This window comes from Aethalodelphis obliquidens, unplaced genomic scaffold (assembly GCF_003676395.1).
Source record: "Aethalodelphis obliquidens isolate GAN/ISIS:26980383/991018 unplaced genomic scaffold, ASM367639v1 scaffold4, whole genome shotgun sequence".
NCBI classification, from domain to species: domain Eukaryota; kingdom Metazoa; phylum Chordata; class Mammalia; order Artiodactyla; family Delphinidae; genus Aethalodelphis; species Aethalodelphis obliquidens.
In genome coordinates this window covers 81,823,777-81,895,865 of record NW_020837948.1, presented here as the reverse complement: position 1 = coordinate 81,895,865, position 72,089 = coordinate 81,823,777, and the positions used below count along the sequence as shown (strand labels likewise).

Here is a 72,089-nt window from a genome sequence, read left to right as displayed (position 1 = left end):
AGAAGAAGAAGAGAAAAAGAAAGGGACTGAGAAAATATTTGAAGAGATTATAGTTGAAAACTTCCCAAATATGGGAAAGGAAATAGTTAATCAAGTCCAGGAAGCACAGAGAGACCCAGGCATGATAAATCAAGGAGAAATACGCCAAGACACATATTAATCAAACTGTCAAAAATTAAATACAAAGAAAGCATATTAAAATCAGCAAGGGAAAAACAACAAATAACACACAAGGGAATCTCCATAATGTTAACAGCTGATCTTTCAGCAGAAACTCTGCAAGCCAGAAGGGAGTGGCAGGACATATTTAAAGTGATGAAGGAGAAAATCCTGCAAACAAGATTAATCTACTCAACAAGGATCTCATTCAGATTTGATGGAGAAATTAAAATCTTTACAGACAAGCAAAAGTTGAGAGAGTTCAGCACCACCAAACCAGCTTTACAACAAATGCTAAAGGAACTTCTCTAGGCAAGAAACACAAGAGAAAGAAAAGACCTACAAAAACAGACACAAAACAATTAAGAAAATGGGAATAGGAACATACATATCGATAATTACCTTAAATGTAAATGGACTAAACGCTCCCACCAAAAGACACAGATTGGCTGAATGGATACAAAAACAAGACCTATATATATGCTGTCTACAAGAGACCCACGTCAGACCTAGAGACACATACAGACTGAAAGTAAGGGGATGGAAGAAGATATTCCATGCAAATGGAAACCAAAAGAAAGCTGGAGTAGCAATTCCCATATCAGACAAAATAGACTTTAAAATAAAGACTATTACAAGAGACAAAGAAGGACACTACATAACGATCAAGGAATCGATCCAAGAAGAAGATATAACAATTGTAAATATTTATGCACCCAACATAGGAGCACCTCAATACAGAAGGCAAATACTAACAGCCATAAAAGGGGAAATCGACAGTAACACATTCATAGTAGGGGACTTTACCACCCCACTTTCACCAATGGACAGATCATCCAAAATGAAAATAAATAAGGAAACACAAGCTTTAAATGATATATTGAACAAGATGGACTTAATTGATATTTATAGGACACTCCATCCAAAAACAACAGAATACACATTTTCCTCAAGTGCTCATGGAACATTCTCCGGGATAGATCATATCTTGGGTCACAAATCAAGTGTTGGTAAATTTAAGAAAACTAAAATTGTATCAAGTATCTTTTCCAACCACAACGCTATGAGACTAGGTATCAATTACAGGAAAAGATCTGTAAAAAATACAAACTCATGGAGGCTAAACAATAAACTACTTAATAACGAAGTGATCACTGAACAAATCAAAGAGGAAATAAAAAAATACCTAGAAACAAATGACAGTGGAGACACGATAACCCAAAACCTATGGGATGCAGCAAAAGCAGTTCTAAGAGGGAAGTTTATAGCAATACAAGCCCACCTTAAGAAACAGGAAACATCTCAAATAAACAACCTAACTTTGCACCTAAAGCAATTACAGAAAGAAGTACAAAAAAGTTAGCAGAAGGAAAGAAATCAGATAGAAATAAATGAAAAAGAAATGAAGGAAACGATAGCAAAGATCAATAAAACTAAAAGCTGATTTTTTGAGAAGATAAAACAGATAAACCATTAGCCAGACTCATCAAAAAAATAAAGGGAGAAGACTCAAATCAATAGAATTAGAAATGAAAAAGGAGAAGTAACAACTGACACTACAGAAATACAAAGGATCATGAGAGATTACTACAAGCAACTCTATGCCAATAAAATGGACAACCTGGAAGAAATGGACAAATTCTTGGAAATGCACAACCTGCCGAGACTGAATCAGGAAGAAATAGAAAATATGAAGACCAATCACAAGTACTGACATTAAAACTGTGATTAAAAATCTTCCAACAAATAAACGCCCAGGACCAGATGGCTACATGGGCAAATTCTATCAAACATTTAGACAAGAGCAAACAGCTATCCTTCTCAAACTCTTCCAATATATAGCAGAGGGAGGAACACTCCCAAATTCATTCTACGAGGCCACCATCACCTTGATACCAAAACCAGACAAAGATGTCACAAAGAAAGAAAACTACAGGCCAATATCACTGATGAACATAGATGCAAAAATCCTCAACAAAATACTAGCAAACAGAATCCAACAGCACATTAAAAGGATCGTACACCATGATCAAGTGAGGTTTATTCCCGGAATGCAAGCATTCAATATACGCAAATCAATCAACATGATAAACCAGATTAACAAATTGAAGGAGAAAAACCATATGATCATCTCAATAGATGCAGAGAAAGCTTCTGACAAAATTCAACACGCATTTATGATAAAAACCCTGCAGAAAGTAGGCATAGAGGGAACTTTCCTCAACATAATAAAGGCCATATATGACAAACCCACAGCCAACATCATCCTCAATGGTGAAAAACTGAAAGCATTTCCACTAAGACCAGGAACAAGACAAGGTTGCCCACTCTCACCACTCTTATTCAGCATAGTTTTGGAAGTTTTAGCCACAGCAATCAGAGAAGAAAAGGAAATAAAAGGAATCCAAATCGGAAAAGAAGAAGTAAAGCTGTCACTGTTTGTAGATGACATGATACTATACATAGAGAATCCTAAAGATGCTACCAGAAAACTACTAGAGCTAGTCAATGAATTTGGTAAAGTAACAGGATACAAAATTAATGCACAGAAATCTCTGGCATTCCTATACACTAATGATGAAAAATCTGGAAGTGAAATCAAGAACACACTCCCATTTACCACTGCAACAAAAAGAATAAAATATCTAGAAATAAACCTACCTAAGGAGACAAAAGACCTGTATGCAGAAAATAGTAAGACACTGATGAAAGAAATTAAAGATGATACAAATAGATGAAGAGATATACCATGTTCTTGGATTGGAAGAATCAATATTGTGAAAATGACTCTACTACCCAAAGCAATCTACAGATTCAATGCAATCCCTATCAAACTACCACTGGCATTTTTCACAGAACCAGAACAAAAAAATTCACAATTTGTATGGAAACACAAAAGACCCCGAATAGCCAAAGCAGTCTTGAGAATGAAAAACGCAGCTGGAGGAATCAGGCTCCCTGACTTCAGACTATACTACAAGGCTACAGTAATCAAGACAGTATGGTACTGGCACAAAAAAAGAAAGATTAATCAATGGAACAGGATAGAAAGCCCAGATATAAACCCACACACATATCGTCACCTTATCTTTGATAAAGGAGGCAGGAATGTACAGTGGAGAAAGGACAGCCTCTTCAATAAGTGGTGCTGGGAAAACTGGACAAGTACATGTAAAAGTATGAGATTAGATCACTCCCTAACACCATACACAAAAATAAGCTCAAAATGGATTAAAGACCTAAATGTAAGGCCAGACACTATCAAACTTTTAGAGAAAAACATAGGCAGAACACTCTAGGACATAAATCACAGCAAGATCCTTTTTGACCCACCTCCTAGAGAAATGGAAATAAAAACAAAAATAAACAGATGGGACCTAATGAAACTTAAAAGCTTTTGCACAGCAAAGGAAACCATAAACAAGACCAAAAGACAACCCTCAGAATGGGAGAAAATATTTGCAAATGAAGCAACTGACAAAGGATTGATCTCCAAAATATACAAGCAGCTCATGAGGCTCAGTATCAAAAAAACAAACAACCGAATCCAAAAATGGGCAGAAGACCTAAATAGACATTTCTCCAAAGAAGATATACAGACTGCCAACAAACACATGAAAGAATGCTCAACATCATTAATCATTAGAGAAATGCAAATCAAAACTACAATGAGATATCATCTCACACCAGTCAGAATGGCCATCATCAAAAAATCTAGAAACAATAAATGCTGGAGAGGGTGTGGAGAAAAGGGAACACTCTTGCACTGCTGGTGGGAATGTGAATTGGTACAGCCACTATGGAGAACAGTATGGAGGTTCCTTAAAAAACTACAAATAGAACTACCATATGACCCAGCAATCCCATTACTGGGTTATACCCTGAGAAAACCATAATTCAAAAAGAGTCATGTACCAAAATGTTCATTGCAGCTCTATTTACAATAGCCTGGAGATGGAAACAACCTAAGTGCCCATCTTCAGATGAATGGATAAAGACGATGTGGCACATATATACAATGGAATATTACTCAGCCATAAAAAGAAACGAAATTGAGCTATTTGTAATGAGGTGGATAGACCTAGAGTCTGTCATACAGAGTGAAGTAAGTCAGAAAGAGAAAGACAAATACCGTATGCTAACACATATATATGGAATTTAAGATAAAAAATGTCATGAAGAACCTAGGGGTAAGACAGGAATAAAGACACAGACCTACTAGAGAATGGACTTGAGGATATGGGGAGGGGGAAGGGTGAGCTCTGACAAGCGAGAGAGAGACATGGACATATATACACTACCAAACGTAAGGTAGATAGCTAGTGGGAAGCAGCCGCATAGCACAGGGAGATCAGCTCTGTGCTTTGTGACCGCCTGGAGGAGTGGGATAGGGAGGATGTGAGGGAGAGAGACGCAAGAGGGAAGAGATATGGGAACATATGTATATGTATAACTGATTTACTTTGTTATAAAGCAGAAACTAACACACCATTGTAAAGCAATTATACCCCAATAAAGATGTTAAAAAAATAAAATAAATAAATAAAAATAAAAATCACCCAGACGGAACTTCAAGCATAATAGATTTTTCACATTAAGAGATGTTACCTGCATTTTCTGTAAGGATGAAATACTTTGTCAGGAAATTGTAATGCACTTTGGCTTTCCCAACAGATTTTGCAGAATTTCAAAGTAGAAAGATTTTTATTATTAGCTTTCCTTTAGATGATACAATATGATAAAAATAATTTGCATAGTGTTTTAATTTTATGAAGTACTTTCATATGTATTATTTCATTTAAACATAAATCTGTAAGCAACTCAGACATTATTTTTAACATTTTACAGGCAAGAAAACCACGGCTCAGAAAATCTAAGAGTTTTTCCCAAAGTTAATTAATAAGTGTTGGAGCCAGGACAAAAGCATAGACCTTCTGACTAGTCCAGTATTCTAAAAACAGTGTAGGATGTAACATTCCTTGATAGGGCAAAAGCTTCTGATCTTATTCAGTGTGAAGAAATGGAAAAGTATTTTATAGTGTCCAACAATCCAAAGAATCACCTGCTAGAGATAAAAGTTTCTTTTTCTGATAAACATTTACTAGTACACCACCGCTTAACAACCAGTTCAGGGAGATGGGGGGCGGGGGGAGGAGCGAGTCCAGATTTGTAGTATTTGCAAATTTCTGTGGTGTAAATATTCCCAATGTAACTGATTTTAAGCCATCAGTGCTTCATCACTGAACACAGTCAGAAATATTGCACAATCAACTCTCATGAGATAGTTGAAACCAGCTCCAGCACACCACTGACTCTACATAACCTGATAATTCCATCTAATGGACATTTTTCATAAAGAATAGAATTTCTAGAATTTATTAAGCAGTTATATGCCTGACACTTTTCTAAACACTTTACATACATGAACTTATTTTATCCTCACAACAATCCAATGATGTAAATTCTATTATTCCCAGCTTAGTGATGTGGAAACTGAGGAATATAGTTTATTAACCATGACAAAAGTCACAAAATTAATATTAGAGTCAGGATGCAAACACAAGAACTCCAACTCCAGAAAGGATCTAGAAAAATTAATAGAACTGCCATGGATCCAGTAGTGCCACTTCTGGAATTAAAAACAGGATCACAAAGAGATATGTGCACTCTCGTGTTCACTGCAACAGTATTCACTATAACCAAGATATGAAAACAACCCAAGTGCCCATTGATGGATGAATGGATAAAGAAAATGTGGGATAAAGAAACTGAGATACACCACAGGCTTGCACTAGATCTAGGACGAACACAACAGAGAAAGGGATACCACCTTGGGCTGTTGCTGAGCAGAACCATGGATGCCTACATAGGCAGTGCCTAGGTCCTCTGTGAACACATAGTCCACATTTCCTTCAGCAACCACCTCTACTGGGGCTGGGCATGCACTCAATGGTAATGGAGCCTGATCAAACCTGACCCTCAAGTTTTCTACTCCAACATCTGGAGAGCAGACCCCATCCCTGACAGGGCAGGGACAGACACAATGCAAAGAGAAAACCTTGCCTCACATCCTGCACAGGCTTTAAATCCACCAACACCAGTCAAAGGGATAACGGCCAGCACACTCTGAGGAACGATGTTGCTGGCATCCATACCAAAACCAGCCCTCACACCAAAAACATTGAATGCATGCAATCTACATAGGGATGGTACCACATAAAAACACCCCTTTAAGGCCACAGGAGGTAACTGCTTCTCCTAAATCCATAGAATCAGAGAAAGTTAAGTAACCTGAAAAGGCAGAGGAACTACTCCCAATTAAAAGGATAAGAGAAATCATCTGAAAGAATGAAACACACCTCACCACCCTACTACATCCTCAGTTCAAAAAAGGAGGTAATAGAAATGCTAAAGGAATTAAGAAAGATTATCAACAGAAATGCAGATTACTGTATCAAGGAACTAGAAAATATAAAGGTGAACCAATCAAATATAGATAATTCAACTGCCAAAATAAAAATCAATCTAGAAACAATGAATAGCAGAGTAAATGACACAGAAGAATAAACAAGTGATCTGGAAGACAGAATAATGGAAATCACATAAATAGAACAGCAGACAGAAATACAAATGAAAAAACAAAATGAAAGCAACATATGAGATACATGGGGTAACATAAAGCATGCCAACCTATGCATGATAGGGGTTCCCAAAGGAGAGAAGAGAGAGAAGGGAATCTAAAATGTATTCGAAGAAGTTATGGATGAAAACTTCCCAAACCTAAACAAAGAAACAGATATCCAGGTACCTGAAGCACAGAGGGTCCCAAACAAGATGAACCCAAACAGACCAACATCAAGACATATAGTTAAAATGGCAAAAGTTAAAGAGGATTCTAAAGGCAGCAAGAGAAAAACAGAGAGTCAGTTACAAGAGGACTACCATAAGGGTATCAGCTGATTTCTCTGCAGAACCTTTAGAGGCGAGAAGGGAGTGACATGATATATTCAAAGTCCTGAAAGGGAAAAATCTGTAGCCTAGGAGAGTCTACCCAGCAAGATTATCATTTAGAATAGAAGGAGAGATAAAGAATTTCTCAGACAAGCAAAAACCAAAAGAATTCAGCAAAATTAAAGCTACCCTAAAAGAAATATTGAAGGATCTTCTCTAAATAAAAAAAGAAGAATCTATAGGAAAAGGAAAATCACAATAGGAAAGGTGAATATAAAAAAGGATTGAAAATCACTTAAATAAACCAGTATATAGCAATAGAATAAAAAAACAAAAACATTTTATAAAAATGATGACTACAATTAACAGTAAAATGATAAGCATGAAGATGTAAAATAGGACATCAAAATCACGAGATGTGGGAGAGAGAAGTATAAAAATGTAGATCTTTTAGACTGTATTTGAACTTGTATGACTATCAGTTTAAAGCAAGTAGACATAGTTATGGGCCAACACACTTGAACTCTGTGGTACCCACAAATCAAAAACATACAATAGATTCAGAAAAGCCAAAAAGAAAGGAACTCAAGCATACTACAAAAGAAAATCAAACTATAAAAGAAAATTTTCAAACCATAAAGGGAAAAACAAAGAAGATATGAACAAAGAACTACAAAAACGACTGGAAAACAAAGTTTAAAATGGCAATAACCACATACCTATCAACAATTATTTTAAATGTCAATGGACTAAATGCTCCAATCAAAAGACATAGGGTGGCAGATTGGATAAAAAAAACAAGGACCTACAATATGCTGCCTAGAAGAGACTCAACTTCAGGGTGAAAGACACACAGAAAGTGAGGAGATGGGAAAATATTTCATGAAAATGGAAACAACAAGAAAGTGGGGGTAGCAATACTCATATCAGACAAAAAGACTTTAAAACAAACACTGTAAAGAAGGACAGGGGCTTCCCTGGTGGCACAGTGGTTGAGAGTCTGCCTGCCGATGCAGGGGACACAGGTTTGCGCCCCGGTCCGGGAAGATCCCACATGCCACACAGTGGCTAGGCCCATGAGCCATGGCCACTGAGTCTGTGCGTCTGGAGTCTGTGCTCCACAAAGGGAGAGCCACACAGTGAGAGGCCCATGTACCGCAAAAAAAAAAAAAAAAAAGGACAAATAAGTGCATTATATAATAAAGGGATCAATACAAGAAGAAGATATTACACTCGCTAACATATATGCACCCAATACAGGAGCACCTAAATACATAAAACAAATGCTAACAGACATAAAGGGAGAAATGGACAATAATATAATAATAGTAGGAAACTTTAACACCCCACTGATATCAATGGACAGATCATCCAGAAAAATCAATAAAGCAACAGAGATCCTAAATGACACAACAGACAATTTAGACTTGATGTCTACACTACAGTACAACCAAAACAACAGAATACACATTCTTATCAAGTATTCATGGAACTTTCTCAAGAAGAGGCCACATACCAGGTCACAAAACAAACCACAACAAATTTAAGACAGAAATTATTTAAAGCAACTTTTCTCACCACAACAGTGTGAAATTAGAAATCAATCACAGAAAGGAAAATGGGAAAATAATGAACACATGGAGATGAAACAACATGCTACTAAAAACCCAATGGGTCGGGCTTCCCTGGTGGCACAGTGGTTGAGAGTCCACCTACCGATGCAGGGGACATGGGTTCGTGCCCTGGTCCGGGAGGATCCCACATGCCACAGAGCGGCTAAGCCCGTGAGCCATGGCCACTGAGCCTGTGCGTCTGGAGCCTGTGCTCCACAACGGAAGAGGCCACAACAGTGAGAGGCCCGCATACCACAGAAGAAAAAAAAAACCCAATGGGTCAATGAAGAAACAAAAGAAGGATTCAGAAAAAATCAAGGCAAACAAAAATGAAATCACAGCCTACCAAATCTATGGGAGACAGCAAAAGCAGTTGTTAAGAGGGAAGTTCACAATGATATGGGCCTTCCTCAAGAAAGAAGAAAGATCTCAAACAACCTAATCTACCACCAAAAAGAATTTGAAAAAAAAAAAAAAAAAAAAAACCAAAGTCAGCAGAAGAAAGGAAATAAAGATCAGAGAGGAGATAGAGATGAAAAACAATAATAGAAGAGATCAATAAAACTAAGAGCTGGTTTTTGAAAAAGAAACAAAAATTAACAAACCTCTAGCCAGGCTCACCAAGAAGAAAAGCGAGAGGACGCAAACAAACAAAATAAGAAATGAAAGAGGAGAAACAATAACTGACTCTACATAAATACAAAAATATCATAAGAGAATACTATGAAGTTATGTTCCAACAAGTTGGACAACTTAGAAGAAATTGACAAGTTTCTAGAAACAGATCCTGCCAAAACAGAGTCAAGAAGAAACAGATAATTTGAACAGACTGATTACTAGAAGTGAAACAGAACCTGTAATTTTAAAAAACTTCCTCAAAACAAAAGTCCAGGACCAGACAGCTTCACTGCTGAACTCTACCAAACATGTAAAGAACTTATAGGTAATCCTGCTCAAACTGTTCCAAAAAATTGAAGAGGTGGGGACACTCCCAAAGGCATTCTATGAAGCCACCATCACACTTATACAGAAACCAGACAAGACACTACAATAAAAGAAAATTACAGGCCACTATCTTTGATGAACATAGAAGAAAAAACCTTAACAAAATTTAGCAAATCAAATCTGACAATACATAAAAAATAGCATACACCACGATCAAGCTGGATTGATTACAGGGTTGCAAGGAAGATTCAATATATGCAAATCAATATGATGCACATTAACAAATAGTAAAGCCACATGATCATTTCAATAGACATAGAAAAGGCATTTGATAAAATTCAACATTCATTCATGATAAAAATGCTCACAAAAGTGGGCATAGAGGGAACATATCTCAACATAACAAAATCCATCTATAACAAACCCACTGCCAACATAATACTCAGTGATGAAAAGTTGAAAGCCTCCCTGATAAATTCAGGAATGAGACAAGGATACTCACTCTCACCACTTCTATTCAACATAGTATTGGAATTCCTAGCCACAGCAGTCAGACAAGAAAAAAAAAGGTATACAAATTGGAAGAGGTTAAACTGTCACTATTTGCAGATAATATGATACCTGATATAGAGAACTGTAAAGTCTGCACACAAAAACTGTTAGAATAAATGAATTCAGCAAGATAGGAGGATACAAGATTAATACAGAAATCTGTTGCACTTCTTGTTTTTGTTTCGTTTTGTTTTGCGGTATGCGGGCCTCTCACTGTTGTGGCCTCTCCCACTGCGGAGCACAGGCTCCGGACTTGCAGGCTCAATGGCCATGGCTCACAGGCCTAGCCACTCCACGGCATGTGGGATCTTCCCGGACTGGGACACGAACCCATGTCCCCTGCATCGGCAGGCGGACTCTCAACCACTGCACCACCAGGGAAGCCCCTGTTGCACTTCTTTACACCAACAAAATATAAGTTAAAAAAAATCCCAAAGTTGCATCAAAAAAAAAAAACTAGTAATAAACTTAACCAAGGAGGTGAAAAATCTATACACTGAAAACTATAAAACATTGATAAAGGAAATTGAAGAAGATTCAAAGAAATGAAAGATATCCCATGCTCTTGGATTGGAAGAATATTGTTAAAATGGCCATACTACTCAAAGCAATCTACAGACTTGATAACCCTATCAAAATACCCATGACATTTTCCAAAAAAATTAGAACAAACAATCCTAAAATTTATATGGAACCACAAAAGACTCAGGATTGCCAAAGCAATCCTGAGGATAAAGAACAAAGTTGGCGGGCTTACCTGGTGGCACAGTGGTTGAGAGTCTGCCTGCCGATGCAGGGGACACGGGTTCGTGCCCCGGTCCGGGAAGATCCCACATGTCGCGGAGCCGCTGGGCCCGTGAGCCATGGCTGCTGAGCCTGTGCATCCGGAGCCTGTGTTCCACAACAGGAGAGGCCACAACAGTGAAAGGCCCGCATACCACAAAAAAAAAAAAAAAAAAGAACAAAGTTGGAGGCATAACCCTTCCAGACTTCAGACTATACTACAAAGTGACAGTAATCAAAACAGCATGGTACTGACACAAAAACAGACATATAGATCAATGATACAGAATAGAGAGCCCAGAAATAAACTCATGCACCTACAGTCAATTAATCTATGACAAAGGAGACAAAAACATACAAGGGAAAAAAGACAGTCTCTTCAACAAGTGGTGCTGGGAAAGCTGAACAGTTACATGTAAATCAACAAAATCTGAACATTCCCTCACACCATATACAAAAATAAACTAAAAATGGTTTGAAGTCCTAAATATAAGACATAACACTGTAAAACTGCTAGAAGAGAACACAGGTAAAACATTCCTGGACATAAATGTAGCAAAAGAAAAGAAAAAATAAGCAAATGGGAACTAATCAAACTTAAAAGCATTTGCACAGGGGGCTTCCCTGGTGGCGCAGTGGTTGAGAGTCTGCCTGCCAGTGCAGGGGACATGGGTTCGTGCCCCGGTCCGGGAGGATCCCACGTGCCACGGAGCGGCTGGCCCTGTGGGCCATGGCCGCGGAGCCTGCACATCAGGAGCCTGTGCTCCACAATGGGAGAGGCCGCAGCAGTGGGAGCCCACGTACCACAAAAAAAAAAAAAAAAAAAAAAAAAAAGAGCATTTGCACAGCAAAGGAAACAAACAACAAAATGAAAAGACAACCTACAGAATGGTAGAAAATATTTGCAAATGATGCAACTAACAAGGGTTAATGTCCAAACTATACAAACAGCTCATACAACTAAACATCAAAAAAAAAAAAAGTCAAAAAATGGTAAGAACTGGGTTGGACCTACCTGATGATCTGGAGAGTCTGCAGGAGAAGCAGGAGGCAACTGCAGCTCAACCTCAGAACATAGACGCTGTAGGCAGCAGTTGTTGGGAGCTCCTTCTACCACATGGACAATGATACTAGCAAGCACCATTGTGGAATCCTCCTCTAGCTCATTAGCACAAAGACACGGTCCCACCCAACAGCCTGTAGGTGTTCAGTGCTGGGATGTCTGAGGCCAAGCAACTAATGAGTGGGTTCACAGCCCCACTCATCAGGGACTGGCTGCCTTAAGATCCCCTGAGCCCGCAACCACCTCTAGATATGACCCTGCCACCTCTAGACATGACCCTGCCACCTCCCAGAGGGCCCAGGATACAGCTCCACCCACCAGTGAGCAGGCACCAGTCCAAGAATACCCTGGGCCCAAGCCCTGCCCTTAAGGGAGCCTGTTCTAGCCTCTGGACCAACCTCACCCACCAGGGGGCAGACACCAGACTCAAGAAACCCAGAATCCTACAGCCTGTGGACCCAGCCTGCCCATCAGCAGGCCAGATTCTGTCCTGAGACTAGCTGGGCCCTGGCCCTGCCCACTAGCAGGCCAACAAGCTTTAGGAAACCCTGAACCCCAGACCCAACTGTATCAGAAACTACCCTGCCCCACTAGCAATCCAACACCAACTCTGGGGTCCCTGGGTTTTGCAACCAGACTCCAGGACCTGGCTCTAACCCCAGAACTTGGCTTCACCCACCAGTGGGTAGGCAACACCCTGAGTCTTCCAGACTCTGACTCAGCCCAGCAGTGAGCCGGCATAAGACCTGGAGCCCCCTGGGGTTCCATAGTCAGCTTCTTCATGTCCTGGTCCCACCAACCAGTGGCTGGCAGCCTCTGGACAAGGTAAGGCCTGGCAATCAACCTGACCAGGGGCCAACCAACCCTACCAGAATCCCATATAGTCAGCCCACCACAACAGAAAGACCCCTGAAGCCCTCATAGATGAAGCCTCTAGAGCCTATAGTTTGGGTTATGAGCAGGTAATATGCTACCTGGAGGCATAGTATGTCTCCTACAAAAGACCACTTCTCCAAGGTAGGGAAATATAACCAACCTACCAGATATATAAAAATAAAAACAGCAACTTAGGCAAAATGAGGGGACAGAGAAACAGGTTCCAAACAAAGAAACATGGTCCAAACAAAGGAACATGTTCCAAACAAAGGAACAAGATAAAACCCCAGAAGAACTAAGTGAAGTGGAGATAGGCAATCCACCCTAGGAGGAGTTCAGGACAGTGATCGTAAAGATGATCAAAGGACTCAGAGAAGAATGGATACACAGAGTGAGAAGTTAGTTTTTAACAAAGAGTTACAAAATATAAAGAACAACCAAATGAAGAATACAATAATTGAAATAAAAATACACTAGAAGAAATGAACAGTAAACTAAATGATACAAAGGAGTGGATCAGCTGGAGAACAGTAATGGAAATCACTAATGCTGAACAGAAAAAAGAATGAAAAGAAATGAGGACAGTTTAACAGACCTCTGGGACAACAGCCAGTACACTAATATTCACATTTATAGGGGTCCCAGAAGGAGAAGAGAAAAAGGTGCTGATAACTTATTTGAAGACATAATAGCTGAAAACTTCCCTAACCTGGGAAAGGAAACAGTCACCCAAGTCCAGGAAGTGCAGAGAGCCCCATGCAGGATTAACCCAGAGAGAAACAGACCAAGACAAATTAATTTTGTCATTTTAATTACACACAGAGAATATTAAAAGCAGCAAAGGAAAAGCAACAAACAACATACAAGGGAACTCCCAAAAGGCTATCAGCTTACTTTTCAACAGAAACACTGCAGACAGAAGGGAGGGGCACAATATACTTAAAGTGATGAAAGGGAACAACATACTACCAAGAATATTCTACCCAGCAAGGCTCTCCAGATTTGATGATGAGATCAAAAGTTTTACAAACAAGCAAAAGCTAAGAGTTCCGCACCACCAAACCAGCTTTACAACAAATGTTAAAGGAACTTCTCTAGGCAAAAAAGAAAAGGACACAACTAAAAACAAGAAAATTACAAAATGAAAAAGCTCACTGGTAAAGGTAAACATACAGTAACATGTAGGAAATTATCCATGCACAAAACTAGTGGAAGGTTAAAAGACAAAAGTAGTAAAATCATCTATATCCACAATAAGAAGTTAAAGGATACACAAAATAATTAGATGTAAAATGTGATATCAAAAACAGTAATCATGAGGGGAGGACAATACAAATGCAGGGTTTTTAAAATGCATTGGAAATTAAGAGATCAGCAACTTTAAAAAATCACGTATATACATTGCTATATAAAAACCCCATGGTAACCACAAACCAAAAATCTGTAATATATATAGACACAAAAAGAAAAAGGGATCTAAACATAACACTAAAGATAGTCAACAAAATCACAAGAGAACAAAAGAAGAAAGGGGAAAAAGACCTATAAAAACAATCCCTTAATAAACTGGCAATAAAAACATACATACAATAAATACCTTCAATATAAATGGAGTTAATGCTCCAATCAAAAGGCACAGAGTGGCTGAATGGTTACAAAAACAAGACCCATATATATGCTGCCTACAAGAGACTTACTTCAGATCTAAAGATAAACACAGACTGAAAGCAACAGGATGGGGAAAAGTATTCCACGCAAATGGAAATCAAAAGAAAGCTGGGGTAGCAATATGTATATCAGACAAAATAGACTTTAAAGTAAAGACTGTTACAAGAGACAAAGGAGGATATTATATAATGATGAAGGGATCAACCCAAAAGAAGATATAATAATTGTAAATATATATGCACCCAACATAGGAGCACCTAAAAACATAAAGCAAATATTAACAGATATAAAGGGGAGATATACAATAACACAATAGTGGGGGACTTTAACACCCCACTTACGTCAATAGATAAATCATTCAGACAAAAAAATCAATAAAGAAACACTGGCTTTAAATGACACCTTAGACCAAATGGACTTAACTGACATATATAGAGAATTTCATCTGAAAGCAGCAGAATACACATTTCTTTTCAAGTGTACCTGGAACATTCTCCAGAACAGATCACATGTTAGGCCACAAAAGAAGCACTGGTAAATTTACGAAAATTGAAATCTTATCAAGCATCTTTTCTGACCATAACTCTGTGAGATTATAAATCAACTACAAGAAAAAAACTGCAAAAAGCACAAATACATGGAGGCTAACCAATATGCTACTAAATAACCAATGGCTCACAGAAGAAATCAAAGAAGAAATCAAAAAATACCTGGAGATAAAAGAAAATGAAAACTCAATCCAAAACCTATGAGATGCAGCAAAAGCGGTTCTAAGTGGAAAGATTATAAGTGATACAAGCTTACTTCAGGAAACAAGAAAAATCTCAAATAAACAATCTAACCTTACTCCTAAAGGAACTAAAGAAAGAAGAACAAACAAAACCCAAAGTTAGCAGAAGGAAAGAAATCATAAAGCTCAGAGCAGAAGTTAATGAAATAGAGACTAAAAAAACAACTGAAAAGGTCAATGAAACTAAAAGCTGGTTCTTTGAAAAGATAAACAAAGTTGACAAACTTTAGCCAGACTCATCAAGAAAAAAAGAGAGGGGCCAAATCAAAATCAAGAATGAAAAAGGAGAAGTTACAATGGACACCACAGAAATACAAAGGATCATAAGAGACTACTAAGAACAACAATACACCAATAAAATGGACAACCTAGAAGAAATGGACAAATTTTTAGAAATGGATAATCTCTCAAGACTGAACCAGGAAGAAATAAAAAATATGAACAGACCAATTACCAGCCCTGAAATTGAATCAGTAATTTAAAAACTCCCAACAAACGAAAGTCCAGGACTAGATGTCTTCAGAGTTGAATTCTACCAAACATTTAGAGAAGAGTTAACACCTATCCTTCTGAAAATCTTCCCAAAAAAATGCAGAAGGAACAATTCTGAACTCATTCTATGAGGCCACAATCACCCTGATAACAAAACCAGACAAAGATATCACAAAATAAAGAACATTACAGGCCAATATCACTGATGAACGTAGATGCAAAAACCCTCAACAAAATACTAGCAAACTAAATCCAACAATACATTACAAGGATCATATACCATGAATAAGCAGGATTCATCCAAAGGAAGCAAGGATTTTTCAATATCTGCAAACCAATATGATATACCACATCAACAAATTGAAGAATAAAACCCATAAATCATCTCAATAGATGCAGAAAAGCTCTTGACAAAATTCAACATCCATTTAAGATAAAACTCTCCAGAAAATGGGCACAGAGGGAGCATACCTCAACATAATAATGACCACATATGACAAACACACAGCTAACATCATACTCAGTGATGAAAAGCTGAAAGCATTCCCTCTAAGATCAGGAACAAGACAAAGATGCCCACTCTCACCACTTTTATTCAACATAGTATTTGAAGTCCTACCCACAGCAATCAGACAAGAAAAAAATAAAACTAATTCAAACTGGAAAGAAAGAAGTAACTGTCACTGTTTGCAGATGACATGAAACTATACATAGAAAACCCTGAAGGTGCCACCAGAAAACTACTAGAGCTCATCAGTGAATTCAGTAATGTTGCAGGATACAAAATTGATACACAGAAATCCATTCCATTTCTACACAATAGCAACAAAGTATCAGAAAAAGAAATTAAGGAAATAATCCCATTTACCATTGCATCAAAAAGCATAAAATACCTAGGAATAAACGTACCTAAGGAGGTAAAAGACCTGTACTCAAACTATAAGACACTGATGAAAGAAACTGAAAATGACACAGATAGAAAGATATACCATGTTCAGGGATTGGAAGAATTAATATTCTTAAAATGACCATACTACCCAAGGCAATCTACAGATTTAATGCAATCTCTATCAAAATACCAATGACATTTTCTACAGAACTAGAACAAACAATTTTAAAATTTGCATGGAACACAAAAGACCCTGAATTGCCAAACCAATCTTGAGAAAGAAGGACAGAGCTGGAGGAATCATGCTCCCTGACCTCAGACTATACTACAAAGCTATAGTAATCAAAACAGTATGGGGCTTCCCTGATGGCGCAGTGGTTGAGAGTCCGCCTGCCGATGCAGGGGACACGGGTTCGTGCCCCAGTCTGGGAGCATCCCACATGCCGCAGAGCAGCTGGGCCTGTGAGCCATGGCCACTGAGCCTGCGCGTCTAGAGCCTGTGCTCCGCAACAGGAGAGGCCACAGCCGTGAGAGGCCCGCGTACCGCAAAAAAAAAAAAAAAAACCAGTATGATACTGGCAAAAAAACAGACATGTAGATCAATGGAACACAACACAGAGCCCAGAAATAAACCCACACACTTATGGTCAATCTATGATAAATGAGGGAAGAATATACAATGGAGAAAAAACATTCTCTTCAACAAGTGGTGCTGGGAAAACTGACCAGCTGTATGTAAAAGAATTAAATTAAAACATTCTTTAACACCATATACAAAAATGAACTCAACATGGATTAAACACATAAATGTTAAGACTGTAAACCATAAAAATCCTAGAAGAAACCATAGGCAGAATACTCTGACCTAAATCTTAGCAATATTTTTTTGGATCTGTCTCCTAAAGCAAAGGAAATAAAAGCAAAATTTTAAAATGTTACCTAATTAGACTTAAAAGCTTTTGCACAGTAAAGGAAACCATTGACAAAACAAAAAGGTAACCTACTTAATGGGAGAAAATATTTGCTAATGAAATGAGTGATAAGGGCTTTATACCCAAAATATATAAACAGCTCATACAGCTCAACATCAAAAAAAAACAACCCAATTAAAAAATGGGCAGAAGACATGAATAGACATTTTTCCAAATGAAAATGAAAAGATGCTCAACATCATTACAAGAAATGCAAGTCAAAACCACAATAAGATATCACCTCACACCTGGTAGAATGGCTATCATCAAAAAGAACACAAATAACAAATGTTGGTGAGAAGGTAGAGAAAAGGGAACCCTTGTACACTGTTGGTTGGTCCAGCCACTGTGGAAAACAGTATGACAGTTTCTCAAAAAACTAAAAATAGAACTACCATAGGACCCAATAATTCCACTCCTGGGTATATATCCAAAATATATATATATATATATATATAAAACACTAATTCAAAAAGATACATGCACCCCAATGTTCACAGCAGCATTATTTACAATTGCCAGATACGGAAGCAAGCTATGTGTCCATCAACTGATAAATGGATAAGAAAAATGTCTGTATATATATATATATATATATATATATACACACACACACACACAATGGAATACTATTCAGCCATAAAAACAAGGCTGGAGAGGATGTGGAGAAATGGGAACCCTGGTACACTGTTGGTGGGAGTGTAAATTAGTGTGACCACTGTGGAAAACACTATGGAGTTTCCTTAAAAAACTAAAAATAGAGCTACCATATCATCCAGCAATCCCACTCCTGGGTATATGTCTGGAAAAAATGAAAACTCTAATTTGAAAAGATACATGTTCTCCAATGTTCACAGAAGCACTATTTATAATAGCCAAGACATGGAAACAACCCAACTGCCCATTAACTGACAACTGACTTCAGATGTGACACACGCACACACACACACACACCCACAGTGGCATATTACTCAGCCATAAAAAAAAGAAATACTGCCATTTGCAGCAACATGGATGGACCTAGAGAATATAATACTTAGTGAAGTTAAACAGAAGAAGACAAATATTACATGATATCACTTATACATGGAATCTAAATAATACAGATGAATCTATATACAAAACAGAAACGTAGAGGACAAACGAACAAACTTATGGTTACCAAAGTAAGGGAAGGGTCATATTAGGAGTGTGGGATAAACAGATGCAAACTACTGTACACAAAATAGATAATCAACAAGGGTTTAATGTATAACACAGGGAACTATATTCAATATCTTGCAATAACCTGTGATAGAAAATAGTCTGAAAATACATATAATATACACATTATACTCACTTTGCTGTACATCTGAAACACAATATTGAAAATCAGCTAAACTCCAATTAAAAGAAAAAAAACTATGAGGTAGATAGATACATGATAAATATTGATATATAACACATTGGAATACAGCCTCAGTAAAAAAAATACTGCCAACATGAATGGAGGTGGAAGACATTACACTAAGCAAAGAAAGGCAGACACATAAAGAGAAGTACTGCATGAACTCACTTACATGTAAAATCTAAAATAGTCAAACTCACAGAAGCAGAGAGTCCAGTGGTAGTTTTCCAGGGGCTGGGGGTGGAGAAATATGATTATGTTGGTGAAAGGGTACAAAGTTCCAGTTATGCAAGATGAATAATTTCTGGAGATCTGATGTACAGCATAGTGACAATAGTTAATACTATATTGTATACTTGTAATTTATTGAGGATTAAATCCCCTTCCCACCACCACACACAAAATGGTAACTATGTAGACACACACAAAATGGTAACTATGTAGAAGTAATATATATGTAATATATATGTATATGAAATATATATGTATCGACTGAAGAAAATGCACTACCTAAAAGTTGTGAGTTATGTTTTATGCTGGGACCTTACTGAGGACTATAGCTCGGGAGGCAGACCCTCAGATGGCTCTAAGGAACTGTTCTGGAGAGGTAAGGGAGGAGCCAGGATATATAGGAGTTTTTATTGGGGAAAAAAAACAAAAACAAAAAAACATGTAGTCCAACATCAAGAGATTACTACTAATTACAAAAAAAAAACCCCAGATATCTTAAGTTAAGGATTTTAGTACTCTTTTAGGTATGGAAAGATGCAAGATTCTGGGCTCTTGGAAATTATACCTTAGATATGAATCTTATCTGAGACCAGTATCCTATTTTTCTCCATTGTGAATTCCACTCAGGGTGCACTGTCAGAGGCAGCTGCAGTGGCTGAAGGCAGGCAACATTTGTTGTTTACTGAAATGAGAGGCAACATTTTTTTGTCCATAATTAGCCTGATTGTGGTGATCATTTCATAATGTATGTGTATATCAAGACATCAAGCTGTATATCTTAAATATATACAATTTTATATGTCAATGATATCTCAACAAAGTTGTTAAAAAAAATTAAAGGAAATTATTTCAAGGAATCCTGGTCAGACATGTGTTCCCCAGGAATACAAATATCAGCTATTTCTTGAGAAAAGACAGAAGAACTTGTGACAAGAACTGAAGGTTTTGAAAATGTGATTTTTACTTCAAAATTACAAATAATTCCTATCCCTTTATTCAATCCAAAGTTGCATCCAGGGCCTTTTTGACCCAAATTCCCACCACTTTTCTCTTTCTCCATAAAGAACAAGCCTATTTAATGTTCTCTCTCTTCCCTCCTTCTCTCCATCAGTGGCTGCTTGCTGCCACTGTTACTGTGACATTTGTATTGCTACTTCTTTACTCCACTATATCCCTGAACCACCATCATCTATGGAGTCTTCCACTTTTCTTCCCTCTATTTTCACATTTATTCCTGAATTTTTTTTTCCTTATACATCTTGTTGATTCTACAGCAGACTTGGATCTCATGCAGAAAATCTGGACTTTAGAGACAGAGCCAGACCACTAGAGTTCCTTCTGCCAGGAAATAATTGTTCAGAATGTAGGGGATGTGATTATCAAGAGAGAGAACTCTGGCTCTTCTTGGCTGTCTCCATGACTGTTCACTGCTCTAAGTTTCTTCTTCACCGTCAGATATTTTGTTTTACTTGTTTTTTCTGTCTATATTTAGAGTGACTGAAAATTCTTGTAGTAACTGGAACACTAGTTTCTATATAATTTCAGTTTTACTGTAAAAGAAGTAACAGAGGGTAAACCCTTGATTAACTAGAATGCCCAAGGAATGGAATGCTTGATTATACTTTTTGTTGAACATTACTAAATATCTTAGTCCACTTCTCTGAAGTCTCATAAAGCATCAAGGTCATTACTCTGGCTTTCAACTTAAATTGTGCTGACTCTATGCTCATAGATGCAAGTGGTCTACTTATCATATGTATCCTGGAAGTCTTGTAAATTATTGTCATTTATGACAATACCTAGTGACTAAAAGTGCAAGTTCAAAATTGGCACTTTTTTTTTTTTTGCTGTACATGGGCCTCTCACTGTTGTGGCCTCTCCCATTGCAGAGCACAGGCTCTGGACACGCAGGCTCAGCGGCCATGGCTCACGGGCCCAGCCGCTTCACGGCATGTGGAATCCTCCCAGACTGGAGCACGAACCCACGTCCCCTGCCTCGCAGGTGGACTCTCAACCACTGCGCCACTAGGGAAGCCCAAAAACTGGCACTTTTTAAAAGAATATTTGGCAATATGTGTCTCGAGCCTTGACAACATTCATAAACTGTACCTAGTAATCACACATCTAGGAATTTAATTATAGGACTAATTAGAGATATATCCAAAAATTATGTGCCTAAATGTCACATATTTTGGAAAATTAGAACATTATCCTCCAACATTAGATATATTTTAATATACCCATAAAATAGAATGCCATGCAAATATTAAAATTCATATTTTTAAGGGATAGGAAATGCTCATAATAAGAGAAAAGGGGAACATATAAAGCAATATAATCATTATGATCTAAATTGGGTAAAATACACATATATGTACATATGTAATTTTGTGTAGGTATGTGTGTGATACAGAAGATTTATGGTATATACATCAAAATGTTAATAATGGTTATCTCTGGAAGGTAGGAATATGGGTGTTTAAATTCCCTAATTTTTACTTTGATGTAATTTCCTACATTGTCTATAATCAAATTTTATTATTTTAGGATCATAAAATAATACATAACATTTTTAATTTTCTATTGAAATTTAGTCCTATCACATAACTTTCTCTGAAAGGCAAAATGCAGGGAAATGAACTTGAGTTCTAGCCTGTGGTCTTTTTCTCGATCAACAGTTTCATATTTTGTTGTTCCCATTCTTTTAACTTTCTTTGAATTATTATTTGAATTAATGTCTTCACTTATATGACCAGTGCTTTGAAGGGTAAAATCCAAGTTATTGCACAATTTGGGATTTTTTCAGCAGCTTCAGTTATTGGGATTCTCAGGACAATCATTGGCACACAAATCTTTAATTATTCACAATACAGGAAATGTTTGTAAAATGAAAATGTCATCAATAGCCTGGCTCAGGAATCAAACCTAGAAGTCTGAAATACCCATTAACCTATTCTTTTATTAGCATACTCACTTCCACTACCTTAGTTCAGGCTCTGGTTATCTCAGTACTTCACTCTCCTAAACTGTCCCACTGTTTACATCCAATTAGGAAAGCTACATTTTACCTAATTTGAAAGAGGATCATTTCTGAAAAAATGGCAATAAATGGAAAGAAAGTCAAACTTCTTTCCATGGCAAATATTTTATGCTCTTTCATGTTTCAAATAATAGCAATATACTCAGCCTTTGCTGCATAAAATATCCCTCCAAAACTTAATGGCTTAAAATAATAATCATTTATTAGTTCACAAATCAGCAGGTTGGGCTTTTTAGCTGGGCCTAGCTGGGCAGTTTTTCTGCCTGTCTCAGCTAGGCTTACTCATCAACTGTCAGCTGATGGGTTGGCTAGGGCTGGATGGTCTAAATGGACACATTTACCTGTTGGGCAATTGGTAGGCTGTTGGCTGGAGAGCCTCAGTCTCTTCCACATGACCTCTGTAGCAGGGTAGCTGAGGCTTGTTCACATGGTGGAAGTAGAAAAAGATGAGTGAAAGGTGCAAAACTTCTTAAGGTCTGGAAAACCTCACATTCCTTCTTCCGCAGTATATGAAGGCCAATCTAAATGAAAAGGATGGGGAAACAGACCTACCTCTTAAAGGCAGGAGCTCCAGTGGATTTTTGGCCACTTTTTATCTACTACACTATGTGATGGATCTTAGTACATGCATTAAAAAGTAAGGAAGCAAGAAGCAAAAGAAGTCACATTCTTGGCTACCAAGCCAGGCTCCAACAATGACCCAATAATTTTTATTAATTCTTCTTTTTCCTCAGAGGCATTCATCTAGTGATCCCTCCCCTCTAATCCCATCCTATTCCTGGAGCTCTGGCTCTCTTATCTATATTCCCCCTTTTACTTCCTGGCACAGCCCAAGAGAGAAGTTCTGATTAGGTTGGGTAGTCTCAATCCATGTAGATCATCCCTATCTGGCAGCATTCTCACGCTAGATCACCTCCAGAAGGTGCTGGCCTGTTTAAAATTTTCTGATTCTTAAGGAGAAGAGGAGGAGAGAATCAGCAAGAACTCCCTGCAAAAAGGGCAAGCCAGAATCACCTGTTGACATCATTTTTTAATTATGCAGTGTGAAAAACTCTTACCATCCTTCTACAATAGGCTCAAACCTATAAGAATTACCTCCACTGTAAAATCTTCCCCAGCATCCACAGGCAGAATCGGTGGCTCCCACCTCTGTGGTCTTACGTTATCTCAATTTTTGGACTAGTTACATTTTATAGTAATAGTGGACAGAGCTCTGGGGAGTATAGACACAGTTATAGGAACATTTCCAGTAGGCAAAATGGGCTCAGACTGAAGTTTCCTGGAAGGTTGCCTCATGCAGTGTTTACCTCTATTTAAAAAAAAAAAATTCGGGGATTTCCCTGGCAGTCCAGGGGTTAGAACTCCTCACTTCCACTGCAGGTGGTGCGGGTTCAATCGCTGGTCAGGGAACTAAGATCCCACATGGCATATGGTGTTGTCAAAAAAAAACAAAATTCAACTGAGTAAATTTTAAAGAGCTTATTGGCTTTATTCAATGATTCATGAAATAGGCAGTATCCAATCTAGTATAGAGAAAGGAGCACTGAGGACCTGTACAAAATGACAGACTTTTAGAGGCAGAAAGCAGCAGGAACAAGGAAGTTATACTAGACATAAAAGAGGGTGGGTTATCACAAGGTTTCTTTCCTTTAGGGGATGACAGGAGTCTTATCAGGCAGATTACCTAACTAGTGCTCATCAGGCAATTCCTGATTGGTTTAAGATTCGATTTCTGGAGAGCCAAAACTGTAATTAAGTCTGAGTTTGGTAACATGGAGCTTAGCATAAGTGACTATTTTGGATCTGTGGTTTTTAACACCTCTGAAGGCCTTAAACTATAATTATTGACTAAGCCTCATAGTTCTGATAATGCTGGCAAGAGACAAGTCCTATTACACAGTTAAATTAAACAAGGAGGCCTTTAGTGGAGCTTCAAGATGGCAGAAGAGTAAGACGTGAAGATCACCCTCCTCCCCACAAATTCATCAGAAATACATCTACATGGGAAACAGCTCCTACAGAGCACCTTCTGAACACTGGCAGAAGACCTCAGACCTCCCAAAAGGCAAGAAACTCCCCCACGTACCTGGGTAGGGCAAAAGAAAAAAGAATAAACAGAGACAAAAGAATAGGGATGGGCAATGCACCAGTGGGAGGAAGCTGTGAAGGAGGAAAGGTTTCCACACTACGAAGCCCCTTCGCGGGCAGAGACTGTGGGTGGTGGAGGGGGGAAGCTTTGGAGCCTCGGAGGAGAGCGCAGCCACAGGGGTGCAGAGGGCAAAGCGGAGAGATTCCCACACAGAGGATCGGTGCCGACCAGCACTCACCAGACCGAGAGGCTTGTCTGCTCCCCCGCCGGGGTGGGTGGGGTCTGGGAGCTGAAGCTTGGGCTTCGGTCTGATCGCAGGGAGACGACTGGCGGCGTGAACACAGCCTGAAGGGGGCTCTTGTGGCACGGCTAGCCGGGAGGGAGTACGGGGAAAAGTCTGGAGCTGCCGAAGAGGCAAGAGACTTTTTCTTCCCTCTCTGTTTTCTGGTGCGCAAAGAGAGGGGATTAAGAGTGCTGCTTAAACGAGCTCCAGAGATGGGCGCGAGCTGCAGCTATCAGCGCAGACCCCAGAGATGGGCATGAGACACTAACGCTGCTGCTGCCGCCACCAAAAAGCCTGTGTGCAAGCACAGGTCACTATCCACACCTTCCCTCCCGGGAGCCTGTGCAGCGCGCCACTGCAAGGGTCCAGTGATCCAGGGACAACTTCCCCGGGAGAACGCACTGTGCGCCTCAGGCTGGTGCAACATCATGCCGGCCTCTGCCCCCGCAGGCTTGCCCCACATCTGTACCCCTCCCTCTCCCCCGGCCTGAGTGAGCCAGAGCCCCCGAATCAGCTGCTCCTTTACCCCGTCCTGTCTGAGCGAAGAACAGACGTCCTCAGGCAACCTACACACAGAGGCGGGTCCAAATCCAAAGCTGAACCCCGGGACCTGTGTGAACAAAGAGAAAGGGAAATCTCTCCCAGCAGCCTCAGGAGCAGTGGATTAAATCTCCACAATCAACTTGATGAACCCTGCATCTGTGGAATACCTGAATAGACAACGAACCATCTCAAATTGAGGAGGTGGACTTGGGGAGCAACGATATATTTTTTTTTCCCTTTTTCTCTTTTTGTAAGTGTGTATGTGTATCGTTCTCTGTGTGATTTTGTCTGTATAGCTTAGCTTTTACCATTTGTCCTAGGGTTCCGTCTGTCCGGTTTTTTGTTTCTTTGTTTGTTTTAGTACAGTTTTTAGCACTTGTTATCATTGGCGGATGTGTTCTTTGGTTTGTTTCCTTCCTTCTTTCCTTTTTTTATTACTTTATAAATTTTTTAATAATTATTATTTTTTAATAACTTTATTTTATTTTATCTTCTTCCTTTCTTTCTTTCTTTCATTTTCTCCCTTTTATTCTGAGCCGTGTGGATCACAGGCTCTTGGTGCTCCAGCCAGGTGTCAGGGCTGTGCCTCAGAGGTGGGAGAACCAACTTCAGGACATCGGTCCACAACAGACCTCCCAGCTCCACATAATATCAAATGGCGAAAATCTCCCAGAGATCTCCATCTCAACACCAAGACCCAGCTCCACTCAATGACCAGCAAGCTACAGTGCTGGAAACCCTATGTCAAACAACTAGCAAGACAGGAACACAACACCATCCATTAGCAGAGAGGCTGCCTAAAATCATAATAAGACCGCAAACACCCCAAAACACACCACCAGATTGGGACCAGCCCAACAAAAAGACAAGATCCAGCCTCATCCAGCAGAACACAGGCACTAGCCCCCTCCACCAGGAAGCCTACACAACCCACTGAACCAACCTTAGCCACTGGGGACAGACACCAAAAACAACGGGAACTACGAACCTGCAGACTGCAAAAAGGAGACCCCAAACACAGTACGTTAAGCAAAATGAGGAGACAGAGAAACACACAGCAGATGAAGGAGCAAGGTAAAAACCCACCACACCTAACAAATGAAGAAGAAATAGGCAGTGTACCTGAAAAAGAATTCAGAATGATAGTAAAGATGATCCAAAATCTTGGAAAAAGAATGGAGAAAATACAAGAAACATTTGAAGAACTAAAGAGAAAACAAACAGTGATGAACAACACATTAAATGAAATTAAAAATTCTCTAGAAGGAATCAATAGCAAGATAACTGAGGCAGAAGAACATATAAGTGACCTGGAAGATAAAATAGTGGAAAAAACAACTGCACAGCAGAATAAAGAAAAAAGAATGAAAAGAATTGAGGACAGTCTCAGAGACATCTGGGACAACATTAAACACACCAACATTCAAATAATAGGGGTCCCACAAGAAGAAGACAAAAAGAAAGGGACTGAGAAAATATTGGGAGAGATTATAGTTGAAACCTTCCCTAATATGGGAAAGGAAATAGTTAATCAAGCCCAGGAAGCACAGAGAGTCCCATACAGGATAAATCCAAGGAGAAACATGCCAAGACACATATTAATCAAACTATCAAAAATTAAACACAAAGAATAAATATTAAAAGCAACAAGGGAAAAACAACAAATAACACACAAGGGAATCTCCATAATGTTAACAGCTGATCTTTCAGCAGAAACTCTGCAAGCCAGAAGGGACAGACAGGACATATTTAAAGTGATGAAGGGAAAAAAGTACAACCAAGATTATTCTATCCAGCAAGGATCTCATTCAGGTTTAATGGAGAAATTAAAATCTTTACAGACAAGCAAAAGCTAAGAGAATTCAGCACCACCAAACCACCTTTGCAACAAACGCTAAAGGAACTTCTCTTGGTAGGAAACACAAGAGAAAGAAAAGACCTACAATAACAAACCCAAAACAATTAAGAAAATGGTAATATGAACATACATATCGATAATTACCTTAAATGTAAATGGACTAAATGCTCCAACGAAAAGACATAGACTGGCTGAATGGATACAAAAAAAAAAAAAAAACAAACCATATATGCTGTCTACAAGAGACCCACTTCAGACCTAGGGACACATACAGACTGAAAGTGAGGGAATGGAAAAAGATATTCCATGAAAATGGAAATCAAAAGAAAGCTGGAGTAGCAATTCTCATATCAGACAAAATACACTTTAAAACAAAGACTCTTACAAGAGATAAAGAAGGACACTATATAATGATCAAGGGATCAATCCAAGAAGAAGATATAACAATTGTAAATATTTGTGTACCCAACATAGGAGCACCTCAGAACATTAGGAAAATACTAACAGCCATAAAAGGGGGAACTGACAGAAACACAATCAGAGTAGGGGACTTTAACACCCCACTTTCACCAATGGACAGATCATCCAAAATGAAAATAAATAAGGAAACACAAGCTTTAAACGATACATTAAACAAGATAGACTTAATTGATATTTATAGGACATTCCATCCAAAAACAACAGAATACACTTTCTTCTCAAGTGCTCATGGAACATTCTCTAGGATAGATCATATCTTGGGTCACAAATCAAGTCTTGGTAAATTTAAGAAAATTGAAATTGTATCAAGTATCTTTTCCAACCACGACACTATGAGACTAGATATCAAATACATGAAAAAATCTGTAAAAAATACAAACACATGGAGGCTAAATAATACACTATTTAATAACCAAGAGATCTCTGAAGGAATCAAAGAGGAAACCAAAAAATACCTAGAAACAAATGACAGTGGAGACACGATGACCCAAAACCTATGGGATGCAGCAAAAGCAGTTCTAACAGGGAAGTTTATAGCAATACAATCCTACCTTAAGAAACAGGAAACATCTCAAATAAACAACCTAACCTTACACCTAAAGCAATTAGAGAAAGAAGAACAAAAAAACACCCCAAAGTTAGCAGAAGGAAAGAAACCATAAAGATTAGATCAGAAATAAATGAAAAAGAAATGAAGGAAACAATAGCAAAGATCAATAAAACTAAAAGCTGGTTCTCTGAGAATATAAACAAAATTGATAACCATTAGCCAGACTCATCAACAAAAAAAGGGAGAAGACTCAAATCAAGAGAATTAGAAATGAAAAAGAAGAAGTAACAACTGACACTGCAGAAATACAAAAGATCATGAGAGATTACAAGCAACCCTATGCCAATAAAATGGACAACCTGGAAGAAATGGTGAAATTCTTAGAAATGCACAACCTGCTGAGACTGAACCAGAAAGAAATAGAAAATATGAAGACCAATCACAAGCACTGAAATTGAAACTGATAAAAATCTTCCAACAAACAAAAGCCAGGACCAGATGGCTTCACAGGCGAATTCTATCAAACATTTAGAGAAGAGATAACACCCATACTTCTCAAACTATTCCAGAATATAGCAGAGAGAGGAATACTCCCAAACTCATTCTATGAGGCCACCATCACCCTGATACCAAAACCAGACAAAAATGTCAGAAAGAAAGAAAACTACAGGCCAGTATCACTGATGAACATAGATGCAAAAATCCTCAACAAAATACTAGCAAACAGAATCCAACAGCACATTAAAAGGATCATACACCATGATCAAGTGGGGTTTATTCCAGGAATGCAAGGATTCTTCAATATATGCAAATCAATCAACGTGATACACCATATTAACAAATTGAAGGAGAAAAACCATATGATCATCTCAAGAGATGCAGAGAAAGCTTTCAACAAAATTCAACACCCATTTATGATAAAGACTCTCCAGAAAGTAGGCACAGAGGGAACTTTCCTCAAGATAATAAAGGCCATATATGACAAACTCACAGCCAACATCATCCTCAATGGTGAAAAACTGAAAGCATTTCCACTAAGATCAGGAACAAGACAAGGTTGCCCACTCTCACCACTATTATTCAACATAGTTTTGGAAGTTTTAGCCACAGCAGTCAGAGAAGAAAAAGAAATAAAAGGAATCCAAATCAGAAAAGAAGAAGTAAAGCTGTCACTGTTTGCAAATGACATGATACTTTACACAGAGAATACTAAAGATGCTACCAAAAAACTACTAGAGCTAATTAATCAATTTGGTAAAGTAGCAGGATACAAAATTAATGCACAGAAATCTCTAGCATTCCTATACACTAATGATAAAAAACGTGAAAGTGAAATCAAGAATACACTACCATTTACCACTGCAACAAAAACAATAAAATATCTAGGAATAAACCTACCTAAGGAGACAAAAGACCTGTATGCAGAAAATTATAAGATACTGATGAAAGAAATTAAGGATGAAACAAATAGATGGAGAGAGATACCATGTTCCTGGATTGGAAGAATCAACACTGTGAAAATGACTCTACCACCCAAAACAATCTACGGATTCAATGCAATCCCTATCAAACTACCACTGACATATTTCACAGAACTAGAACAAAATATTTCACAATTTGTATTGCAACACAAAAGACCCCGAATAGCCAAAGCAATCTTGAGAAGAAAAGCGGAGGTGGAGGTATCAGGCTCCCTGACTTCAGACTATACTACAAAGCTACAGTAATCAAGACAGTATGGTACTAGCACAAAAACAGAAATATAGATCAATGGAACAGGATAGAAAGCCCAGAGGTAAACCAACACACATATGGTCACCTTATCCTTGATAAAGGAGGCAACAATATACAGTGGAGAAAAGACAGCCTCTTCAGTAAGTGGTGCTGAGAAAACTGGACAGCTACATGTAAAAGTATGAAATTAGAACACTCCCTATCACCATACACAAAAACAAACTCAAAATGGATTAAAGACCTAAATGTAAGGCCAGACACTATCAAACTCTTAGAGGAAAACATAGGCGGACACTCTATGACATAAATCACAGCAAAATCCTTTTTGACCCACATCCTAGAGAAATGGAAATAAAAACAAAAATTAAAAAATGGGACCTAATGAAACTTCAAAGCTTTTGCACAACAAAGGAAACCATAAACAAGACAGCCCTCAGAATGGGAGAAAATACTTGCAAATGAAGCAACTGACAAAGGATTAATCTCCAAAATTTACAAGCAGCTCATGCAGCTCAATATCAAAAAAACAAACAACCCAATCCAAAAATGGGCAGAAGATCTAAATAGACATTTCTCCAAAGAAGATATACAGATTGCCAACAAACACATGAAAGAATGCTCAACATCATTAATCATTAGAGAAATGCAAATCAAAACTACAATGAGATATCATCTCACACCAGTCAGAACGGCCATCATCAAAAACTCTAGAAACAATAAATGCTGGAGAGGGTGTGGAGAAAAGGGAACACTCTTGCACTGTTGGTGGGAATGTAAATTGATACAGCCACTACAGAGAACAGTATGGAGGTTCCTTAAAAAATTAAAATTAGAACTACCATACGACCCAGCAATCCCACTACTGGGCATATACCCTGAGAAAACCATAATTCAAAAAGAGTCATGTACCACAATGTTCATTGCAGCTTTATTTACAATAGGCAGGACATGGAAGCAATCTAAGTGCCCATCATCCGATGAACGGATAAAGAATATGTGGCACATATATATACAATTGAATATTACTCAGCCATAAAAAGAAATGAAATTGAGCTCTTTGTAATGAGGTAGATGGACCTAGAGTCTGTCATACAGAGTGAAGTAAGTCAGAAAGAGAAAAACAAATACCATATGCTAACACATATATAGGGAATCTAAGGGGTAAAAAAACGTCATGAAGAACCTAGGGGTAAGACGGGAATAAGACACAGACCTACTAGAGAATGGACTTGAGGATATGGGGAGGGGGAAGGGTAAGCTGTGACAATGTGAGAGAGTGGCATGGACATATATACACTACCAAACGTAAAATAGATAGCTAGTGGGAAGCAGCCACATAGCACAGGGAGATCAGCTCTGTGGTTTGTGACCACCTAGAGCGGTGGGATAGGGAGAGTGGGAGGGAGGGAGAAGAAAGAGGGAACAGATATGGGTACGTATGTATATGTGTAACTGATCCACTTTGTTATAAAGCAGAAACTAACACACAATTATAAAGCAACTATACTCCAATAAAGATGTTAAAAAATATAATAAAATTAATTTTAAAAATCTCAAATAAACAGCTTAACCTTACACCTAATGCAATTAGAAAAGAACAAAAAAAAAAAAAAACCCTCAAAGATAGCAGAAGGAAAGAAATCATAAAGATAAGATCAGAAATAAATGAAAAAGAAATGAAGGAAAAAATAGCAAAGATCAATAAAACTAAAAGCTGGTTCTTTGAGAAGATAAAATTGATAAACCATTAGCCAGACTCATCAACATAAAAAGGGAGAAAACTCAAATCAATAGAATTAGAAATGAAAAAGAAGAAGTAACAACTGACAATACAGAAATACAAAGGATCACGAGAGATTACTACAAGCAACTCTATGCCAATAAAATGGACAACCTGGAAGAAATGGACAAATTCTTAGAAATGCACAACCTTCCAAGACTGAACCAGCAAGAAATAGAAAATATGAACAGAGCAATCACAAACACTGAAATTGAAACTGTGACTAAAAATCTTCCAACAAACAAAAGCCCAGGACCAGATGGCTTCACAGGCAAATTCTGTCAAACAATTACAGAAGAGCTAACACCTATCCTTCTCAAACTCTTCCAAATTATAGCAAAGGGAGGAACACTCCCAAACTCATTCTATGAGGCCACCATCACCCTGATACCAAAACCAGACAAAGATGTCACAAAGAAAGAAAACTACAGGTCAATATCACTGATGACCATAGATGCAAAAATCCTCAACAAAATACTAGTAAACAGAATCCAACAGCACATTAAAAGGATCATACACCATGATCAAGAGGGGTTTATCGACGGAATGAAAGGATTCTTCAATATACGCAAATCAACATGATACACTATATTAACTAATTGAAGGAGAAAAATCATACGATCATCTCAATAGAGGCAGAGAAAGCTTTCAAAAAAATTCAACACCAATTTATGATAAAGACCCTCCAGAAAGTAGGCATAGAGGGAACTTTCCTCAACATAATAAAGGCCATATTTGATAAACCCACAGCCAACATCATTCTCAATGGTGAAAAACTGAAAGCATTTCCACTAAGATCAGGAACAAGACAAGGTTGCCCACTCTCACCACTATTATTCATCATAGTTTTGGAAGGTTTAGCCACAGCAATCAGAGAAGAAAAAGAAATAAAAGGAATCCAAATCGGAAAAGAAGTAAAGCTGTCACTGTTTGTAGATGACATGATACTATACATAGAGAATCCTAAAGATGCTACCAGAAAGCTACTAGAACTAATCAATGAATTTGTTAAAGTAGCAGGATACAAAATTAATGCACAGAAATCTCTTACATACCTATAAACTAATGATGAAAAATGTGAAGGTGAAATTAAGAAAACACTCCTATTTACCACTGCAACAAAAACAATAAAATATCTAGGAATAAACCTACCTAAGGAGACAAAAGAACTGTATGCAGAAAATTATAAGACACTGATGAAAGAAATTAAAGATGATACAAACAGATAGAGAGATATACCATGTTCTTAGATTGAAAGAATCAGCATTGTGAAAATGACTCTACTACCCAAAGCATCTACAGATTCAGTGCAATCCCTATCAAACTACCACTGGCATTTTTCACAGAACTAGAACAAAAAATTTCACAATTTGTATTGCAACACAAAAGACCCCGAATAGCCAAAGCAATCTTGAGAAGAAAAGCGGAGGTGGAGGTATCAGGCTCCCTGACTTCAGACTATACTACAAAGCTACAGTAATCAAGACAGTATGGTACTGGCACAAAAACAGAAATATAGATCAATGGAACAGGATAGAAAGCCCAGAGATAAACCCACACACATATGGTCACCTTATCTTTGATAAAGGAGGCAAGAATATACAATGGAGAAAAGAGAGCGTCTTCAGTAAGTGGTGCTGGGAAAACTGGACAGCTACATGTAAAAGTATGAAATTAGAACACTCCCTAACACCATACAAAAAAATAAACTCAAAATGGATTAAAGACCTAAATGTAAGGCCAGACACTATCAAACTCTTAGAGGAAAACATAGGCAGAACACTCTATGACATAAATCACAGCAAGATCCTTTTTGACCCACCTCCTAGAGAAATGGAAATAAAGCCAAAAATAAACAAATGGGACCTAATGAAACTTCAAAGCTTTTGCACAGCAAAGGAAACCATAAACAAGACCAAAAGACAACCCTCAAAATGGGAGAAAAATTTGCAAATGAAGCAACTGACAAAGGATTAATATCCAAAACTTACAAGCAGCTCATGCAGCTCAATATCAAAAAAACAAACAACCCAATCCAAAAATAGGCAGAAGATCTAAATAGACATTTCTCCAAAGAAGATATACAGATTGCCAATAAACACATGAAACAATGCTCAACATCATTAATCATTAGAGAAATGCAAGTCAAAACTATAACGAGGTGTCATCTCACACTGGTCAGAATGGCCATCGTAAAAACATCTATAAACAATAAATGCTGGAGAGGGTGTGGAGAAAAGGGAACACTCTTGCACTGTTGGTGGGAATGTAAATTGATACAGCCACTATAGAGAACATATGGAGTTTCCTTAAAAAACTAAAAACAGAACTACCATACGACCCAGCAATCCCACTACTGGGCATATACCCTGAGAAAACCATAATTCAAAAAGAGTCATGTACCAAAATGTTCATTGCAGCTCTATTTACAATAGCCAGGACATGGAAGCAACCTAAGTGTCCATCATCAGATGAATGGATAAAGAAGATGTGGCACATATATACAATGGAATATTACTCAGCCATAAAAAGAAACGAAATTGAGTCATTTGTAGTCAATTTAGGTGGATGGACCTAGAGTCTGTCATACAGAGTGAAGTAAGTCACAAAGTGAAAAACTAATACAGTATGCTAACACATGTATATGGAACCTAAAAAACAACAAAAAATGGTCATGAAGAACCTAGGGGCAAGAGGGGAATAAAGACGTAGACCTACTAGAGAATGGACTGGAGGCTACGGGGAGGGGGAAGGGTAACCTGGGACAAAGTGAGAGAGTGGCATGGACATATATACACTACCAAACGTAAAATAGATGGCTAGTGGGAAGCAGCCGCATAACACAGGGAGATCAGCTCTGTGCTCTGTGACCACCTAGAGGGGTGGGATAGGGAGGGTGGGAGGGAGGGAGACGCAAGAGGGAAGGATATGGGGATATATGTATAACTTTGTTATAAAGCAGAAACTAACACACCATTGTAAACAATTATCCTCCAATAAAGATGTTAAAAAAAATCATGGCATGCAAGAGAAATAAACACTGTAATAAAAATGAAAAAAAGGAGGTCTTTATATGAGGTGGCTCTAATGCCACAGCAGCCTCTGTAAGCAGTTCAAAATCTAAGCCTGTAAATGTGTCAGGGTTATAAAATTGTAACCTACGGACAACCAATCACAAGTAGCCAAGTAGGCTTTAAGCTTTAGTCAATTTCCTCGCTTTGCTTCTGCCTTTTCTCTGTAAAAGTGTCTCCCCAGCTCTTGTTGATGGAGAACTCCTAACCACCTACCATTTGGAGCTGCCCAATTTGAACTGATTTTTGCTCACAAACTCTTAAAATTTTTAATATGCCTCAGTTTGTCTTTTTAACAACACCAAAGCAACCTCATAAGTTAATGATTGCCTAAGGTCACATATAAGGGCAAAGGCTTACATCCCAATAAGATATTTCTGAGTGATTCTCAGATGGGCTCAACTGAAAAATGACTTACTAGTCTTTAGTTTCATTATGCTACTATTCTGACTAGCATTCCTACTGAGTCTAAAATAATGGACTACAGACAGCCCCCAACTCAGGATGGTTCAACTTAAGATTTTTGGATTTTATGATGGTGTAAAACTGATACATATTCAGTAAAAACCATTTTGATCTTTTCCCTGGCTAGTGATATGTGGTATGATACCCTCTTATGATGCTGGGCAGAAGAAGGGAGCCACAGCTCCCTGTCACACATGCAATCACAAGAACCAACGACCAATACTCTTCCAACCACTCCAGACATACAACATTTTAGTTTTTCACTTTCAATACAGTGCTCAGTAAATTACACAAGATAGTCAACATATTATAAAATAGGTTTTGTCTTAGATGATTTTGCCCAACTTTAGGCTAATATAAGTGTCTGAGTGCTGTCAACTGAAAAAAAATGCACAGCATGAGGGTCGTGAGTTAAGTTTTATATGGGACAAAATGAGGACTATAGCCTGGGAGATAGCCTCTCAGATAGCTCTGACAGACTGCTCAGAAGAGGTAGCGGGGGAGGTCAGCATACATGTGATTTTAGTGAAGAGAGACACGTTCAATCTAGCACACGTTTTGGCAGAATCTTGCTGCTAGTCACAAGAAGCTTGCTGCTAGTCATGAGGAACAGATGTCTGTTAACGATGTGTTTTTCTAGATATGAGAAGATGCAAGAACTTGGGCTCATAAAATCTTCTCCTGAAGATATCTAACTATCTGAGGGCCTGTTCTGCCAGTTTTTCCCAGAGCAGAGTGCCTCATTCCTGATCTCCACCCTGAACTCCTTTCAGGGTGTGCCGAAGGTCAGCAACTGCAGTGTCTAGTGACTTCATTCTTATAGAACCAGATAGCGAGGGACAATTTTCAGTTGGCAGTGCCCCTCATGGTCATACATTTGACGATGGCTTGGGAGGCATTTCATGACCATTTTGTCCCACAGTGCATGGAATGTTCATTCCTAGGCAAGGATTTCATTGATACCACTCAATGTGCTATTACTGGACTAGGCCCTATTAACTGTAGCCAAAAGCCCCTGGACCACCTGTCTTACTAGTCCCTTATGGTCCTAGAAATGATTCCCTCTTGGTGCTTCTTCCCATATTGAGAGTTACTATTACAATCATTGATCTTATACAGAACTATATGTCTGGTCAACTTCAAGTCACTTAGTCATCATTTTATCAGAGGTTCATTCACACATTTGGTAATGTAAGAAACAACAATCTTGTAAAATAAGCAATACAAATAATCTAGCTAGTAGTATTAGTAAGGTCATAAGTAAGAATTTAAGCCAAGAACTTCCATTAGGTGCGACCCAGTAATATTCTCAGGTCATTTGACTTAGTCTGTTCTGTACCAGTTCGTATCTTTAAGGGAAGTGATACATAGGCTTATTCATAAGGCACCCAGCCCAATTTCCTAGCGTTATTAAGCTGGAAATCCTTAGTATGGTTTAATTGTTCCCAACATAAGGCGGGGGGGGAGGAGGTGGTCTTTAAAATCATAGCCTGATGTTAGCCATATAAATCCAGCGCACAACTGAGGGAAGTTACATTCTTTAGCTGAAAATTTGCTCGTTGCTCTGATTGAATTTGAGTACCTTTAAAAGAAAATTTATATTTTTGGTGATAGTTAGAGCAAGTCTGATTGATTGGCCAAGTGAGGGAGTCCCAGGAAAGAAATACATTTGGTTTGTAAGCAAAAGTGTGAGCAATTATCAAAGTAATTGGTATACAGGCCTGATCCATCATCTTAGGTAAGCTGTCTACTTCAGATATAGTCTTCTTCTCATCCTGGTCTTGTAGTTTCTCCCCTGTTTAAGCATCACTTTTAAGATGATTTTGAGGTCAGCAGTCCTCTCCATAGGCCAGTCCAATGCAAGGGGTCAACTTCCTTAGTTGTACTGTGCATGAGCTGGTTAAAAGTACCTGGTAAGGGTCCTTCCATTTAGGTTGGAGATAGTCCTTTAAATGATGTCTTTTCCAGTATGCATAATCTCCTGGTTGCAGTCATGAGGGCATCTTTTTTTTTTTCCCTTGGGAAGTCAGGATTTATTAAAAGCATCAAGCTCCAGGGTATTTTTTTTTTTATCAAATACCTTTAAAAATGTTTTTTTATCTCCACAAAAATCCTTATCATTTAAAACCAGATATTCAAATTACATGGCTAACATTTTTAGCTAATCAATTCTTCAGTACTGATCCTAGAAAACAGCCTTCAGTGGATCTTTGAATAATGGAGATTCAGCCACTGATACGAGTGGTGTAGGTGGTCACACCTTTAACGTTCAAGCCACAAGCTGTGACGTTTGGAAGGGGTGAGGTCTACTGTCCTGCATTATCAGACTTTGTCATATTTTCAGTGCTACTGGGTTGCACGTTATCTGCGAGGTTTTGTGCATGCTCAAGAAATAAATCTTTCAGTACACTTAATTCCTTAGCAATTTACTTTTTGCTTCCAACCGTTCATTCTCTTCCTTGAGCTGATTCACTCTCTGCAGCGTATCCTGCGCTTTCAGCTGGCTTTTCAACAGGCTCTTTTTCACCGCCATGCTGTTCCTCTCTCTGCGCTGACGTCACGGTTGCGATCCACGGGCAAACTCTTTTTGCTCTGCTTGCTTGGAGGCACAGCTCTGCCTCCGCCCCCAGGGCCAGCGGGCCCCAGCTGAGGAACCTGCTGTAAACCGCTGGCATGAGCCTGAGTATGAATGACACTTATTCCATTCACGCCCGGGGTACTGTTCTGCTGCGATACCTTGCTCATTTGGGCACGCTCCCTCGACAACACAGAACTAGTAGAAATGAGGACAAGGTGATCAATGGTTTCCACACTAAACTGCCAAAAAATCAGCACATGTACCTGAACCCCTGAGGGTACTGCCCATCTGCGTTGGAAGAACAGATTCTCCTTCCCCTCAAACATGCATTTCCATCCTCTCCATCTAGACACCTCTGCTGACAATTTTCCTTACTGTGTTCCCTCCAAGCATGCTAACGAAGCACTTTATTTTTTGCCCTCCTCTGTTCTGTTCAACTCATGGTTGCTGCACGTTCCTCCAACCCGTGTTCAACAGTCCTCCAGCCCGCCAGCCCCCAAGCGGCCTCCACTCCAAGCGGCCCCCGCGGCGCAGCCCGACCCAACCCTGGCCTCGCAGCCCGACCTGACCCTGGCCTCGCAGCCCGACCCAACCCAGGCCTCGCAGCCCGCGAGTCAGCAAGGAGTGATGGTTATGAAACAGGCAGCCTTTGCCGGTTCCGCAGCCGCCACCCGCTTCGCCTCCCCGCCGGGGCCGTGTGCGCGCCAGGGGCATCTTATCTTCATCCAAAGATAGATTACTGAGGTAAACTTCAGAAGCAAACTTAGAGTGTCCTCAAAATAATTCAATTAAACTTTACAATAATGTAACAGCAAGGAGCTACAGGGAAGTGAGTCTTAGTAAATACAGACCTCAACTAACAAAACTATAATTTAATGTCCACTGAAACGATCTTTTTCTAAAATTACCCTCATTTCTACCAAATATAGCCAAAATAAGACTAATTTGTTTGCAAAATAAGTCTGGTTTCAATAAACTTGGCCTGATGATCTATACAAGTGTAATTGATCATATAGGTTCTTTTAAAGTTGGCTTTGCTGGAACTTTTTAAGCAATCTCAAATTTTTAAAAGGCCTTTCAAGGGTAGGAAAGCTATGCCAAGGGCTTGTCACTGATTTTGCCTTGGAAATTTTTGAGTGAATTTCTCCCTTTTCAAGGTCCTCAAAATATCTTGAGATTCCTGCACCTGTTAGGAGGTGGCCTTCCTAATTTACCTGATAAACGTGCTGGTAATCCACGAGTTTCCAATCTCTGGAGGGATCAGGTAGAGAGAAAGGATATATGTTTCAATTCTGCTTACAAAGGCATAATTTACTAAATTGATGTAAGTCATAATTAGCTTAAGGGGAAGGGTTCCTTATAGCTGGAAAAATAAAGATTAAAAGCCAATAATATTTCAGACAGAAGCCATAAAAAATTATAACCATATTCACCAGTTCACTGTCTCATGTAACTAATCATTGTTAAGTTTATGAAGCCAAGAGATTTTCCATTAGAATTCTTTAATTTCTTACCCATCAGCAGTATAATCTGAAAGTTATCAGAAGCCTGCACTTGTCAAAAAGTGCATATTCTTGCTATGAATATTCTTGAAGAGGAAGCATTTTTGCAAGGGCATCAGAGTAAAACAATAACTGTCTATGAATGACAAGACTTAAGGCACGGTTAAAGACCTAATTACCATGCAGTTGACAAAGAAACTTGGTTACTGCTATGACATAAAACATTTTAAGATAACTAGAATTATGACTGATAATACTTTACCAAGGCCTACTGATTTTTAGGAATTCCATATAATTTCTAGAATATCTATATTAATAACATTTACCCATACAATATAACCTAAGAAGATTTATTACTCATTTGACAATGCTTCTCATGTAATTAATGTACCAAATGAACCTAATTAGTTTAATATCTGTCTTTGGGAGGTTTCAGGGACCCTTTTGGAATATCCCAAAAGTTAGTTAGAGGTCAAAGGAACTTCACTGGAATTTGATTTGGGAAGTTTGTCAAAAAATGTCAGAAAGGTTTTAAAACATTTGGTCAAATAGGACCATAGATCACTGTGAAACAATACATATTCACTTAAGCAATGTGACAAAAGATTTCAAAGGAAAATACAGAACAGATCACTTAAAAGATAAACTCTAAAAGGTAAAGAAACTTAAGTTCTGTTATAAAAGCAGCTCAATGGTCAAAACACAACTTTGTTTTCTTAACAGAAAGAAAACTGAACTCTAGTCTTGCATCAGCCTACTTTTAATAACAATTCATTTACTTAATTAAATTTATTCTAAACTTAGCCAATCCCGACGTTGCACAAAACTCTTTTCTCGGGGTCCCTTTCCACGAACTTTCCATAACTTTCTGTATCAGTATTAGTTTGTCTCTTATTTGTTCCCATGCAGAAACAACCATCTCTAGGACAAAATTACTTTCTTTTCCCTTAACAAAATGCAATTCTATTCTTCATACCTTCTTTTACTGAAAACCCACATCCTACTTTGCTACTGTATACTGAAATATTTCTCTAATTATTTCTGGTAGCTTTAATTACATATTTAAACTAGAATACTCAACTCTTCAAAACCTTAATTTCTAGTGAAAACTAAGGATCAAGCAAATATGAACTGTCTTTTATGTTAGTATTCTATAGATTGGCAAACATAAATACCAATTATAATTTCTAAAAATATGTGCTTTCTTATAGAAAATCTCATGTGGTACCAAACATATTTATCAATAGTCTTAAATATCTTTAGTTTCCCTGTAAATACAAGCCAATGTTTAGTAATTAGTGTTTCAGTACCTCATTTTATTTGGGAATGACCTAGCTATTCAATAAACTTTCCTCATTTAAATTAGCACAACTCTAAAATTTCAAGTTACCAAATATCTGGAGAGATTATTTTTAAGTAGACATTCCTAAAACATAATTACTCCTAAGACATTTACCCAAAAGCTCTTACTTCATTTACATTTTTTTAATAAAAATCATACCAAGTTTTTTCTTGCTGACAAATCTGCAACACACATAAGATCTTATTTGACTTCTATTAAACCTAGATACAGTAAAAGTATTATACTTAATATTGATGATTCTAAAGACATGTCTATACTAATTAAATTGACAAACTTTAATACCAGGTATTAACAATGAATATTTCCCAGTTCGTGTGAACCTGAAATTCATTCTGGCAGTTTCCTTTTATATTTCTGAGAATTCATATAAGCACTTAATTTCCTTTAAGCCAATTAAGTAGAGCTCATTTCCAAATTAATTTTGATAATACCATCCAAAGGTAAAGACATATTTATAATGCACACAGACATATGGAAAGACACAAGCAGAGGTCTCAACTTCACTTTAAAATTTAGTCATGAATTAGGCATTACAATATAAAACTCATTCGTTTATAAATAACATTTGGAATAAGTTAAATTTGAAAAGGCCTCATCTCCCCCACCCCGTTGTTTCCCTCAGTCTCAGGAATTACAGTAGTCTAGGTAAGTATTCCTGAGAACCCTGGTAGAACATTTACATCTCAAGGCACTGGGAGAGAAAAGCAAGTTTTCCTAGAAAGACTTGTTCCCTCAGGGTCAGAATTCTGGAAAGGTGTCTTATCATGCCAGCTTTCTCTAACAACTGTGTCTGCTATAGAGTCCACTTTGGCCATTTTCTGGGCAAGATTCTCCTTTAATGCCCAATTAGGTAAGTGCTTGTAAGAGTAAGTTTTGTTTATAAACTTGGCTGGGGCGTTGGTCAGAGGTTGGCTTTCTGACACCCCTTGTTTCTGTTTGAGAGCTCTATTTCCCATCTTAAAGTTGAATTTGTTGGGGATAAAATCTACTAATGAGATTGTATGTGGGCCAGTGTGCTGCTTGTGAGCTTAACTCCTCTAGACGCCGCTCTAGAGTCATCGCAGCCCTCTTACGTGTCTCAGTTTCTCCCTTTGGTCGTCTAAGACCACCGTTGGTACTCAGATCATTGAATGGCCAATTCTTATACATGATCCCTGGATGAGCACGTCTTTTAATTAATAGACAGGTTGCCCTGTGGGACCACTGCACAGTGTGAGGATTCTGCCTCCACCACTCCCATAAATTTCTCAGTTTCCTGAGAAAGTCGTAACCAACCAGAAGCAGTCTTATCCTCCTTCTTCAGAGCAAAGCTCTCGTGTAATATCTTCACTTTTATCCCAACAAACTCAGTAAGGCAGCCAAATTCAGGAGAGGTGTCAGATCAGCCTTCTACCTAACCACTCAGCCCAGACAGCTCAGTGTCTTTCAACGGGGTGGGCGCCTTCCCTAGTATCTTTCAGCTGGGTGGGCATACCCCTCAACAGTGTCTTTCACCTGAGGGGCCAAGGACTGTTACATACTGCCAGATAAAACTCAGGATATCAACCAATATGGGAGAGCCGAGAGCCAGGGAAGAGAGACTCACCCAAATTCGTCTAGACTCTCTGAGGGAGGTGAATGGGCACAAGAGGCCTCTGCTGGTACCAGACTCTGGTTCCTCATAGAGTTCAGGCAAAGGAGAGAAGACTGCTCTGGGTCCCTTCATAAGTTGCCAAACTGTTGACTGAAAAAAAAAAAAAGAAAGCACAACATGAGTTTAAGTTTTATTTGGACAAAATGAGGACTAAAGCCCAGGAGACAGCCCCTCAGATAGTTCTGAGGAACTGCTCAGAAGAGGTGGGAGCATGGTCAGTATATAATTTTAGTGAAGGGGGATACGTGCGATCAAGCACACATTTTGGTAGAATGTTGCTAGTCACAAGAAGCTTGCTGCTAGTCACAAGGGGCAGATGTCTGTTAATGATTCTAGCGTTCTTCTAGATATGAGAAGATGCAAGAATTTGGGCTCATAAAATCTCCTGCTGAAAGTATTTAACTGTCAAAAGCCCTGTTCTGCCAGTTTTTCTCAGAGCACAGAGTACCTCATTCCTCCTCTCCCTGAACTCCTTTCAGGGTGTGCCGAAAGTCAGCAACTGCAGTGGCTAGTGACTTGATTCTTATAGAACCAGAGCGCAGGTGAAAATTTTTAGCTGTCAGCATCTTTAAGGTAGACTAGGCAAAGCTATGATGTTTAGTAGGTGTGTGAAATGCATTTTCAACTCGGGAAATTTTTGATTTACAATGAGTTCATTGGGATATAACCCCACCGTAAGTCAAGGAAGATCTATATTTTCTTTTAGATCAGTATCAGAAATATAACTCACTGACTTGTAGATAACTCCTTACAAACAAGGAATTTCAGTTTTGATAAACATAGTACCCTTGCTAGAGTCAGAAAATCCATTTTTAGCCTGTTAATATTGTTGGGAAGGAAAACTTTTCCATTCTACCCTTCTAGGTTCTGTGTCTGACTTAAGAACTGAATTGGCATAACAGATAAACAGGAGAAAAACACTATTTTAATTATGTACTTAACACACAGGAGCATTCCGAAGATGTGAGACTCAAAAGGCAGCCAGACAATTGAGGCTTATAATAACATCCTGACCTAATGAAAGCGATAGAGGTCTGCGTTTCAAAAGGGAGAGAAGGCAATTCACGGGAAGGTGAAAAGAGGAAATGAAATATTTGTCAAACAAATGTTGCCTTGCCTTGTAGGTAAGCACCTCAGGTGACTTATCTCTGGTAATAACTCTGTTCCTAGTACAGGCCCCCTTTCTAATGTAAATTACTCTTACAAAAGCGTAACTTCTACTGGTTTTAGAGCTTCTCCTGTGTCTGCAGTTTCTCAAAATAATCAGCTCAAAATAATCTTATGCCAAAGAAGCATAATTTGGGGTGGCATATTCTGCTACCCTTCAATGTTTTACTTCCTTTAATAGAGCTGCAGGGAGAAACTAGGTCTTCAAAAATAGAGGAAGCGGAACAAAAAGAATAGAATGTATTTTCCTAAAAACAATCGTTTCAATGGTGTGACAAAATTAGGTGGTCTTCTCAGTGGCATGTTGTAGCATTTTGAGATTGAGCATTCAAGTAATTTAACATAATTGCATAGAATCAGGTTTTAAAATTCAGTTGAAAAATAGCATGAAGTCTCAGGTTGGGTTCTGCAGGACGCAAAGTTTAGCTGCAGAATATTTCTTAGGGAGTGCCCTAGGGACCAACATCTGTGGCAGGGAGGAGGAAGCAGGAGTGGGCAGAACAAGAGGTGAAGATTCAATGCAGGCCGAGGAAGCCTCGTCTCCCCTGCCCCCATCCCCCAGAGAGTTACAGAATATTCAAGATTGTCCTGAACTGTCCTAAGATGTCCAGGCTTTCGTACCCCTGATCAGTTAGGTGAGAGTATAAACTACCATAGCCATCCTAGAGATCAATTCAGCAGTATTTAGTGGAACTGGGTAGGCCACACCCTGCGACTTGCCAGTATTACTTGTGTGTTCTTCAGAGAAACTCTTGTATAGGTTTATAAGGGAGAAATGGTATAACAGAATTGGAGTCTGTTGTCCATCATCAAGGAACTACCTAAACCAAATGGGGTGGAGGCATATGACAATCCTATTCAGTGGTCAGAAGCAATGAACTAGATGAAAATAGCAAATATTTAGTTAACTACTAGGGAATGATAATACTAGCTAACTTTGACTGATAATACTAGCTAACATCACTTACTGTTTGCCATGCCCTTTGTTTATCTGCACCACCTGTATTCAACCCAATGCTCCATTATCATATTCCTAAATGTGGACACTGAGGTATGGAGAGGGCTTTCCTAGTGGCGCAGTGGTTGAGAGTCCGCCTGCCGATGCAGGGGACGCGGTTTCGTGCCCCGGTCCGGGAAGATCCCACATGCCGCGGAGCAGCTGGGCCCATGAGCCATGGCTGCTGAGCCTGTGCGTCCTGAGCCTGTGCTCCGCAACGGGAGAGGCCACAACAGTGAGAGGCCCGCATACCGCAAAGAAAAAAAAAAAGATCACATAGCTAAAAAGTGGCAGAACCAGGATTTAAATGGAGAAATCCTAGTTTTGAGAGGTCATGCTTTTAACCACTACCTCAAGTATACACTTTGGGGATAAAATGTTGAATGTGAAAAAGAGAGACAAAACAAGAGCTAGCACATAATACTCTATGTGAATGTAAGGCACACCTAATATATAAATTACACCATATCTTTGAATGATACATACCTTGCCAAGGATTTATGTTAATCACTTTAGAGTAGCAGCCTTTGATGGAAGAAGGGAAATAGAAGCAGGAAGATGAAGGGGAAAAGATATAAAAAGAGGAAAAGGGCCTGGCATGCATCACTGATGCTGTACTATAAACTGATTATGAGTAAGACAACTCCCTTCACTTGGGGCCCAAAGCAAGCAAAAACGTTACAGTAAAACTTCAGATCTGATCAGCTCTCGACTTACCTGATAAAAACATTTGTCATTTCTTCTGTGATAACTTACAAACTCCTGTAAAAAGGATACAAGACATGGGTCACTTCCACCTTACTCTCAATGTCCAGCCATATAGCATTTCTCTGTTGCTTGAACACCTTGTGCCCTCCCGGGCCACCTTCCTTCACCCTGAATGTCTGCTCCTCCCCTCTGCAGCTTGGCTACATTCTGCTCATCCTTCAGATCTCAGCTGAAACATGCTTTTTACAGGAAGTTCTTTCCTTGAGCCCCAGACCAGGTTAGCTCTTCACAGCACTTACTTTTATTGTGTAGTTATTTGTGCCATTCTGTTTTCATGTCTTTCTCCCACCTAATATGAGGGTGTTTTATTTCCTGTGTTCACTGTCCCTAAGCCCAGCAGGGTATTTAGCATGTATTACACACTCAATATTAAATGAATAAATTCAAGTTGTAGTTCATAAAAATGGCCACAAATTTTTTGATGCTTATCCCTCTAAAAGATAGAAATCTATTTCCATGCTTTGAATCTGGTGGGTTTGTGACTGCTTCAACCAATAGTATGTGCTAGAAGTGACACTGTATGGTTTTGAACACTAAGTCACAAAAGGTGATACACCTTCCTCCCAGCTCTCCTGGGACAACTCCTTTCAGAAAAGCCCACCACCACATAAGAACTCTGACAACACTGAGACCACCATGCAGGAGACATCACGTGTAGGCACTCTAGACAATAGTACCAGCTAAGCCCAGCCTTCCAGCCACCACTGTCAGGAAGCCAGAAGAGCAGGGACATCATCTTTTGCCCTGCACACCAGCCTATCCAACAGTCGGGTACCATGGAATGACTTCAATCGAAGATACAAGAAGTGAAAGAATTGCTCGGCCAAGCCCTGTCCAAATTTCTGATCTACTGATTATGTGAACTATACTAAAAGGGTTGGTGTATCACTAAGTTTGGGAGTAGTTTGTTTTGCAGCAATAGCAACTGGACCATCTAGAAACTGGAGGAGATATAAAGATAGCATGTATACGCCAAGGGAACAGTACAACAGGGTTATACATACACAGTACAGCTGCATATATTCTGGTAATATTTTTAAAAACAAAGAATCCTACAGTTATCCAGGATTTCAGGTGTACATCTGTCCCCTGCATTATAGGATGTACCTTTCGTTTCCAGATACTAATTCTAATAAGGTCTTCAGTCATTGTGAAAACCCAAAAACATCCTTGCACATTTGAACAATGCACATATAAGACTGATTTCTCACAGACTCATCACGAATTAAAGTACATTCCTTCTATAACCACAAACATTTGAAAAAGAAATTACAAGAGCATCACAGGATAGAGTTTTTAGGCCACATCAATCAAAAGCTTTATTCTAGTTTTTGAAACTTTTAAACTTTGTTTTAAAAACTTAGAATTTAAAACTTGTACCAGTGAAGTTGGGTTTAATCAGTGTATGGGTTCAGAATTACAGGCTCAGGGGGCTCCCTCTGGAAGATGAAGAGAGAGGAAAAAAAAAAGTCTCCACCATCATTAAGGATTTTTTATGTTTCTGGAGGTCTCAAATCCTGGTAATTTTCCTCTCAACTCAAACTTAGGAAAATATTGTTACTACATAGCTTGGTATTCTAAACTTGTGAGATTACAGAGCCATCAGAAGGTTCTGTAAAGAAAATCTCATTGCCATCACAATGAGTATGGGATTACAGAATTCAAACTTTTTACCCCAAATTGAGGAACGCACCCATTCTGCTAGAGTTCTCTACATAGTATTATGCATAGCATAATACTTTACATTATCACAGCTTTTATCAGGACTCTTTGGAAGATAATCTGTCTCAGCTATATTCTAGTTATCTAGCTATAAAATATAGCTATATCTAGCTATATTTTAGTTATTTTAGCTTTAAAGATATTTTCTAATTAACTTTTAATTTTGCTTGATAATTTCAAAAGTTATAATGAACTAGATCTCTAAAGATGTGACTGAAAATGGTGGAAGTCAAAAGGATAAGTATCTTGGGATTCCCTGGTGGCACAGTGGTTGGGAGTCCGCCTGCCGATGGAGGGGACACGGGTTCGTGCCCCGGTCCGGGAAGATCCCACATGCCGTGGAGCAGCTGGGCCTGTGAGCCATGGCCGCTGGGCCTGCGCGTCCGGAGCCTGTGCTCCGCGACGGGAGAGGCCACAGCGGTGAGAGGCCTGCATACCGCAAAAAACAAACAAAAAAAAGGATAAGTACCTTGGTTTATTACTGTCTTACTATGCAGAATGGAGGACCCCCAAATCCACCCCCATTAGGAATTTTAATGGCTGATGCTCCCTATATCAAATAATGGCATCAGCAAATATGATGATCTAAGTTACAAAATATCTAAGCCCCAAATGTGCACTCTGACTTCCAGATACCCATTCCATCACCAAATTCCACCACCAAAATTCAGCTTCTACAAAAGGCAACACTCCTACACTGTTGTTGGAAGTGTAGATTGGTACAGCCACTATTGAGAACAGTATGAAGATTCCTCAAAAATCTAAAAATAGGAATACCATATGATCCAGCAATTCTACTCCTGGGTATATATCTGGAGATGAAAACACTAATTCAAAAAGATACATGCACCCCAGTGTTCATAGCAGCATTTACTATAGCCAAGACATGGAAGCAACCTAAGTATCCATCAACAGATGAATAAAGATGTGATATACATACACAATGGAGTATTACTCAGCCATAAAGAATAAAGTTTTACCATTTACAATATGGCTAGTCATGGAGGGTATTATGCTTAGTGAAATAAGTCAGAGAAAGACAAAATACTATATGTTATCACTTGTACGTGAACTCAAAATGAGTGTATATAATGAAACAAACCGACTCACAGATCTAGCAAACAAACTAGTGGTTGCCAGTAGGGAGAGGCAAGATAGGGGTAGAGGATTAAGAGGTACAAACTACTATATATAAAATAGGCTACAAAGATACACTGCAGCACAGGGAATATAGCCAACATTTTATAATAACTTTAAGTAGAATATAACCTAAGCATTTGAGTCACTGTGTTGTATAACTAATTTTGTAAATCAACTATACTTCAAGTAAAAAATGAAAAAGAATTCAACTTCTACATATCCCTTATTTTTTTGAAGAGTTCAGACTTTTATTGTCTGATTTCCCAGCTTCAACTTCTTCCATAAGTTTTGGCCTCGCCAGAATTATCTTTCTAGAACATAGGTATGATCATGCCAATCCTTTGGCATTCACATGTCTTAACCAAAATAACTGTTACGTTCCTTAGCCCGATATTCAAAGCTCATCACAAACTTGTTCTAGACTGTAAATGCCTAACCCGGGCTCTAGACTGTTGCGGAGTTTCAGGTTAGGCATTTCTAATTCTTATCTCAATCTAGAGCCAACCCTTAATCAAAACTGAGTTTTAACTTTGGAAGATTGATGGCCCATGTGGATTTTATTTTTAATGAATTGACTTAGTGGTCTTACCCTGCCTTGTGTGCCAACTCTCCCTGACTCCATCAAATCTAACAGAAAGCATCAGGGGAGGAGGCTTGGCTCTAAACAAAGAAATTTGGAATAACTAAATTCACTGGTATCCTTCTGAATAGCTCGCTGACAGACACAGTATTTTCTGAGCTCGTTTTAAAGTACTGTTTACACTGGTCTATGGCTATAAAACTGATTGTGACAAAGCCCAAGACGGAAACTGGAAGATGCTTGCGTTCCTCTCAGGAGATTGTGCAATGCTTGGAGAAGTCACCAGGGGGCGCTGCGCCTCCCTCTACCTCTGCATCTCAAGCATTCCCAGCACACAGCTACAGACTCTACACTTTCAAGACAAAAAAAGAGGAGCCAGAAAAAGGTAAAAATCCGTGGGGCAAGAATGCAGGAGTGGAAGGCAGGCCAGCTGCATGGGTGTGTGACCTGTGTGCAAGCACAGGGCTCCACATACAGAAAGGTCTGTCCTTGGTTTAATGCTCTGTTCTGCCTTGAAATTTAGTTTTTGTGCAAGGGCTCCACAATTTATGTAGGCAGTTCTGGTCTGAGGGTTTGGAGGCTGGCGCTTCAAGCCATATCTAACCTTCCCTAAGGAAGGATTATGATGTTGGATTTTCTTCAACTTTTTACAACCCAGGTCCAGTCATAAAAATCTTTCAATCCCATTTCCCCCTAAAATTGGTTATATGGTATTGTTGGGCTGCACCCCACAGGCCTGCAAGCCTTGTTGCCCAGCCTCGAGACCAAGGAAAGAGCCTGGAAACAGCAACAGAGACTATCAACAGTTTGTTGGATAGAGAATCTTACCAGTCTGAAGCAGAAGCTCCTGGAGTAACACCCCACTGTGTATGGCAGACACCAGGAAGGACACAGAAGCAATCTTTGCTACTCGGGGAGAAGGAGGCTACCATTTACAGGTGAAATTGGAGTCAGTTTGGCTTATCAGTTACCAAGGAAACCAGCGGCTGGGACAGTGGGCAAGCACCTGGGCAGTTACTGATTAAGCCCTATCATTAAGAGGATTGGATAGTCTTGTGAGGGATTTATAGAGAGCAAGAGAACAGTCATCTTGAGTGGCCTGAGGATACACTCCACCCCTACGCACCCTGCACAACCCTTATAATTTGGCCTGCCCCTCCTCCACGATATCCCTGGGGTCAGGTATGTAGAGGTACACAGCAACAAAATACCACAAATGCAATACAAACAACAGCAGCTACGGAGTATCAAGTGTAAGATACCTAGTATGCTAAAAATAGTGATTCTCCAAGAGGTGGGAAAATTCTGGAGCCAGGCGCCTGGCATGCAGGACAGGAAAGAGGGGAGTCTTCAGTCGTCCCCACGTAGTCACATTAGCTGGGTCGATTTTTCATGGCATCTTACTGCTCATCCAGCAATCAGACTCACTTTGCAGTGAGACCACCATTGTCACCTTGTCCTCAGACAGACTAGGGATGCAATGTGAGTTGCTGGACAGGCACAATACAGGGGAGATCATGACCATTAAGCCAATTACAAGCAGTAACAACACTCTGAGAAAATACCACCCCTGCCTGTGGTTTGGTCCTGGCCTGCAGTACCACACCACCTGTCCACCCTCAGTCTCCACAGCCGGGGCCGAGGACTGGAGACCACATATGTAAACAGACCACAGTGTTAATGTGACAGTACCTCTCTCCAGTAAGGGGCCCAGATTACTATAGTAGTTTTGGGTGTAGCCAGGTAGAAGCCAGGTGAGATCTGTAAGTCCCTTTCTAACCCTATTCAGCAAACCCAAACCACTGGGGCTTTACCTGCCAATCCCAGGGCCATTTTATAGTGTGCTCCCCCGGTGGGGGGCTGTGGGAGGGATGGGGAGTGGTGTATATCCTGCAGCAAGGGTCAAAGTGAATCATTGTCCTGACCGATAGTTGACCATTGCCTAGTTGCCTCTGGGTTAACATGGCGTAGCCACTGGCTTCTTCAGTTATAGCTCACAGGGTTTGAATTAGCTTCCCCGTCCACACGTGGAGAGAGCAGGTTTCCATCTCAATGGTTGTTTAAGTAGCCCACTCACCCTTTCTGCTAGCCCGGCAGCAGTGGGGTTGTAGGGCAGGTGGAAAGGCCAGTGTGTCATTTTTATCATTCCATGCCTGAACTTCCTGGCTGGTAAAGTGGGTTCCTTGGTGGCTATTGAAGTTCATGGGGATCCCATACATCATGCACAGCTGTTACAGATCCCCAACTAGTGGTTTTATTGAGTTGCTGATGACTTGGGTGGGCCTTTTGTAATGTCTTCCACCTGTTGTAACACTGTAGCCCACATGCAGCTGCCGCTCCATCACACCATCCTTACTCTTCCTCCTTCCACAGCTCAGAGCGGAAGCCCAAGGGGACTCTTTCATCACTTTGCCATTGCCACAGGCCCAAACCAAACCTTTCTGGTTAACTGACCACATCCAATTCACAAGCCTGGCCCTGCGTTAATATCCCTAATGCCTGTGTCTGTAATGGTTTAGGTTATGCTTGTCTTACCCGACCAGATAACACCCAAGTATTTGATAGATAATCCAGGTCCTTGCATTTTGTCTGTATTCACCAGCCAGCCCCGTGCAATCAGACAAGCCACAAGTGCAGGGCTGCTACTTTTAATACTAGAAAGAAACTCTGAGGTTAACAGGATATCATCAATATGGTGGAAGAGAAAGACATCTCTCATGGTAGTCAGCTGCCTCTGCTCTGAAGGGAGCCGCTCTTCATCTCTATCCTGTGGGATAAGGACCTTTATGACCTCATCCCAATCTTCCCCTTCTTCAGTGCTCTTAGTAGGTCCCACACCTTGGGAGCCCAATTTGGACGGGCCATGACCCTCTGGACTCTCTTGCCAACACCCCTTCCTCAAGGACAGCCACCACAGGGCCCCACTTACTAGTGGACAGCCAAACCGGGGTTCCCCCTGCAACTTTCCATTCCCCGTTCTTATTTCCTGACGTCTTGGTGCTCATGGGGGTCTCTTTGGCCTCCTGGCTGGCTCGTCAATTGTTGGGCTGCACCTCACAGAACTACAAGCCTTGTAGTTGCCAGACTTGAGACAGAAGAAGGAGCCTGGAAATAGCAACAGAAACATCAACAGTTTACTGGACAGGGAATCTTACCAGTTTGAAGCAAAAGGTCATGGAGTTACACCGTGTAGGGCAGGCGACTGCAAGAACCTCTACTACTGCGAGGAGCAGGAGGCTACCATTTATAGGGGCAAGTGACGTCAGGTTAGCTCATCAGTTACCAGGGAAACCAGCAGCTGGAGCCGGGGCAAGCACATAGGCAGTTACCAATTAAGCCCTATAATTAAGAAGACTGGATAGTCATGTGAGTAAAGGCGGGTCTGGTCAAGCAGGGGATGCACGGAGAGTAAGAGAAGAGTCATCTTGAATGGCCTGACCATACAGCTATTTTGCCAGTGTTCATTTTATTGTACCACTTGCTAACCCTGGGCAGCTGGTTTTCTATGATTTTCTGTGATTCCTTCAGTGAACAAAAGGATCCAGGTGGAATTTACCTCCTTTTGTTTCCCATGTGGTTACTTTCCCATTCTTTTCTTTTTTTGGCAATATTATTTTTTAATATTCCTCAGCAGTGATGATGGAATAGGCTTTATTGCTGGGACCTGGTTTTGAGTGTTTTGGCCTAAAGATTCAGATGAAGAGGTTGGTTCAGCCCAGCAGTTTAGAGGTGCTTAACCCTTCAGCTGAGTCTATGAGCCCATTATAACTTAGGTTTCTGAGTATTTCTGGTTCCTAAAGCTGAAATGAGTCTTTTTGGTTCTCAGTGGTATTTTATTTCCCACTGTTGTCTTATCTGTCCCAAATAAGACAACTTTCTCAAAGCACAAGGCTTTGAGAAAGTTCAGCATATTTTGGCAAATAAACAGCGCAGCTCCTGATGGAGACCTGATTGCAAAGTGAAATCACACCGTGGGATCCAGAGCAGCCGATAAAGGGGTCAAGGCACAGCTTGTCACTTCTTCCTGTTTGACCTAGATTCTCTCTTTAAAATCCTAATATAAACTCTGTAGGGATTACGATAGCAGCTTAAATGGAACTGGAAATCACCCTTCTGCAGCAATGTCATTAAGAAGTGGACATGAAGTGTTCTTAATTCATGCCATGTAGCTGAGGAGACAGTGACACGAAGCAAACTGAGAATCATGCAGTGTCATAGAAAGCCAATGGATAAATTATTTTGTAGGAGTTATAATGATATTAAAATACTATATCCCCTTAAATCATTTCAAACTATATGCACAATTGCTTTACAATCAAATTGTTATTGATGCTTCTTGGTAAAGATGGGCGATAATGAACAGATCACAGAAGCTCACCATATTATAAGCTAGTAAGATGAACAATAACAAAAAAAGAATAGATGAAAGCAGTCAAAAAGTTCACAACAACAACAACGAGACAAGAGAAAAGCCATGACCTTATGTCATAAATTTAGAAGATGACAACCAAGAAAAGAAACAGAGGAGGGTTAGTGAGGGCTCTTCTCCCCTCCCTCCCCTCCTGCAAGCATCACTGTTGAGTCAGAAAAGTCCTGAGACTTCTGCTTCTACCTTCTAACTATGGAGAGAAATAGACTAATTAAATATTGTTACTGTCTTGTGACTAGGGAAGGGTGGGGGAGTAGGAAAAGCTACTGGGTAGATGGAGGAAATGGGAAAACCTGGACTGACTCTCTGGTAGAACACAGGTTCCCAGAGCTCCAGGCCAAGTTTGAGAAAGAATCTATGTCATAAAAATATCTACCATGAAGTAGAAGAAGCTCTTATTAAAGGGGTAAACTCCATTCGTGAAGATTTAACACAATCTCAGAGGAGATAGCAGAGTATTTTTCCAGGAACAGCTGCAAACAGATTTATCTGAGTTGTTCTCACATTCAAGATACAGGAAAGTGGCTAGACCTCAATTCCCAGTCTTCAAATAGAATTCAGAGGCAGGGTAGATTAATGAACTAATTTGAGGCACAATATGAAATTTATATTTGAATTTACAATAATAGATATAATAGAAATTACATTTCTTCAACCTCCATAGAGCCAAAAGCCTCTCTCTTAACCTAGCCGTGAAATTCAAAGAGTGAAAAGTGCCCTAAAACCCAGGAAGATGAGAACCAACTCCCTTCTCAGTGGTGAGTGCCATGAGGCATTCTGATGGGAGATCCAGAGATCACTAAGAGAGATTAGTGGAAAAAAAAAAGGTAAGAACACGACAGTGGATCAGGGAGAGTGAGCATTAAGAAGAAAGTGGGCAGAGAAGGAAGGAAGGGAGTGAGATCTCCAAGGAGCCCCATCAAAGGTAGGGCAGGGTCTGCCTGGACCACCACAGCACAGCCAAGTTAAGGGGCACCACCTGGGGCAGAGTTTGAGTGCCAATCTATCAGGAAATATAACAAGATGAAGGAAACCACCCAGAACTCCTCTTCCAGACAACCATGTATGGTTGGAAGAAACGTTTGGATAACTTGTGTTAAAAGATAAACTGAGGGCTTCCCTGGTGGCGCAGTGGTTGAGAGTCCGCCTGCCAATGCAGGGGAGACGGGTTCGTGCCCTGGTCCGGGAATATCCCACATGCTGTGGAGTGGCTGGGCCCGTGAGCCATGGCCGCTGAGCCTGCGTGTCCGGAGCCTGTGCTCCGCAACGGGAGAGGCCACAACAGTGAGAGGCCCGCGTACCGCAAAAAAAAAAAGATAAACTGAGGCATATTTAAAAGTTTAAGGGTTTATTTGCGCAGAAATAGATTCCAATCAAGCATCACCAAAACACAGTGATTAGGAGCGCTCCACCGATAGGAGCCAGGAGAAAGAAATTAATTATTTGATTGCCTGTAGCTTAAAGCCTAGTCAGCTGTTTGTGATTGATTGTTCTAAGCGTTTTGATTTTGTAACCTTGAGGCATTTACAGGCTTAAATTTTGGTTTGCTTTCATAAACCCCCACTACATTAGCGCCACATCAGTCTAAGAGCTTCCTTGTTTAACTATTTTAACGCTTTTTTGGGGTGGGGATTGAGAACTCCTAAAAGATGGTCCCAAAGGAGAGGAGGTCAGGTTAAGAGAGTGCCTGAATATTTGGGGCCAGGCTGGGAGTGCTCAGGACATGGAGGAAAGACAGTGAACTTTTAAGCTAAGAAGTGGCTTTTCACTTTCTCAGCTTAAAAATGAGATTCAAAAGCTTCAGCTGAAATTGCAAATACTTCCTGAACTTCACCAAGAACCTGAAATGCAACTTTGCAGAAAATTAGTAGAGGAGGGTATTTACCACTTGCAAATAAAGAAAAAAATAACTTCCCAAACTGTATGAAAACAGCTGAATACTTATCCACGGGGATGGCTGAAGACCTGGAAAAAGAATGAGAAAGAATGACTTCCTTCTATCAAGGGCAGATTATCTCCAGTGAGAAAAACCTCAAGAAAGATGGTTGGCAGTTCTGTCAACTGAGAGAAAGCTCAAAGAGCTAAGGTGGGGAGGGGTGGGGTGGGGGGAGATCATAATAGACAAAATTGGTGGAAACAGAGTTTAAATTCCAGCTTTTTCCAAGTGGCCCTTTTGCCCCTGCAGTTCACGTATAGTCCTGGACAGAGGCCCGAGAGGATCAGGGGAACCGCTGGATAATCAAATCCTCGAGAAAAAGGGTAACAGTGTGAGGACCCAAGGAGCCAGGAGACATGCAGGCTTTTTGTTTTGTTTTGTTTTGTTTATCACCTAGTCTTTACTCTTTTCTTTTTATCATCTTTATTGGAGTATAATTGCTTTGCAATGGTGTGTTAGTTACTTCTGTATAACAAAGTGAATCAGCTATACATATACATATATCCCCATATCTCCTCCCTCTTGCGTCTCCCTCCCTCCCACCCTCCCTATCCCACCCCTCGAGGTGGACACAAAGCACCGAGCTGATCTCCCTGTGCTATGTGGCTGCTTCCCACTAGCTATCTATTTGACATTTGGTAGTGCATATAGGACATGCAGGTTTGATTCAGCTTTCACAGCAGGGACCCCTGAACATCCACAGCCACAACAGGGCATCTGTTTTCTCTTTTTTAAAATAATTTTATTTCTTTTTAGTTTAACTGTGGTTATTTAACTGATGCTAGTTTTGCTCTTATTGAGGTTTGATAGAATTATATTTCCCCAAAAAAAATGTTTTGTGAGTAATTAATGCTTATGAACATCTTATTTCAACTACCCTGAACACTCTAGAATTTGTTAAATATAATTATAAGTATAGGGACTTCCCTGGTAGTCCAGTGGTAAAGAATCTGCCTTCCAATGTAGGGGACGCAGGTTCGATCCCTGGTCGGGGCACTAGGATCCCACATGCCGTGGGGCAACTAAGCCTGCGCACCACAACTACTGAGCTCAGGCGCCTCAACGAGAGCCCGCGTGCCACAAACTACAGAGCCCACGTGCCCTGGAGCCTGCATGCCACAACTAGAGAAGAGAAAACCCCACACCACAACTAGAGAGAAGCCCGCGCACCACAACGAAAGATCCCGCATACCTCAATGAAGATCCCACATGCCACAACTAAGACCCAATGCAGCCAAAAATAAATAAATAATTTTTTTAAAAAAATTATAATTATGGCATTTTGATTGAATAATCCAAAATTGAAGTTTTATGTAACCAGGTGGGGTCATTTTAAATAAAAAAGACCATTTTTATAGGTTATGAGGATGTTATTTAAAATACGTAAAAGTCATTTAATTTACCTCAATAAGTTTCATTGGTTTTAAAAGCAATATGCACAACAACCACAATACTGGAGCTAAACTTTTTATGGTTTAGCCTAAATTTATAGATTAATTTAGAGGAGTTGACATTTTGCAACCATTTGCATTTTATTTTGCAATTTCGTTTTAATCTTTGTTATTTTGTTCAGGTTATTCTATGTTGTTTAATGTTTCTAAACTTTATGTAGTCAATATGAAAGTTTTCTCTTTAAAAAAATTAACCCGGTTACTTATTTTATATAATATGTACAATTAATGTGTTCCAGAATTTCATTTATAATTCAATCGTTCAGTAGTCTGAATGCATTTTTCTGTAAAAACACTGTCAGATTCTATGATTAACCACACCTATGCTATATAAGCATACCTATAGCATACCTATACAAGCCTGTTTAAACCTCAGTGCAACTGAAATGCTATACATTCAACGTGAAGTAGTAGATTCTGTGCACTACCTGGTTAAGAAGCAATCTTAAAAGTATCTTTCATCTCATGTTTGACAAGAACATTTACCTAGCAGAGGATGAGGAGGCAGACGGAGGCTCCCAGAAAATTCCAAGGGCTTCAGAGTTGGTGGTACTGGTCCTCAACTTTATATTTTCTTTTATGTGGGTCACACTGCATTTATTAGCCAAGACTAAGTTCATTTTGGTAACATCCGATGAACCTAAGAGAGAAAGAGAGAGAGAGAGAGAGAGAGGTCTTAAGGTTACTAGGCACAAATTGAGTATAGTAGAAAGGAGTTGTTAAAGAGACTGTGAGAAGGCAATTATCTGAGGATTTACTGAACCATGACAAATGAAATGGTGAAGAAAAGAGGAGGACTTTTACTGAGGGTTGACACACATAGAGTAAAATCTTGATTATTTTCTGACCTGACTAGGCTTCTTTTTCCAGAACAATGTAATATCTCCAATGTTTATAGTTACCCTGCTTGCCCTATATTGCCTATTTATAGATCTAGTTTCAATTTGTTAGTTTTTCGCTTTTTTGTTTTGTTTTTTACTCACGAATCCTTTCTGAAGATCCTAATGGCAAGGCTGCTAATGACTGCCTTCATAGAAGGCAGAGGACGGAGGAAGTCCAAATTAGCTCTGTTTTTGTTTTTTAACATCTTTATTGGAGTATAATTGCTTCACAATGGTGTGTTAGATTCTGCTGTATAACAAAGTAAATCAGCTATACGTATACATATATCCGCATATCCCCTCGCTCTTGCATCTCCCTCCCAACCTCCCTATCCCACCCTTCTAGGTGGTCACAAAGCAACAAGCTGATCTCCCAGTGCTATGTGGCAGCTTCCCACTAGCTATCTATTTTACATTTGGTAGTATATAGATGTCCATGCCACTCTCTCACTTCGTCCCAGCTTACCCTTCCCCCTCCCAGTGTCCTCAAGTCCATTATCTACATCTGTGTCTTTATTCCTCTCCTGCCCCTATGTTCTTCAGAACCTTTTTTTTTTCTTTTACATTCCATATATATGCGTTAGCGTATGGTATTTGATTTTCTCTTTCTGATTTACTTCACTCTGTATGACAGACTCTGGGTCCATCTACCTCACTACAAATAACTCAACTTTGCTTCTTTTTTATGTCAAGTAATACTCCATTGTATATATGTGCCATGTCTTCTTTATCCATTCATCTGTTGATGGACACTTAAGTTGCTTCCATGTCCTGGCTATTGTAAATAGTGCTTCAGTTAACATTGTGGTACATGACTCTTTGAATTATGGTTTTCACAGGGTATATGCCCAGTAGTGGGATTGCTGGGTCATATGGTAGTTCTATTTTTAGTTTTTTAAGGAACCTCCATACTATTCTCCATAGTGGCTGTATCAATTTACATTCCCACCAACAGTGCAAGAGAGTTCCCTTTTCTCCACACTCTCTCCAGCATTTATGGTTGGTAGATTTTTTGATGATGGCCATGCTGAGTGGTGTGAGGTAATATCTCATTGTAATTTTGATTTGCATTCTCTGATGATTAGTGGTGTTGAGAATCTTTTCATGTGTTTGGTGGCAATCTGTATATCTTCTTTGGAGAAATGTCTATTTAGGTCTTCTGCCCATTTTTGGATTTGGTTGTTTGTTTTTTTGATACTGAGCCCCATGAGCTGCTTGTATATTTTGGAGATTAATCCTTTGTCAGTTGCTTCATTTGCAAATATTTTCTCCCATTCTGAGGGTTGTCTTTTCATCTTGTTTATGGTTTCCTTTGCTGTGCAAAAGCTTTTAAGTTTCATTAGGTCCCATTTGTTTATTTTTGGTTTTATCTGCATTTCTCTAGGAGGTGGGTCAAAAAGGATCTTGCTGTGAGTTATGTCATAGAGTGTTCTGCCTAAGTTTTACTCTAAGAGTTTTATAGCGTCTGACCTTACATTTAGGTCTTTAATCCATTTTGAGCTTATTTTTGTGTATGGTGTTAGGAAGTGTTCTCATTTCATTTTTTTACATGTAGCTGTCCAGTTTTCCCAGCACCACTTATTGAAGAGGCTGTCTTTTCTCCATTGTGTATTCTTGCCTCCTTTATCAAAGATAAGGTGACCATATGTGCATGGGTTTATCTCTGGGCTTTCTATCCTGTTCCATTGATCTATATTTCTGTTTTTGTGCCAGTACCATACTGTCTTGATTACTGTAGCTTTGTAGTATAATGTAAAGTCAGGGAGCCTGATTCTTCCAGCTCATTTTTTCTTTTTCAACATTGTTTTGGCTATTTGGGGTCGTTTGTGTTTCCATACAAATTGTGAAATGTTTTGTTCTAGTTCTGTGAAAACTGCCAGTGGTAGTTTGATAGGGATTGCATTGAATCTATAGATTGCTTTGGGTAGTAGAGTCATTTTCACAAGGTTGATTCTTCCAATCCAAGAACATGGTCTATCTCTCCATCTCTTTGTCTCATCTTTAATTTCTTTCATCAGTGTCTTATAGTTTTCTGCATACAGATCTTTGTCTCCTTGGGTAGATTTATTGCTAGGTATTTTATTCTTTTTGTTGCAATGGTAAATGGGAGTGTTTCCTTAAGTTTGCTTTCAGATTTTTCATCATTAGTGTATAGGAATGAAAGAGATTTCTGTGTATTAATTTTTATCCTGCTACTTTACCAAATTCACTGATTAGCACTAGTAGTTTTCTGGTAGCATCTTTAGGATTCTCTATATATAGTATCAGGTCATCTGCAAACAGTGACAGTTCCACTTCTTCTTTTATGATTTGGATTCCTTTCATTTCTTTTTCTTCTGTGCTGTGGCTAAAACTTACAAAACTATGTTGAATAATAGCAGTGAGAGTGGGCAAATTTGTCTTGTTCCTGATCTTAGAGGAAATGGTTTCAGTTTTTCACCATTGAGAATGATGTTGGCTGTGGGTTTGTCGTATATGGCCTTTATTATGTTGAGGTAGGTTCCCTGTATGTCTACTTTGTGGAGAGTTTTTATCATAACTGGGTATTGAATTTTGTCAAAAGCTTTTTCTGCATCTATCGAGATTATCATATGGTTTTTAATCTTTCAGTTTGTTAATATGGTGTATCACATTGATTGATTTGCGTATACTGAAGAATCCTTTCATTCCTGGGATAAACCACACTTGATCATGGTGTATGATCCTTTTAATGTGCTGTTGGACTCTGTTTGAGGATTTTTTCATCTATGTTCATCAGTGATATTGGCCTGTAGTTTTCTTTTTTTGTAACATCTTTTTCTGGCTTTGGTATCAGGGTGATGGTGGCCTTGTAGAATGAGTTTGGGAGTGTTGCTCCCTCTGCTACATACTGGAAGAGTTAGAGAAGGATCAATGTTTGTTCTTCTCTAAATGTTTGATACAATTCATCTGTGAAGCCATCTGGTCCTCGGCTTTTGTTTGTTGGAAGATTTTTAATCACAGTTTCAATTTCAGTGCTTGTGATTGGTCTGTTTCTATTTTTTATTTCTTCCTGGTTCAGTCTTGGAAAGTTGTGCTTTTCTAAGAATTTGTCCATTTCTTCCAGGTTGTCCATTTTATTGGCATAGAGTTGCTTGTAGTAATCTCTCATGATCCTTTGTATTTCTGCAGTGTCAGTTGTTACTTCTCCTTTTTCATTTCTAATTCTGTTGATTTGAGTCTTCTGCCTTTTTTCTTGATGAGTCTGGCTAATGGTTTATCAATTTTGTTTATCTTCTCAAAAACCAACGTTTAGTTTTATTGATCTTTGCTATTGTTTCCTTCATTTTTTTTTTTCATTTATTTCTGCTCTGATCTTTATGATTTCTTTCCTTCTGCTAACTTTCGGGGGTTTTTGTTCTTCTTTCTCTAATTGTTTTAGGTGTAAGTTTAGGTTGTTTACTTGAGATTTTTCTTGTTTCTTGTGGTAGGATTGTATTGCTCTAAACTTCCCTCTTAGAACTGCTTTTGCTGCATCCCATAGGTTTTTGGTCATCGTGTTTTCATTGTCATTTGTTTCTAGGTATTTCCTCTTTGGTTTCTTCCGTGATCTCTTTGTTATTTAGTAGCATATTGTTTAGCCTCCATGTGTTTGTATTTTTAACCGTTTTTTTCCTGTAATTTATATCTAGTCTCATGGCGTTGTGGTCGGAAAAGATACTTGATACAATTTCAATTTTCTTAAGTTTACCAAGGCTTGATTTGTGACCCAAGATATGATCTATGCATGGCTCTATGTTCCATGAGCACTTGAAAAGAACGTATATCTGTTGTTTTTGGATGGAATGTCCTATAAATATCAATTATGTCTACCTTGTTTAATGTGTCATTTAACACTTGTGTTTCATATTTATTTTCGTTTTGGATGATCTGTCCATTGGTGAAAGTGGGGTGTTAAAGTCCCCTACTATGATTGTGTTACTGTCAATTTCCCCTTTTATGGCTGTTAGCATTTGCCTTATGTATTGAGGTGCTCCTAGGTTGGGTGCATAAATATTTACAGTTGTTATATCTTCTTCTTGGATTGATCCCTTGATCATTATGTAGTGCCCTTCTTTGTCTCTTCTAATAGTCTTTATTTTAAAGTCTATTTTGTCAATATGAGAATTGCTACTCCAGCTTTCTTTTGATTTCCTTTGCATGGAGTATCTTTTTCCATCCCCTCACTTTCAGTCTGTATGTGTCCCTAGGTCTGAAGTGGGTCTCTTGTAGACAGCATATATATGGGTCTTGTTTCTGTATGCATTCAGCCAGTCTACGTCTTTTGGTTGGAGCATTTAATCCATTTACATTTAAGGTAATTATCGATATGTATGTTCCTATTACCATTTTCTTAATTGTTTTGGGTTTGTTTTTGTGGATCTTTTCCTTCTCTTGGACTTCCTGCCTAAAGAAGTTCCTTTAGCATTCGTTGTAAAACTGGTTTGGTGGTGCTGAATTCTCTTAACTTTTGCTTATCTGTAAAGGTTTTAATTTCTCCATCAAATCTGAATGAGATCCTTGCTGGGTAGAGTAATCTTGGTTGTAAGCTTTTCCCTTTCATCACTTTAAATATGTCCTGCCACTCCCTTCTGGCTTGAAGAGTTTCTGCTGAAAAATCAGCTGTTAACTTTATGGGGATTCCCTTGTATGTTATTTGTTGCTTTTCCCTTGCTGCTTTTAATATTTTTTCTTTGTGTTTAATTTTTGATAGCTTGATTAATATGTGTCTTGGCATGTTTCTCCTTGGATTTATCCTGTATGGGACTCTCTGCCCTTCCTGGACTTGATTGACTATTTTCTTTCCCATGTTAGGGAAGTTTTCAACTATAATTTCTTTGAATATCTTCTCGGACCCTTTCTTTTTCTCTTCTTCTGGGACCCATATAATTCGAATGTTGGTGCATTTATTGTTGTCCCAGATGCCTCTGAAACTGTCCTCAATCCTTTTCATTCTTTTTTCTCTATTCTGCTCTGTGGTAGTTATTTCCACTATTTTATCTTCCAGGTCACTTATCCCTTATTCTGCCTCAGTTATTCTGCTATTGATTCCTTCTAGAGAATTTTTAATTTCATTTATTGTGTTGTTCATCATTGTTTGTTTGCTCTTTAATTCTTCTAGGTCCTTGTTAAATGTTTCTTGTATTTTCTCCATTCTATTTCCAAGATTTTGGATCATATTTACTATCATTACTCTGAATTCTTTTTCAGGTGTACTCCCTTTTTCCTCCTCATTTGTTTGGTCTCGTGAGTTACCTTGCTCCTTTATCGGCTGCATATTTTTGTCTTCTCATTTTGTTTAACTTACTGTGTTTGGGGTCTCCTCTTCACAGCCAGCAGGTTCATAGTTCCCGTTGTTTTTGGTGTCTGCTCCTAGTGGGTGAGGTTGGTTCCGTGGCTTGTGTAGGCTTCCTGGTGGAGGGGACTTGTGCCTGTGTTCTGGTGTGTGGGGCTGGAAATTATCTTTTTGATGGGTAGGGGTACAGCCAGTGGTGTGTTTTGGGGTGTCTGTGGACTTAGTATGATTTTAGGCAGCCTCTCTGCTAATGGGGGTGGTTGTGTTCCTGTCTTGCTAGCTGTTTGGCATGGGGCATCCAGCACTGGAATTTGTTGGCTGTTGGGTGGAGCTGGGTCTTAGCACTGAGAGGGAGATCCCTGGGAAAGCTCTCACCGATTGATATTATGTGGGGCCGGGAGGTCTCTGGTGGTCCAATGACCTGAATTCGGCTCTCCCACCTGAGGCTTAGGCCTGACAGCAGGTCAGAGCACAATGACCCTGTCAGCCACATGGCTGGATCCACATCAGAAGAGCAAGGAATAGAAAGGGATTCCTCAGAGCTAAAAGCCTCACTGTTGGCCTCCTGGCTGGGTCTCTGCAACACTTAATCCCTTACATCATAAGCTGATGGCAAGTCCAAAGCATTGCTCTCCTCTGACTGGCTTCCTGAGTTGCCATAGTCTGCCCTGCAACAGCAGCCATCTCGAACCAGAAGCCTAGCTCTGTTTTTTTTGTTTTTTTTTTTTTTGTTTTATTTTCTGGTATGCGGGCCTCTCACTGTTGTGGCCTCTCCCGTTGTGGAGCACAGGTTCCGGACGCACAGGCTCAGCGGCCATGGCTCACGGGCTTAGCTGCTCCGCGGCATGTGGGATCTTCCCGGACCGGGGCACGAACCCGTGTCCCCTGCATCGGCAGGCAGACTCTCAACCACTGTGCCACCAGGGAAGCCCCCTAGCTCTGTTTTAAGAATCACCTGACTCTTCATTTTCTCCATTTCTTTTTACTATCACTTGATTATTTACAACTGCCTAGGAGGATACTTATGCCCCTTTACATGGATGATTTAAACTAGGAGTTGCCTCAAAAGACATTTCATTCTGCTATCTAACCACTATTAGAACTAATGACCAAATTTCAATTTTTCTTACACAAAAATCATTTGGCAGATGTCTTCCAAGTTTGGATTTAAACTTGGACTTAAACTTAACTATTGTATGCATCAGGCCATGTATCCCCTTTACTTAAGTATGCATTCTACAACTATTTTATTTTGACAGGTATACCTAAAGATAGTTATTGGTTAATTTTTTTTTTTTGCAAAATGGCTGCAATTATTGCCTTTCCTGTATTCACCCTGTTTGCAACTCCTGCCATGAAGAGGTGGAGTCTGTCCCTTCACCACTTGAATCTGGGTGGTCTTGTAATGCACTTTTCCCAACAAAACGGTGAGGAAGTGGTTGGGGGCAGTGTTGAGCCTCACCCGCTAGAGAGCCTTGCATGCCTCTGCTTCCTCTCTTGAAATCCTGACACTCCCTGAGAACAAGCCTGGTCAAGCCTGCTTGAGGATGAGAGAACAAGTGACAGAGTGAAAAGCCATCCCAACTCACATCCCAAGATGTGAGAGCTGAATCAAGACCAGCAAAGCCACTTATACCCCTTACTTGATCCACAGTTGAACACAGGTACATAAGGGAACCCAGGCAAGACTAGAAAAATTACTCACTGAGCCCAGTCTAAATTTCTGACCAGAAATAGCATTAGCTAAATAAATGGTTGTTTCAAACCACTAAGTTTTAGAGTAGTTTATTACACTACAATAGCTTATTGATTCAGGAACTAACACTGTTCATTGGTTCATTCATCCATTCAACAAATACTTCTGGCATACTCTAAGCCTGCCCTGATAAGATGTAATATCTCATTTTAGCTCTTCCACAATCTTCAGAAGTTTGTTCCCATTTGAAAATTATGAAACTAAGGGGAAGAGAGATAAACTGAGTTGCCTAGAATCACACAGCTCATAGGTGTGGAGCCAGGATTGAAGCTAGGTATGCCTAAAAGTCTATTTATTCCCTCTACCCCCAACCGAGTTATCGCTAAGAAGGTATGTTATGAACAAGTTGATTTCTCTGGGAGCAAGGGAATATTTTAGACCCAAATCATTAAACTCATGCTACATTATGACATCAAAGTAATCATGGATCATTTGTTTATGTACTTGTACAGACTTAAAACTGTATTTTGAGAAAAAATCTGACTTCTCCTGAGAGTACCCTATAGTCACCTCCAAGTAACTATGGAAGACCAAGCCACTAAGCGGTGGCTAGATTCCTTAATTTTCACAAAAATATGTCACCCTTACCATAAGCTCACTGTCTAAAGTATATTGATTTCTTCTTAATAAATTAAATAGCATACTCGTACTTTCTGTCCTCAACCAAAAATACAAATTCTGCTCAGTTAGCTATATGATTCTACTTTTAACAGAAGCCTGTTTAGAGATGGAATATTTACATATATAAGGCTGATTGTTTCAAGAAAAGTAGTCCAAGTATTCCATGGTTTAGGATTTATCCTGGGATTGTGTCCAAATTCCTCTCTCTACATGAGGATGGATGGAGGTGAGTCCAACCAACATAGTTTCATAGGGTCATAGACCTGGTGCCCAGGGTGTCTTTTACCCAATTACTGCAGGCAATGCTGAGAACCAGGGAGCCACAGAACTGGGACCTGAAGTTGCAACTGAAGCCAGGACAATGTGGTTCAATAGCAGATATTGAAATAAGGGAATCAGATAAACACAGAGATAAGAGCAGGGAGAAGTGTGCCAAGAGAGCAAGCAGGAGGTTTAAAAAAAAAGCAAAAAAAAAAAAAAAAAAGCAACCCTAGTATTTATCTGTTGCCCACAGCTAACATTTTGATGTACCACTGAGGTCTCGCTTTCACCTTATCTGCTCTGAGACACTTCCTGACCACTATACCTAAAGCAACTCCTGTTCACTTTTTAAATCAACATCATGGATTTTTGTTTCTTTCCTTGCACTTATTATAATTTTTATTTATCCTTTATTTATTTGTTGATTATCTATCTCCATCTCTACACTGTAGGTCCTCTGGGGTCAGGGACCATGTCTGTTTTGTTCATTTCTAGTGTTCTCACAGATCCCCAAACATGGTTGGTGCTCAACATGTATTTTTTGAATAAATAGATGGGTAAGTGCTGATGGTCTTAAAAAAGCAGTCCTGTGAGACTATAAGCTCCAAAGCAGAATGAGAATGTCTTATTTGACTTGCTCTCCTTAGCACCTAGATCCTCAGTAGCTGGTACCTTGCAAGTACTTAAATATTTAGGAATGAATTAAAAAATGCTGTTGTTTGTAACCTGGAAAAACATCAATGTATCATTCATCTTAAGATACTTACATACATAAATCACTGGCTTCTAATTTTTTTCAATTATGTGGGTGCATATGCATCTATTTTTCCAAATCAAGGTACTTTTTTTTTTTTTTTTTTTTTTTTTGTGGTACACGGGCCTCTCACCGCTGCGGCCTCTCCCGTTGCGGAGCACAGGCTCCGGACGCGCAGGCCCAGCAGCCATGGCTCACGGGCCCAACCGCTCCGCGGCATGTGGGATCTTCCTGGATCAGGGCACGAACCCGTGTCCCCTGCATCGGCAGGCGGACTCTCAACCACTGCGCCTCCAGGGAAGCCCCCAAGGTACTTTTTAATGGATTCTAACATTACTTTCTTTACACTCCCTTTGTTAGTACGGCATAGTAACGTAAGTTATTTCTCTCTTACGGTTTTCCAGGCAGTTTCTGAGCAAATGTTCAATGAGTCCATTCTGTTTCTCAGATGGTATTTGATGAATAAAACTGTGAATACAACTGTGAAGACATTCCCTTTTTAAGGATGAAATCATGGGAAGCTCATATAGTTTCTCATTGACAGATATATCTCGAATTCACTAGGATTCTTTCCAAAAAATGCTAACACCTATAAATTGGAAGAGACGCTTATGACTCATTTCAAACTAGAAAAATCAAGCTAAATTTTCATGAGTTATTTCTGGTATGTTGATTCATTTATTTATTCTGACTATGCTGGCACTATGGAGAAATACACACACACACACACACACACACACACACACACACACACACACACACACACTAGATTTCTTTCTCCAAGGAGCAGATAATGCAACAGGAGAGAAGGAGAGATAAGATATCAATTCAAACAGCCCTAAGAAATGCCAAAGAAGTCCAGCATGGTCCAAAGTGTAATAAAAGCATAGAACAAGGAAAAGTAGATTATGTTGATTGATATGATCAGTGAATGCACCATGGAGAAGGCAGCATTTTAGGTGGATCTTAAAATGGGCTTGTTTAAGTAACCTATTATGATACAAGTGACATAAAACATGATATATAGATATAGATATATACACTAATTGGATAAAACCAGCAATTTGAAAGGCCATTTTCAATATCCCTATGTGTTGTCACTAATGTCAAGGAAAGCCTCCTTGGATAGCCAGAAGTTTCATCTCTTGAAAGATCTTTAAAAATTAAATTATGTGGGGCTTCCCTGGTGGCGCAGTGTTTGAGAGTCCGCCTGCCGATGCAGGGGATGCGGGTTCGTGCCCCGGTCCGGGAAGATCCCACATGCCGCGGAGCGGTTGAGCCCGTGAGCCATGGCCGCTGAGCCTGCGCGTCCGGAGCCTGTGCTCTGCAACGGGAGAGGCCACAACAGTGAGAGGCCCGCGTACGGCAAAAAAAAAAAAAAAAAAAAAATTAAATTATGTGTGTGTGTACGTGTGAATTTTGTGAAATTAATGAGGTAATAAATATGAGAAAATGACATTTTCAAAATATTTGATGAGCAATGTCTTATCATAAGACTAGTTTAAAAATCTTAAAATTTTATCTCTGTTATTTAGTCTACCTCTCTTATTTTTAAATGAAAAACAAAAAAAGACTTGCGAAGTCCAACCTTCCCAAATTACTAACAGGTTAGCAACATAAAGAGGAATTCCCCCCTCCCCCCTGCCACATTTCCCACTTTCATCTAGTTCTCTTGCCACCATGCTATAATACCTTTCAAATAATAAAGTACGAATTATTCTATTACAGTTTACATTTTTCTGCATGCCAAATTTTGGGTTTCATAGAAAAATCAAATTAAGAAAAATAAATCTCCCATCTCCTACTCAAAAAAAAAAAAACAGAAGTAGATAAGGCAAAGTTGGCAGTGGATATTCTTTCAGTCTTTGAAAAAAAAATTTTAATTATAATAATTAATATCTTTAACACTTACCTTATGCCAGGAGGTACATTATTCACTTTTTAAATGCATCATTTCATTTAAACATTGCAACAGCCCTATGAAGTAGACATTAATAAATTAATGTCTATTTTACAGGCAAAGAAGCTGAAGCAGGTATAATTTACAAATTGCCCATGATCACCCAGTTGGTAAATAAAAGAGTTGCGGGTTGGATCCATGCAGAACCCACGTCCTTAACCACTAAGCTACCAAAACAAAACTCTGTAGAAGAGAGATCGTATCCATTAACTGACTTTGGACTGCACAGAATGCATTGTATCCACGTTTTCATCTCCATCACCCAGCATAGTGTCTGGTACTTTATAAGCCTACTTTATGTTGCTAGAATAAATATGGATTATTATTTATTAAATAGTGCTGACTCATTAATCAAAACTTAACCGGGCTTCCCTGGTGGCGCAGTGGTTAAGAATTCGCCTGCTAATGCAGGGGACACAGGTTCTAAACCCTGGTCCGGGAAGATCCCACATACCGCGGAGCATCTAAGCCCGCGAGCCTAGAGCCCGTGCTCCGCAGCAAGAGAAGCCACCGCAATGAGAAGCCCGCGCACCGCAACGAAGGGCAGCCCCCGCCTGCAGCAACTAGAGAAAGCCTGCGCGCAGCAACGAAAACACAACACAGCCAAATATTAAATAAATTTATAAAAAACTTAACCCAATGTGATTTATTCTTTGCTCGGGAAATAATTATTGATCTGACAGTCACTAAGTGTTGAATCATATTCTAGAAACTACATGAAAATACCTAAGCAGCCCAAGGAGGTAAGGCTGAAGGAGGTAAGGCTGGAGGAGGGGCCCTAGGGCAGAGCACAGGTGGGACCAGGAGAAGGGCGGGCCCATTGTTGGGGGAACCGCTTCCGGGGGAAGGGACAGCAGTCAGGGGCGCACCAGCACCAGGAGGAAGCTGCGGGGGGGAAGCCTGAGGGAACTGTGGGAGACAGCAGGTACGCTCCAGACCTTTCGTGGGCGGGTTCGGAATTCTCTTTTCCGTGAATATTCTTTACTTAACACCTCCTCACATCCTTCTGGGTCAGAACAGAGTTCTGACGCAGCCATTTCTCCCACGCCTGAGGACAGCAGGATGCGAGTGGAGGAAACTGGAATCCCCGGGCCTCAGGACTGAGGGTGAATTCATTCAGGGTGGCAAGGAGGGGGCGTGGGGAGATAACACAAGCCTGTCGTTGGGCTGCCGCGGGCCGGCTTGAGCAGGGTAGGGGCGAGGGCAAGGCAGCGACCCAGGAGAAGGGCACAGAAGGAAATGGGGCTGCCACCCACTGTGCGGATGGTTGAATTTGGGGCTGTGGAGGTCACAAGTCAGCCCCTTGCTTCTCACCAAGAATTTGACGACCCCTGAATCACCAGCTTGTCACCTAGTTCACTGGGCAAGAAGACCATACAGACTGAAAAGATCTTGACCTTGTCCTTCGTACATCGGAGGAGGGGCAATGAAGACACTTAGAAACAATCAGATGGCTTGGCCAGTGTGACAAAAGGAACAGCATGTGATAACAGCCAGTGGAATGTTAATGATGATTTTATAAGGATGGTTCTATAATATTAGTGATGGTTTAAAAACACCTCAAGGGTCTCATTAGCGGGGAGGAGTTGGGAGAAAATCAAGCTCAAATTAAAATGAGTTTAGTTCAGGAGCCATGTTCTGACACAAAACCCTAGTGAAACCTTTTTCATTTAAAATGTTAGGAACTACAGGACTTCCCTGGTGGCGCAGTGGCTAAGAATCCGCCTGCTAATGCAGGGGACACGGGTTCAAGCCCTGGTCCGGGAAGATCCCACATGCAGCGGAGCAATTAAGCCTGTGTGTCACAACTACTGAAGCCTGTGCTCCTAGAGCCCCAGCTGCGCAAGGGAAGCCCCCGTTCGCCGCAAGTGTGCAGCAACAAAGACCCAACACAGCCAAAAATAAATAATTTAAATAAATTAAAAAAAAATAATAGTACGATGTTAGGAACTACAAAGAAGACATACACATGGCCAGTAGGCACATGAAAAGATGCTCAACATCACTAATCAAAATGAGGTATCACCTCACACCAGCCAGAATGGCCATCCTTAAAACGTCTACAAGTAGGGCTTCCCTGGTGGCACAGTGGTTGAGAGTCCGCCTGCCGATGCAGGGGACACGGGTTCATACCTTGGTCCGGGAGGATCCCACATGCCGCGGAGCGGCTGGGCCCGTGAGCCATGGCCACTGAGCCTGTGCCTCCGGAGCCTGTGCTCCGCAACGGGAGAGGCCACAACAGTGAGAGGTCGGCGTACCGCAAAAAAAAAAAAAAAAAAGTCTACAAGTAACAAATGCTGAAAAGGGTGTGGAGAAAAGGGAACCCTCCTACATTGTTGGAGGGAATGTAAGTTGGTGCAGCCACTATGGAAAACAGTGTGGAGGTTCCTCAGAAAACTAAAAACAGAATTACTATATGATCTAGCAATCCCACTCCTGGGCATATACCCAGACAAAACTATAATTCAAAAAGACACGTGCACCCTTATGTTCATTGCAGCACTATTTACAATAGCCAAAACATGGAAACAACCTAAATGTCCATCAACAGATGAATGGATAAAGAAGATGTGGAACATATATGCAATGGAATACTACTCAGCCATACAAAAGAACCAAATAATGCCATTTGCAGCAATATGGATGCAACTAGAGATTATCATATTAAGTGAAGGAAGTCAGAAAGAAAAAGATAAATACCATATGATATCACTTGTATGTGGAATCTAAAATATAGCATAAATGAACCTATCTAGAAAACAAAAACAGACTCACAGACATAGAGAACAGACTTGTGGTTGCCAAGGGCGGTGGGGCGGGGCGGGGGGGGGGGTAAAATAAATAAAATAAAATGTTAAGAACTGAAAAAAAAGTTGAGAGGGAGGATTTTGCATCATTAACTACTTCAGATTATCCTATAGATCAAAACAGTATACAGTTCAAAAACAGTATATCAAATCATAATGATTTCTAAACTTTACCCCAAAAGGAATTTTACTGCATTTATCATGGGTTGCTAATACAGTTCGTCTCCTGTCTTAAGGATCAAGTTTTAACTATTGAAGAGTTTTACTAGTATATGTGATACAGAGGATAATAATTCAATAAACTGAAAATACATGGCTAAAATTCAGATTGAAAACCACTAATAGTTGTTAATGCAATATAAAAAGAGGAAGGAAATTGGATTTCTTTATGAAGTAACAAATTGTCAAGCAATATCTATGTTTTGGTGTACCTCATTTTAAACAATATATCCCCAAAATTACTTTGAGTAATTACTTTAGGAATTTTACTTACCTTTACTTTGGACTACTTGTTACTGCCATTTTCACACACCAGGCATTGGCACATGCCCCTTCCTCAGTCTAGATTACCTAAATTTCAAATTTGTATTTTCTCCTTCCTCTTTGCTAGAGAAAAGTCTAAAGACAAGTATTTCATACTTTTAGATTATATTAATCCTGATTCTTCTAGACTCAAATGTAAATGTAATGTAATGTAATGTAAATGTAAATGCTTACTGTTTTGCAAAAGTCAATTTCTCCATCCTAACTAAATGAGTTTACCTCTGGAATTCTGCAGAATTTCTTGTGATTGGTTCCATAGAACTAAAACTGAAACTCATTCTTCACTTCAACAGTTAGTTGGCTATATCCCAAAGTATTCTTATACAAAATAAGAGAATAGAAATACTTAGCAATTGCTTTGAGCATATTAATTTCCTTATGTCCTTTATTTACCAAACAGGTTACCATACAAAATATGAAAAATATTCAATAATTGTATTGTCTACTCAGGCTGCTATAACAAAATACTATAGGCTGAGTGGCTTAAACAAGAGAAATTTATTTTCTCACAGTTCTGGAAGCTGGGAAGTCCAAAATTAAGGTGCCAGCAGGCTTGATACCTCACGAGGGCTCTCTCCTTGGGTTTCAGACAACCACCATCTCACTGTGTGCTCACAAGGCCTATCCTCAGTGTGAACATGTGGAGAGAAAACAAGAGCACTCTCTCTCTTCCTCTTCTTATAA

The 72,089-nt window shown here is 39.5% G+C and overlaps 1 long non-coding RNA gene and 1 pseudogene across 2 annotated transcripts; both read right to left on the bottom strand.

Moving 5' to 3' along the window:
- Nucleotides 1–37,336: 37,336 nt before the first annotated feature.
- On the bottom strand, nucleotides 37,337–38,421 carry LOC113617587 (CCAAT/enhancer-binding protein gamma-like; annotated as a pseudogene).
- A 2,144-nt stretch (nucleotides 38,422–40,565) lies between these two features.
- Nucleotides 40,566–71,528, bottom strand: LOC113617586 (uncharacterized). 2 transcript variants are annotated; one of them, XR_003431708.1, is made up of 3 exons: nucleotides 71,356–71,528; nucleotides 57,016–57,169; nucleotides 40,566–42,429 (listed from the first exon to the last, which is right to left on the bottom strand). It is a non-coding gene; the product is annotated as an uncharacterized LOC113617586 (long non-coding RNA). The 2 variants fall into 2 exon arrangements; XR_003431709.1 differs by lacking the exon at nucleotides 40,566–42,429 and adding an exon at nucleotides 51,180–51,818.
- Nucleotides 71,529–72,089: the final 561 nt, after the last annotated feature.